This window comes from Pagrus pagrus, assembly GCF_965226575.1.
Source record: "Pagrus pagrus genome assembly, chromosome: 4".
NCBI classification, from domain to species: Eukaryota; Metazoa; Chordata; class Actinopteri; order Spariformes; family Sparidae; genus Pagrus; species Pagrus pagrus.
The window spans coordinates 18,530,422-18,602,510 of record NC_140188.1 but is presented as its reverse complement, the minus strand read 5'-3'; the positions used below and the strand labels follow the sequence as shown (position 1 = coordinate 18,602,510).

General features: G+C 41.5%; 3 protein-coding genes across 3 annotated transcripts in view; 1 reads left to right on the top strand and 2 right to left on the bottom strand.

The window, feature by feature from the left end:
* msantd4 (Myb/SANT-like DNA-binding domain containing 4 with coiled-coils) overlaps positions 1 to 1,055 on the bottom strand; it is an 8,438-nt gene extending 7,383 nt beyond the window's left edge. The window contains exon 1 of the mRNA XM_084350650.1: positions 1,015 to 1,055. The gene's annotated coding sequence lies outside the window, so the exon portion shown is untranslated. The remainder of the gene's footprint in view (positions 1 to 1,014) is intronic.
* Positions 1,056 to 1,536: 481 nt separating this feature from the next.
* aasdhppt (aminoadipate-semialdehyde dehydrogenase-phosphopantetheinyl transferase) lies at positions 1,537 to 10,332 on the top strand. The gene is made up of 7 exons (XM_084352005.1): positions 1,537 to 1,951; positions 2,064 to 2,177; positions 2,453 to 2,582; positions 3,809 to 3,930; positions 4,682 to 4,843; positions 9,150 to 9,218; positions 9,435 to 10,332. Exons 1-7 carry the CDS (start codon positions 1,808 to 1,810, stop codon positions 9,600 to 9,602), a joined length of 909 nt encoding a protein of 302 aa, XP_084208131.1. The 5' UTR covers positions 1,537 to 1,807; the 3' UTR covers positions 9,603 to 10,332.
* Positions 10,333 to 28,585: 18,253 nt separating this feature from the next.
* Positions 28,586 to 70,332, bottom strand: gucy1a2 (guanylate cyclase 1, soluble, alpha 2). Its single transcript, XM_084351321.1, has 9 exons — positions 69,840 to 70,332; positions 61,345 to 61,406; positions 60,186 to 60,310; positions 56,506 to 57,416; positions 46,809 to 47,021; positions 45,118 to 45,390; positions 43,173 to 43,316; positions 36,056 to 36,210; positions 28,586 to 35,961 (listed from the first exon to the last, which is right to left on the bottom strand). The coding sequence occupies exons 1-9, from the start codon at positions 70,149 to 70,151 to the stop codon at positions 35,742 to 35,744; spliced, it is 2,415 nt and encodes an 804-aa protein (XP_084207447.1). The 5' UTR covers positions 70,152 to 70,332; the 3' UTR covers positions 28,586 to 35,741.
* Positions 70,333 to 72,089: the final 1,757 nt, after the last annotated feature.

The window sequence follows — 72,089 nt, the reverse complement described above, 5'->3', positions numbered from 1 at the left end:
GTCATTGTATAATATTGATAAAACAACTGTATAGCACTGTATACCATGACACAATTCACAGTGCCACATTAGTTTTTCATATGTAATTTGGTAAATTCATGCATTCTCAGACAAAGAAAATATAAAATGGGACTTTAAAAGAGCCAGACTGAAACTTTAGGTTCACAAATGATGCATTGCATGCTGACTGCTAGAATAGGCTAGGAAAAACATACGTAAATACAGGAGGGTCAGGCACACCATAACTTTTCTAGCTCTTTAAGGGTTAAGCAAATAAAGTAGCTATATGATACACAATATTACATTAATGTAAAGTGCAATCTGTTAGTCTGTCACTTTATTTTGAATGAAAAATGCAGACATGTTTTGGATTTTTGTCATCTGACTTGTGTTTTCATGGGAATCATTTTTGAAAAAAAAACCAAAAAAAACCTGATCTTGTTCTGAGTAGGGGATCTCTCATTAACATTAACATTAACATTAACATTACATACCTGTTAATATAAGGAAATGCAGATTTTGAGATTGGTAGTAAGGATGGAGAACACTGCTGATGTTTCACTTCTCTCTGCAGCACATTAACCTGTTATCTGATGGTCATCACCTCTCCTAAATGGCTATTATAAGCAGAGAATACACTTTCAATTATTGTATATTCCGCGTGTATTTTCCACTTACAAAAGCAATATATGTAGCCTATTTAATGTATAGAGGGAGAATATATCCTAATAAAAATATACATGATTTTAATATTATATACATACAGTATACGTTTCTTCTGTTAGCCTACATGCAGCCTAATTCTAGGTAAAGCCCTTCTGTATCTTTCTCAAGCATTTCTTGTAAAAATAACGTTTTCTTCCCGAGGTATAGTAGCTTCGAGATAGCAGACAGATTTTCTAACCAGACGAGTGAAACACAGTTTTCCACATCACACACAGAAATGTAATGTCGCCCATCTTCCCGCCGCCTCCAATAAAACAATATGTGTAGTAGATTATACAGAAAACTCACCTTACGCACACAGATGCACCGCAATCAAAACAACATCATAGAGGCACAATTTTAATGCTGCTTTCAAATACAACTCGGAATACTCAGCTTTCCGAGGTTTCGACCTCGATTTTTGAGTGTATTGTTGCTATGAGGATAAAATAAGTTGGAACAGAAAACTGAGCCATTCAGTTAGAGCATTTTTGTTTCTCTTTATCCAAGCAGCACCTCGTAATCGTCCCCCTTAGGTGCAAAACGAATATATTAATGAATTTCAAGGATTTAGCCCAGGATTTAGGGTTGCTATTTTAATTACGAAGATAAAAACATACCCTAATTAAAGTCAGACAGCTTCAGTGAATTGTGTCTACATCTCTGATATCAGAAAACTGCCATATTTACTGAAATCCCAAAACGATATATTCATATTTCCAATAATCATGAGAGCATTTGAGGGTATCCTCAGATCCGCACTGTTTCCGTCGCTCCTATTGGTCAATCCCCCACCGCGCCCACTTATGACGACATCGAATCTCGCCGGGCTCTTCCGGGCATGTCCGCACCGCTGTCAAACCGAAATGTAAACAACGAGGGGAAGTTTTGTGTAGTAGTTTTATTACCAGCCGTCAGTTCACCGCCTCTTATGTTCACAGCTCCACTGTGAACATGTCTTACATGTAATATTTCCTGTCTTCTGTCGTCGCTGAAACTCTATCTTCATGCTAACGCGCGATGCTAACGTTAGCTCACTAACTAGTTGTGAGCAGCCTGAAGTTGAGGAGGAGTTCAGGTGAGCAGACAGAGGTGAGGGGACATGGCCTCCGTCCGCTGGGCTTTCCGCTGCGGTTCGTGGACACCGAGCAGGTCTGACTGGCTGTTCGCCGCTCGCTGCATTCAGCGGGAGGAGAAAGACAGGATCGGACAGTTCGTGTTCGCCAAGGATGCCAAATCAGCCATGGTGAGTCTGACTGGGAACTTTGTGACTCTGCTACCTTCTGCATGCTGACTTATTGCACCAGCTCCAGCAGGGTATACATGTGTAATACACTGAATCTCTGTTACTCCACCAGGCTGGCAGGTTGCTGCTGAGGAAATTCGTGTGTGAGAAGATGGAGGTCCCCTGGTCAGAGATCAGACTGGAGCGATCACCCAGAGGGAAACCCTACCTGGCAACACCGATGAAGGTCTGTCTCTTATTGTTTCACTGATGCTACAGTAACTACAGTATTATGACATCTACCTTTGCCCTTTTAAATATCACAGGTACTTTTAAACATCATATTTTCACATGGAAAATATTCTAGGAGTAAAGTTTGGATGCACAGTATGAATTGTACTAGCATGGGTCAGCTGTGATTGCCAAAAGACTGTGATAAACTCCTTTGATTCACTTGTTAATAGCCCCCAAACTAATCATAAATACACACTGTTTGATTACTGCCTCGCTTTCTGCATCCAGGTCAGTTCAGATTCAGAGCCTGAACAACCAGCCTGGAGTTTCAACCTGTCCCACCAGGGGGACTACGCTGTGCTCGCTGCAGAGCAGGGGCGCCAGGTTGGAGTGGATATAATGAAGACCACCATGCCAGGTAAATACAGAGATTAACAGTTAAAGTAGAGCAAATTATATCAACCAACGGGGGCACATTCATTGAAATCTGTAATTACTTTACTGCTAATGAAGCAATAAAAAGACCCAATCTTAACATTTTAAATTCACCTTTCTGTTTCCTGTCTACAAATGTGTATCCACTCACTGGGACATACTGGAAGTACAAAACTACGCAAACATTTTGAAATCAATATGATAAAACCACACGAAGCCACCATTCATTCAGAGTCTGTTGGTTTGTTCAAAAGTTTCAACCTTCTTCTAAATTACTTACAATTCCATAATTCATTGCCATAACAAGCCTCCTTATCTCAGGAGATTAAGAGTAACTTGCAGCGTCATTGTCTAGGGATGGAAAGCAGAGGAAAGATGGGCATTAGAGATGAGAGATGAGATTAGCCCAAATGGTGAGGTCAACTGAAGTGAGAAGTTTCGAGCAAATTCTGTTGCTAAAATCACCCTACGGTAAATCCAGCTGAGGTATTTTTTTGTGAGTTTTTATTTTATGCAATTCTGCTCCAAGATAAGGGTGCACTGGAAGTCATTAAAAAAGAGTGTTATCACAACCTTAAGTTGTAATTGTTTGTTTGCTGATGTGAGACTTTTGTTGGCTCGATATTCGAGCCAACAAAAAAATCTCATTTGTTATTATGATGCTGCAAAAGCTTAAAATTCAAGATGCAAAAATCTGTATCAGTCAGCTGTCCATTTCCAGCATCTCACCCTAATGATAATTAATCCTTATCAGCCAAATCTGTGAGTATAATCAGCCTGTAACAAGGCAGAAATGGTGTTGCGTATGCATTCTCCAACTCAACCACAAGGGGCCACTGTTGCCTAATGTATGTGTAGGCCGAGGCTGCTTGCTTGTGTGTGTGTGTGTGTGTGTGTGTGTGTGTGTGTGTGTGTGTGTGTGTGTGTGTGTGTGTGTGTGTGTGTGTGTGTCACAGCTACATTCAAATCTGTGTGTTAAGAGACATTCTTAGAGAGGAAACTGCCACACTCATCTCAAAAACAGAGTTTTATTAGTTTAATCTTGGAAGCGCTTGTTTCTATCTCTGACGCCTGCCTCCGTCTTCCCCTTCCTGTCGTCTCCTTGCTTCTCTTTCCTTCTTTCTCCGTCCTCTTCCCTTTCTTTGGTCCTCACTCCTTTCCTTCCCCCCCCCCCCCCCCCCCCCCCCCCCCCTCACCTTCCCCCTCCAGGTAGCAGCTCTGTGCCGGAGTTTTTCCGCATCATGACTCGTCAGTTTACAGCGTACGAGTGGAGCGTCATCCAATCAGCCGGCTCGGAGCACCAGCAGCTCTCCGCGTTCTACCGCCACTGGGTAACCATGGCAACCATACTACCCTTTTCCGCACATTGCATCGCTGGAAGGCCCCACAGGCGGTGTTTGTTGCGCGTGCATGTGTGTAAGAAAGAGGGAGGAATTACTGTTGCTGATGTCCTTTAAGACACAGATACATGTGTGAACCTCCTCTATCTCTGCATTTTACCCTCTCAGATACACAATAGCCCTTTCGTTCTTTTCCTTTCCTCAGTTTTTGTCCTTTCAGTCTTTCTCTCATGTATTTTCTTTCTTGCGCACACACACACATGCACACACATACACACTAACACACACAGATGGACAGCAGTGGTGCTAAGTAAAGATGTTGTGAGATTGAGAGGGTGGCACAGAGACGTCAAGCTCTGATATCATCACCACACTGTTGACTAATGGCAGAGTTCGGCGGTTGCCATAGCGATTAGCCCTGTAATACTGTTGTTGTGGCTCATTGGCTGCCGAGCGGGGTCTGTTTTGGCTGAACGCACACACATTCGCGCCCGCAGAAAGTCGCTCTTTTGTATACACACTGTTATACATGTGTGCATAGATTCCCATCTGTTGTGGTTTCGAGTTAATGTGCCACTGAGCCAAAACACACAACACACACACACACAGAAGAGACACACAAGAGATGCACACAGACTGTCCTTCTCAGCTTTGTCAGACACAGAAGTCCTGTTTTTCCTTATGTGCCTGTGATCATTTTCTGCATGTAACTAGTGATACTGTTTCCTTCCTCTCCGGCAAGGCCCTGAAGGAGAGCTTCATCAAAGCCATCGGCACCGGTCTGGGCTTCAACCTACAGAGGGTGGAGTTTCACCTGTCCTCTGAGCCGCTCACACAGGGCCGGGCGCTGCGCCAGACCAAGATGCATCTAGATGAGGAGGAAGAAGAGGACTGGATGTTTGAAGTGAGTCTGTTTGAAGAGAAGTGTGAAGACGGACAAGAAAAACACAAGAATTCAAAAAAGCTAGAAGCATTCTTTCTTCTGCATGACGGATGCAAGACTAGTTTAATTTCTAGATCTAAAAAAGGATTAGACGTGAAAACATGCCAAAGAGATTGCTGACCTCAGCGTGCAGTTTACCTACAACTCCCATGCCAGCCAAAAGGTTGCGTTGGAAGCAGTCTGCAGCCTTTTGAGCTTGTGATCGATCGCCAGATTGGCACTCTGCCAGACTGTTATTTTCTGTGACTTGTTGCTTAAGATTCTCTGGTTTTTATTCATATTTTTCATATTTCATTCAGACCCTTTTCACTGTTTTTATATTGCCCAGGTTGAGCTGTGCTTTATGCCACTAGGAGCACAAATTAAAGGAACAGTTTAGCATTTTGATGGATGATAGATGAGAAAAAATGTACCACTCTTTTTTCTATCCGTCAAATATGAAGCTACAGCGAGGATACAGTTAGCTCAGCTTAGCATAAAGACTGGAAACAAGGGGCAACAGATCGCTTTACTCTGTCTGAAGGTGACAAAATCCACCTAGCAGATGATACAATCATAATAACTGTAAATTGTACAGTCGTCCAAACATGTTTGCATTCAGTCACGATGGACTATGTATACTGTAATACAAACAGTTCAGTTTGCATCCTTTATGACAGGTTTAGGTGACAGTGACATTTCAATCCCATTTTGCTGCAATAAAAAGGATCAGAGTGAGATGAACAGACTCAAAACAGATGTCTTTCTTTAGGGACATGATATCATATTGTGGAGCCTCTGTGGATTCCCAACCTAAAAACAGTTTGATAAATACCGCGTGGTTACTTGTTATCAGTGGGTCTTCTGGCATATTTTTTAGAATAGCAACATGTGTAAAACCAGTTTGACTCAACCTTTAGGAAGTCAATGAGCTTAAAAGCAGCGGTTCAAAGGAATCGGCAGCGCAGCCGGAGGGTCCTCTGCTCCCCAGTGCCTGCCCCCTTGAAAGCATCTGCAAAGTGCATCACAGGTGGTCTCACAGAGAAATACACAGAAGAGATTGCAATAGAGGGCCTCTCAAGTGGCCCTCCAGCTCTCCTCAGACCACGACAAGAGATTAGAGGAGTGTCACATGAGAAGAATCATCTGCTGCCGTCACTCCTCTCACTCCCCTTCTATTTCCCATTTCATCTCTTTTCTGCTCCTTTCCTCTTCTGGTCTTCTCTCCTCGTCCTCTCCACTTTTTCTCCAGTGTTTTCTCTTTCTCCATCTTCTTCCATCATTGTATTGTACCTGCTCTCCTCTTTCACCTCCTCTGTATTTTTCCTCTCTGTTCCCCCTCCTCCTCCTCCTCCTCCTCCTCCTCTCGCTCTTCCCTTCATTCCCAGTGGCAGAGGGATTAACAAGTGACTGCTAAAAGGTTACCACTGGTTTGAAAAGCCTGATGTCTCCTCTCCTCTCTGGGTCATGGAGGCTTAATGCTGTTTTAGTGTCCGTTTTTTCACACAAGAGAATAACAGCTCACTTATATCGATCGCAGGTAGAAGGTAATGCATGTGTCCTCTTTTTAAGTATAGATTGCAGGGCAAAGTGGAGTAGCAGCAACATACAGGATATGGAGGCTGTTTGGCTACAGAGGATGAAGAGATGAAAGTTGTAGCAAGAATCAGTGAAGCAAAATGGAATGAATCGCTGGTTTATATCATATGTATTTAATGTGACGTTTTGGTTAAGATCAAAACTGTTGATCTCAAAGTTTCATATTCATACACAGATGCTGGATAGATTGTCAAATTAGAGGACCCTTGAAAAAAATGTACAAATAACCAGCACAAAAAGAGACCAAAAGATAAATAAGGCTGATATTTGTGCAAAAATCAGCTAAAACAGTTTATCAATAATGTAATATGCAACTATTGTAATAATCAATTAACTGTTTGAGTCACTTGTCCGTCAGAAAAGATTTCTTTAAAATATGAGCATTTCCTGCTTTTCTGTGTGTTTCATATCATTATAAATGACACACCTGTGAATGACCTGTTGGTTGGACAAAACACGCCACCTGAAGATGTTTTCGTGGGCCCTGTGAGATCCAAAATAAATGAGATATACAGCATTTAATATGAAAAAATATATTCAAGTATTTTATTAAATTTTTTTTTTCTCCCAAATTCGTTTTGATATATGTTTAAATACTGAGCACGAAACCATTTGACTGTATGCTGTAATATCTCAGACAGGAGTGTGTCCTCATGGGCATTATTGCCCCCTAGGGACCGGCTACCCCTACACCTACCCCTGTCAGGCTGGCCAGTACAGGAACACACTCGGCCACAGTGGAGGGGCGCGTTATCTCGGGAAACCGGCAGTTGTTATTTCGAGATAATAACTCGAAATCTCGAGAAAACAAATGAAATTAACTCGTTATCACGGGAAAACGGAGTAAATAAAATGTATGAATGCATGGCCCCTTAGGGTTTCCGTAGCAACTAACAATCATTGATTTGATATCGTTGTCATCAATGGAGTAACTTAATGTTGTCCAAAAAATGAGGCATTAAAAAGTAGATATAGTATAGATATACTATATATTGGACTATATACCAAAATATGTAAGTCTGGTTAGAAAATAATGCAATAAGTGATCACAGAATACTCCAGCTGGCATTGTAAGGAATCAGTGGTAACGACAGATACACAAAGTCCTGTCCTTTAAGAACAGCGACACACATCATTATTTGTGATCAGGGACGGATTGCAGTGACGTCGAAAGGTCGAACGAACTGGAGCTGAATCGATTTGTCAGATTTGTCTCATATACAAATTGACACGCACTGACTATTAACAGAGAGAGTGGATGAGCAGCAGTGCTGCTGACCGCGTGTCCTCTGGCTCACTGCATGCTGATCAGAGTGCAGCGATGAGACATATTACTTCCTGCTGACCTCTGGTGATGTCACCACTGCAGCCTCTGGACACAGACACAGAGGGACACAATAACACAATTCAAAACAGGCTGTCACGAAGCCACAACTCTCTTTTTCAACAGCAGAATGACAAAATATTTGAGATTTAACTACAGTCCCCGGAGATACAGCTTCCTCTCTGCGCTCCATTACTATCTGCCATTTTGTGACTAACCCCCCCACTACACACACACCGCCACCTGTTACTCCCACATATACACACTCAGCTTTGGCCTTTAATGTCCAAGTGTGTTTCTGCCAGTTAAACAGAATGCAACGCAGATTGTATTTGGAGTAGAAGTTATAGAGCGTATAAAAAAAGCCACAACCGGTTAGATTTAGAGCATTTGTATATGGAGGACTGAAGGTACCAAAATCAAAAATAAAGAAAACTGTTTTATATTGCATTAATTTATTTACATTTACCTATTCAACTAACTGCCATCATTTAAATGTCAGTGCTTTAAGATAACTTTTTTTGTTTTAAATCATCCAATGTAGGCAGTAATTCATTTACAAAATGTGACATAAATTAAATCTTTAGTTTCACACTTTATTTATTTAATCTCCAATTTAATTTAGCATTTTATTTTCTTAAATCATTCATTTTTTAAATTTATTTTTTTATTAACATATTTATTTCTGTATTATTTTCTCTTTGCATTCCCCTCCTACTTATTACCACAAATGTATTTATTTCTCTAAAGTCTTTTTCCCCATTGCATTATGCTCTTCTGCTTCATTATGCAGATGTGGGGGCTGTCATTCAAACCCTGTCATGTGGTAGTTTCAGGCAGTTTCCGTCCTTGTTATGTGACCTTGTGAGGTTGCGGTATAGGATGCATTAATACATATTGCATGTTTAATGCTAAAGTAAGGAGGTCAGCAGTGAACAGTGAAAATAATCTGCTTAGATTCACATGAACATGGCTGGAGAACTGGATATGAACCTGGGTTTGCCACACAAATTAATCATATATGCTGCCCGAACAGATTTATATCTTCAAGCGCGGCCCTTTTCAGAGAATACAGTTATGCTTGATGTTTTCTCGGCACCGCTTCTGCTTGGGAAGTGATGAATGCAGTGGTCATCTGACTGAACCATGCTTTCCTTTCATGCACTCCACTAAATATTCACATGGATGTACTAGATTACACACAAGTGGAAGCATGCTGATAAGAATGCACATATGCATTATTTGTCACATAGTATTTGCTCTGAATTTGAATGTGAAGATGTTTTTTTTATTTAGTATGATTTGTAGGCTGTTTGTTTGCCTGTTTTTACATGTGTGTGTTTGTGTGTGCACATGTCACTGCAGGAGAGTTTGCTGGATGCTGACCATCATGTTGCCGTAGCACTCGGACCGCAGGACAAAGCCGGCTCTGAGGTAAAGACCCACTACATTCACATGTTCAACATTTCACAGTGGCTCCTGTTTGTTAAACAGCTCTCAGTAGTAGTGTAATTTATATAATGCCACATATTTTTTATCTTTTATCTAGGCTACAAATAATCATTTTAATAACTTAATAACGGAATGAATCATCAGTCACCACCCTTTTCTTTCAGTAATTAAAGACTCTTCTTCTCGCTTCCATCACAGCCTCTTCGTCCATTTCTTCCTCCTCCGTCCACGTTCACGCTGCTGTCATTCAGTGACCTCATCGCCTCCGCCTCACCTCTGACAGAGGAAGACTCCGCCTACTGGGACAGCTTCAAGATGAAGGCTGAATCTCCACAGAGACAGAGAGACACACACGCATCCAAATAACCACCTGTCTCACACTGACGCTCGCACACACACACACACACACACAATCACACATACACCTTTCAGAAGTGCCAAAAAGGAAACACGCAGACGCTGACACTGAAGCTGCTTTCTCATTCACCAGAAGTCCAGTCAAGTCAAGTTTATTTATAGGGCCAAAACTCTCAGGTTTGTCTCAGAGGACTTCAGAATCTGACACCGTCTGTCTTCTGATCCTTGGTTCAAGTTAAGAAAAACTCCACAAAAAGAAAACTTAACACACACACACAAATACTTCACAGTGCATCCAAACATTTGGTATTAATTTTCCTGTGTGTATTTTGGTTTTTTAAAGCATTTTTTAAATTCTGAATGACACAGTTCAGTAGCTCCATTTTCTATAACGTAAACCAGGAGAACAAACGATGAGATGATTAAGTAAGTGAGGGGGGGTAAGTGGATATCCTGAGTTTTATTAACTCAACCCTGTGTAACGATATTGTGTTTAAAGTAAGGTAAAGCTGTCTGTTACACACACACACATTGTCTAAGATTATGCACTGAGCTCCTCATTATTGATCCTTGTATGCCCCAACAGCTCTCAAACAATACAGCGTTTGGAAGAAATCTGTGATACAGAGTGTAAATAATGTGTAATATATAGGATAAGTGGTGCATAACTCCAGAAAAAATAGATTACCAGTGATGGACTGTATTTATTTTGAGGATCAAATAAAGAGTTGCACTTCTCTCTTCTTCCTCTAACTCAGTTATCCCAGCAGCTATTGAGTTCATTGCAAAGCAACACTTAAAGTATCCAGTAACTTCTGCATGTTGTACATGCATTGTACGTTTTTGATCTTTTCAGTCCTGCTCCCACCGCTTTTCGACCAAGGCGGTTCAGGTGCCAGTGCCTACTCTGGAACCGCTCTCTTTGCATTCAGCAGCCAAATTACTGGCTCTCGCCCAACACTTTGCTGGTCTAGACCAAACAATCATTTACTACCAGAGCTATTGTAGTGTGTTCTGACTCCTCCATGGGAGAGTAAACAAAAGATTTTCATGATGGACGCCAAATCGAAGCAACAGGGGTCCCAGCATCAGTCATGTTTGGATGTCAATGTAGGCATGCAAATCCAGGAGCAGCACTTGTAAAGAGTCGATGTAGCCTGCCATAGTTGTTCCTTGCAATGCTGGAAATTTGGAGACGTATTCAGTTCAAATATAATTCAAAACAAAGAAAATATATACATTACGTTACTTCACCACCTCAGTGAGTTAAAAGAACTAACCATTAATATTTGGTTTCACACTGGACATGGACAGCGGTCTCCCCAAATGAAAGTCCTGTCTTAGGGCTGTTTAATCTGTCCAGCATCCCCGACCACTGCCTATATAAGTCTTTCTCACTTCCTCTATATAGCTAAATACCTCTCTTATCTCCCCCCCTTCCTGTCTTCCTCCACATTATCTCTGCCATTTTGTCTCTCTCTTTCCTTTTTTAGTCTCTATCATCTGTTTCCATCCGGTAGTGTCATCTATTTTAATCGGGGCCGTTTAGTTGACCATCGCAGTCTCTCCGTCTCGTTTTCTTTGCGGTTTCATCTCCACTCCGCCCTCCCCCATCTCGAGGACAGCTCGTCGATGCAGTGTCGGTCTGCACGTTTAACCCTTCTCTCTGCATCGCATTACTTTAATCGCAACCCATAATCATGAGCTTTCTCTCCTGCGCGCACAGGAGGAAATGGCTGGCTGGGAAGTTAGAGGTCAAGTGATATGTATGTGCAGTCGTGTACGCACCGTGTTTGTGACATTACATCCTCCACATCCCCTCGTCACCCCCCGAGGCGAACAGATACATAAACACACGAGGTGGCTGTGGCAGAGGGTGCCTCCTGTTGCCGTGATTATTTGAGAGAAACGATAACACAGCGAGGTTCAAATCAACCAAAAATACAGAGAGATGATATCCTCAGAGCAGCATTGGCAATTTAATTCTGACCGAGAATTGTCTGAACTGCCGTGACCTCACACACACGATCCCAGCAGTCATCCGAGCTGTGCGACATCGACGTTAGATGTCACGGACCCGACAACCTGCTGCCGAGATGGCTTCATGGAGCCCCTTTGTTTGTGTTTGCTTGTGACACACGCACAGGTAAAGGCAGCATGTCAGGAAGAAAAAAAAAGCGCAGTCATTCAGATGTTTATGAGCATGTTGATGCACGTGTGTACACTGCGAGTGGAGGAAATAGAGCTTGAAATCACACAAAAACACACACAGACATACAGTCATTGCCTCCAGCTGGAGTAAATTAGTTTGCCTCCTCGCTGCCTTAAATCTCGTGTTCTCTGCGGCAGTGAAGGAGGAGGAGAGAGGAGGCAGCGGGGTCAGACTGGAGTCACACAGGCCTTTCCTCAGAGAGAAGCCATTTTTAGATGCCTCAGGTTTGCTTATGTGTCAGAGATGAGACCATAGGAATAGATTTTTTTTTTCCAGAATGTGGGTTGAAGACGAGTGCTTTGGGCATCAGGAGTTTACCTCGAGGTAAGAGATGAGACCAAGCTCAGCCTGCTGTTGAGGATAAGAGCAAAGTTTCTTCTGGAGGAGGAGGAGGAGGAGGAGGCGGACATTTTGTGCCACATTTGGACTTTCACCAGCACGTTTTTGAAATTAGAGTAAGGTTCAAAGTAGGAAAAAATTACCTAAGCCCCTGCTTTAGAACTAATAGATGTATTTTACGAAGTGATTATAAAACAAAGAGACACTAAAGAGAAAAAACCTGTCCTTGGCAGTGCTCATTAGCTGAGCAGGTACTCATAATGTGTTAACAATGCAAGCATCATGGCTCTAGATATACCACTGTTCACCACTTCCACAGACTGAAAGATCCTAGTCTAGATGCTTAGTGGTGGTGACGTTGACATCACGCGACCATGATGTAGTTTGTTTCTGGTATCTAACATTAGTTTTTTATATCTGGCAATTTAATTTACACTTAAAATATCATAAGAGTGTTTTCATCTCTGAAGAGTATCTTGCTGAACAAAACGTGCAAGTGTGATAAACATGCCCATGTACAGCCTCACAGATCTGCTAGAATTGACTGATTTTAGGATTTATTAGCAAAGGGCCCTTATGTTTGACTTCCAACTCCTTTTAAGGAAAGAGTGGTAGCTGAATATGTTTGCCGGGATGTCAGGTTTAAAAAAACACTAATTATTCTTTAACAACTGTAGATGAGGAGCACGTTTTAAGCCAAGTGATCTACTGTAGTGTCAAAGACCAGGCTTTGTTATGTCTGTCCTGCCGGCTGGTAAACATGCTCAAAGAGGGTTTTTTTCTCATGGATACTTGATTCTTGGGCACTTCTAAGAGAATCGGATGCCACTTTGATGTCGCTGGCAGTATGAAGTCAGCAAAGAGGAGATTGACGTTGTCTTGAATGAAACTTTCCTTTTTCAGTCCGGGCTTTGAGCTTCATGTTTGCTTACGTGATAAACAATGTCACTGCAACTGATGAGAAGACTGGATTCGTCATACTACTGGCATTAGTTATCACTCAATCACAGGCAGTTCACTGCACAAAACACTGTGAAGGAGCCATATATTTTTCTAAATCAGAGGCCATACTTTACACAGCGGGGCCTGATATTATGGGTAAATTTGAATACTAGACAGCGAGACAGGACGGCCATGCTCGCGACTCACGTTCATCATCATAGCCGATGTAGATTGCTCTCTGTGCACCCCTCTGCAAGATTGTTGATTTTCCCCCCGATATGAACTCTCGTCATTGTTTATAATGCGGTCGATGTTGGTGGTGTCGTCCACATACTGGAGTGCAGTCATGGGTGTACAGTGTGAACAGGAGGGGGCCGAGCACACTGGTGTTAAGCACTAACGTAGAGGAGTTGTGACTGCTAATCTGTTCTCTCTGGGGTCTGTTTGTGAGGAAGTCCAATATCCAATTGCAATTCCAACTGAGTCTTGTACTGAAGCCCAGAGTGTTAAGTTTTCCAGTGAGTTTCATGTGTGAGATTGTATTTATTACTGAGCTGAAGGCGACAAACATCATTCTGATGTGATGTATGTCTGTTCTTATTCTCAAGATGGCTCCATCCATGACAACATCCTTTAGGAAGAAGTCAATCCTACCACATTATTATGATGACATAATAGGTGAGAGTGAATGTCATAAATCACTGCCAGATGGGCAAACCCAAGAGACATAACTTCAAGCACACACCTACACGCATCTCAAAAATCACGTAACCTCAAGTAATGGCCCCTCGTCATGCATCTCTGGTCATTAATTGGGCCAAATGAGTGTATAGTTACAACGGGAGAACATTCAGATCTGATTTTATTTGATTTATGAGAAAACACAACGCTCCAATCATCCCTCATCTCTGTCCTCCAGAGCGGTTTTACCTAAATGTGAAAGGTCTGAGTGGGTTTTTTCAAGATTGTTTCTTGCACACGTGTGTGTTTGCACATGTGTGTCATCAGTCATCACATTGTTTATTGTTCCCCTGCTTTGAAACATGCTCTGTGCACATGTTGTGTGATTAGAAAGTTACGGCACATTTGACGCAATCAAAACACACACACACACACACACACACGTACCGACAGACGCAGGGCAGATATGTCATACCTCCGCAACCCAATCAGAAAGATTAGCACATGTTTACACTTGTTGGCTTGTTCTGATTACAGACGCATCCATTGTGACGGTCTGCTGCATGCCTAAATAATCAGGTGTTTGTGTTAGCTCTCGTGCTGAGTATCGTGTGTGTGTGTGTGTGTGTTTAAAATGGATGGGAGGATTACAGGGAATTACAGAGGATAGTGTAAAGGCTGTTGATAAATCCATGTTGCATGTTTGAAGTATTTGCTCATAAAGACATTATTGTATGTGAAGGAATTACCTTTACAGTAGGCAGGTGTTCACTGAAGTGTCAGCGTGCAGAAATACAGGCAATGACATGCAGAGAGGAAGTGCAGCACAGATCCTTTGATGATAATTGCTGCAGGAAACAGAATGAAGAATAATTTCCACAATGGTTTGTCCTCCATAACACTTAAATAAGGCCAGTGGCGAAAATTACTTCTAGTATTATTACAGCTCCTGTTTTTTTCTCCAAAACACAGCATTAGTCAGTTTTTTTATGTTTATTGTCGGTGCAGCATCGAATTACACCGATTCTAGGTAACCCAGAGTATTACAGTTTTTTTTGTTGACAGTATGTATTACAATACATTTGAAAACTATCAGATATAACATTTCCGCATTGAAATGTTACGTTATACAAAAAAAAATCTGTATTTTCATTAAGGGTTACAGTGCGTTTCATTTGGTCGCCTGTTGCTACAGCTTCTGGTGAAACATCAGACGACGCGTCGGAGAGTGAGGAGGAAAATCGGCCCTGAAAATAACACGAGTGAAACTGGTGCTACTGGTGCTACTTCACAACATTTTCAAACTCTGTCTCTTTTATGCAGCGTTTTTTTCATTGAGTCACTCCTAGCGGCAGAAAGTACATACTGTGCCTTTAAATTGTAAGACACAGTAAATTTAAGAGCTCAATTTTATTCCCCGGCCTTTAACTGTTCCACTTCATGCCTAACTTTAACTCTTAAGCACAAGGCAATAAACAGGCTGTGCATTTTCGAGACTGTAGAAGTACTGGCTGGTTAAAAGGTTGTTTTTCTGAGATTCAGGATTTCAGTTTGCAGAAAGTTTGGCTCCACACAACAGACAGCAGCAGGCAATCTGCTGACTGTTTGAATTGTGCATTATGCCAAACTAAACCTGATAATCCTGATGTAATCCTAAACCCATTACCTTAAATCAGATCCTTCAAGCTTTGAGGACTAGCAAAATATTCAATAAGGAGGATTTTACTTATCTTTGTATCCCTGGACACTTTCACAAACACACACACACACACACACGGCAGTTTCCAGTTTATGACATTTGCTCACCCGTGTCTTGCATGTGGAGAACAAGCGGCCTCAAGACACACATTCACACAACTTAATCACAATCACCGCCCCTGCCCCATTTTCCATATGTAACTGGGGCACCTACATCCAGCCAGCTGTATTAATGCAACCTGTGTGCGTGTGTGTGTGTGTGTGCGCACGCATGTGTGTGTGTGTTGCCAGCCATCTGCACAAACGCAATCTAGTGCTTCAGGCAGAACTGTAGCATCAGTCACAAGGGCGTGATGGAGGGGAGGGGGTTGGCGAGGGCAACAGGAGAGTTACTCCAGTTTCCTTGGCGAGAAACGGGGCAGGAAGGAGAAGAAGAGCGAACCAATTATGAAGCAAAGGAAGGATGAAGAGAACAAAATACAAAGAACTAAGGAGAGGTGATCGTGAAAAGAGGAAGTGAGGGAAATGTCGCTATTTGACGACCTGAGAACGAGAGTCAGGAATCGAGTATCTTTTTTCAGAATTGCTCACCCCACCTTTAATTAAGGGCCAGAGAGAACAACTGTCACTCAGAATAAGCATCGTCCTCTGTGTTGTTACAACCAGACAACTCTGGCAGAAAGTCAATATTTGAGGAGACTTGGTTAAATCTGCATCAAATTACCTGCGTGCCAACAATTTTGGAGGACAGTTGGTAATATTCCCAAACTGAACTACTCTCAACACACAGTGATGCCGACTTTCAGGCTGCCAAACTCATTCTGTCGTCCATGAGCAGGAAAAATGTTTCTGAAATCGTTTCATTGCATTTCAGACATATTTTCAGTCCTTAAATGGAGATTCTCCGACTGGTGAGTCTTGTAGGAGTCGCTCGTTTGGAGAGAGGAGATGACGAGAGAAATTGATGTTTAGGCGATGGAGACGGGACGGAAAGAGAAGAGCAAAAATGCAATTTATGAAGAATTTAAGAGAGATAAATGTGACATGAAACGATAGTTGAAACTGAAAGCATGAAAGAAAGAAATGCACTGAGTCAGAACACCTTCACCTCAACCTGTTGCCAATAACGATCGTTAGTTGAGTTAATCAAACTGAATGATAGCTGGACTTCCAATCGCTTCATTAACACAGACACGTACATAAAGCCCATGAAAGGGATCAGTGATTGTGAGCACTCGGGATGGTCACGGGTGCACAAAATCAATTCACATTTAGGCGTTGACACGCATACATACACTGCGTTAACGTCAGAGCAACGTCACAACTGCCACAGTAGATTAGACCCCAGGCTTGGTCCAAAGCCCATCACCTGTCCTCCAGGAAATATGTTACTTCTTACACAGGGGGAGACAAGATAGATGATGGTGTTAGAAACAGGATTGAGTAAGTGATTATTGAACTATTGGTCATTCTTTAGGCTGAAGTTTGCAAGTTTTAGAACCAAATATTCACTTTAAAACTGCATTGAAATGACTTTGACCCCAAGAGGACAAAGAGATCCTGCTCATCAGAAGAATAACCGTATAGGTTGTCTGTGCAAGCAGCTTATTACGACCCATATTGAGATTTCTTGTTAGGCTCTAGAGGCCGTCGTAATTATTCTGCAGCAAAAGAAACAGAGAAATTCTAGTATTTTTTACATACTGCACATGCATCAAACGGAGGGGTCAGTGAGAGCCGTTGAGACTCGACCATATAGACCTGCGAACTAAAAGCATCTGATAGCTGACACTGGATTCTGTAGAGCTGCAGAGTCAGGTGTTGTTTCTCTGTGGGCTCAGCACTACTCGCAGGCCTCTCTGATCACAGGGAGCTTGATTTGACTCACCGAATATATCTGAACAGTGGAGATTGCCACCAAATTGATTGATTCAGATATTTTGTGTGGCACATTAAATCAGTTATACACCAAAGACTGTACATCTGTAAATTGGCTTTATATAGGCATGAAGGCTAACTTAGTAGTTGAACTGACCTAATGTAGCTGCTGCCTAATACAGTTTGACTGTGAGATTTAAATACCCAAAGTATTTCAGGAATTTTTCAGTTTACACAGAGTCTGAAGTTGCTGGACAGTGGGTCGAACAGCTGCGTTTCACTGTGCACTATGAAGTCTTCACACACACACAATAACATCCATGCGCTGTAAGCAGTGATACGTGCTGATGCATACAAAGATACAAATAAAACAGCCACACCCACACCTGCAGGCAGAGTGATTTGTTTTGTCAGTATGAGTGTCCCATAGGAGCAAACCATCAGACATCGGCCCCAAAAATAAACCTCACCTCTGGGCAGGAGACAAAGGTCATGGCCAGCAAACACACACGACTGGCACACAAACACCAACACACACAAGGAGAGCGAGTGTAAAATGTGTGTGTCTGTGTCAGTGTGTGTGGAGTGGTTCAGTGTTTTAAATGTTAAAATGTTGGTCGTTGCTGTTTCTACAAGCCACTGATACATTCACATTTGTATGTGTCGAAGGCTACGCACGTGACATTTCTACAAAATGTGTCATATCACATTTACGTTACATGTTTGTGACCATACTGTCATATTGGTAGCTGTAGGGGATGGTTGTGGAGTTACAGTTGAGAAGGCTGTCAAGCCAGTGACGCAGTTCGAGTCTGCGTTTCAACATTTGCAAGCATCATACCACTGGATATGTTTAAGGCCCCGAGGAAAGTTTCCAGCCGTGTTTGTAGCGATCAAAACAAGTATTTTAAGCCAAAACATATTTTTTTCTGAACCCTAACCAAGAGGTTTTTGTACCGTAAGCACAGCACTGCCATAACATGAATTAAAAAATGTAACTTAAGAAATGTAAAGTGCAGAAAGATGCATTACCAGCATTTATTCTGGCGATTGGGTTGCCAGTTTTCACCATTGTTAGTGCTTCACCTCTTACAACTAGCAGCTTTTTCCACAGAAGATGGTTCAAATGTTACTATAGCAGACATCAATTCTCCAGTACAGTAAAAACAACACCATTCACCAGCTGCTTAACCTCAATAATAAAAGGGTGTGTGATGGATTATCCTGGTCCAAACAGCAGGGTTTTGTGAAATAGGAGCTTGTGACCTCCAGGAGCTCCACCAAACCTGCAGGAAAACAGACAGCAGCTTCTGACAATGACAAATTCTGTACATCATCGAGGTTCGAGTCTTGGGTACATTGGGTACGTTGATTAAAAATACAGGAGGTTTTATCTCACTGCCCTTGAGCAAAGTCTCTGCAAAACCGCAGCAGCGGCTCTGCAGAAAAAAAAAAAACAGCTTCTTCTCAGCTGCCTCCACTGGATGAGAAATATTTCACCTCAGACCACACACAACGTGTCCAAATATTTTACCTTTAATAGAAGAATAAGGAGTTTGAGCATCAAGATGATCTATAACGTTACCACGCCAAATCCAACCCGACTCCCCACCTCATCTGCTCACATCCTTGAAGTTGTCACTTATGTCAGCTCTCCACATAACAACTTTACAAACATGCAAAAAAATATCCTTAATAATAGAGATTGCAATTTTTCACTGCAAGCCGACCACTGCTTGTCTTTCTTCCATTTCGGTGTCGGGTCAGAGGCCTTAAAAACATGATTAACATCAACGTTTGCTCAGCCAACACACACACGCACGCATACATACCTTCCTTTCCCTTCTGCAAACCACTAAAGGTGAAAAATTATCAAAACATCAATAAATTCCCATCAGTCTGTACGTGTGGACACATGCACGTACACACACACACACACACACACAGTGAGGACTGTTGTTGCAGCTGAAGACCGATGATGAACAGCACAAGTTCACAAAGGTCAAATGTCAAACAGGCCAAAGGGATGTTTACTGTTCAACTGTGTTTAAACCCTGTGTGTGCTGGTGGGCGTGCAAGCATGTAAGAATGTCTCTAACTTACCACGCTGCACACAGCACAGTGTGTGTGTGTGTGTGTGTGTGTGTGTGTGTGTTTATGCATGTGCGAGTGTGGCTGCATGTACGTCTGCCTGCTTCTTGTGAGGAGACGCAGAAGAGAAGGACCGGGTTGAATAAACGAGGAAAATATGGAGAAGAAGAAACATTCCGATTCAGTTTTCACTTTAATCTACTTATGATTTATTAATCCTGTGTTATTTTCCTTATGTGGTAAATTTATGCTGCAATCATCCCATCCATGATAGAGAAGATTAATATCTGGGACTATCGCATTACACTGTCGAAGTATTACATAAATTTGGCCTGTTGGAAGAGGTTTTGAATTCTAAAGAGATGTGTCATTTTGGCACTCTGGGGGAATATTTTTTTTGACACTGTACGTGGCTGCTAAAGCCTGTAGATGAGGAGAAAGCGGCTGATATTCACACTTCTAATTGCTTCCATGGACACATTATTTACAGTGCAGTGTTAGGAAGAGGATACATGTGAGATAGATTATTTAATACTAATAATCGGCTGCGAATATCATGTTATTTTTATAATCCAACTCAATTGTTCTGACAATGAATAAAGTAGTCAAATTTGAATATTTTTTGTATTTTCTTTAAAGGGTAATTAAGCAGATAATAAGGCCTGATTTATTTTCTTGTAGAATAACTTATGACAATATTATTATTTATTTAGAACGGTTTTTAAAGTGTAATAAAAATACTTTGATGGCAAATACCCTGCAATTTGACTCAAATATGCAACAAATTTTAGTGTTTCAGAGGAGACGTGTTATGGTTATGTCACTGGCAGATACAGATTGTTTGGGGTATCCACTTATTTCATGTCAATCAGCTCTGAAGGAGAGGGTCAGGAGCAGAGCCAGACCCTCTGGAGGTGTAAACAACCAGAGTCACATCAGATTTTGGTCCTATCGAACGCGCTTCCCCGCCGGGAGGAAAGCTAAAAGTGGATTTATCTTCACTCCTGTTTATCAACCTGACTGCAGCAGCGATCCGCAGAGGGGACCTAGCTTACTTGCTACCTTACAGTAAGCAATGAAAAGTTATCTGACAAATGATCCCGAAGTCAAACTCGCTTTGCTGGTGGAGAACACACCATTAAACAACCACCACTGCTGATGAAAATCTGTAAGATGTGACTCAGGCAGAGGTTCATGGACGAGGTAATGTTTTAGTTTTAGTCACATTACAAGGATGTTATAGTGACAGGCGAGCAAATGAAGCGTGCTGTTACCTTCAGTAAACTTGTGGATTTCTCAACAAAATACATTCTAGTTGCGTTTAGACATTTTCATGCAGAGTTCTTACATTTTATATATATTCAAAGCTAATGTTTAGGGCCTTTAACCTCATATTGTTTACACGAACAAAAAGTAAAGATTACAAAATGCAAAGTGGAAGTGAGTGACTTATAAATGCTACCTATGCACTTAAAATATCGATTTCTTAATTAATCCCTGCCGTCATCTCTGCGGAGCGCCGTCTTAAACTGATGAGCGACATTTTTCTCTGCTGTCTCAGAGTGTGTTTTATTTCGTTCCAACAGTTTTGCACATAACAACCAGCACAACTACAGCAGTGTATTGGGAGTGTCCAGCCTGATTTAATAAGCACTATAGATTTGTGTGTGTGTGTGTGTGTGTGTTCCTCCCTTTCACTCTCTTACTTTCTGACCTTTTCTTTACTTTTCTCCTCTCCTACTCCCTTTGTCCATTCCCTGTCGTCTCCGAAACTAAATCAATTTACAGTTTACTGTAAATCCCTCCTCAAACAAGCATCTGCCAAATCCCATTTCTGCTCCTCACAGTCACCTCCGTCCTCCTCTTCTCTTCTCGTTAAGGAGGTTAGAAGTCCCCGTCAGCTATCGAAAATGTCAGAAAATAGCCTTAAAACCAGGTGACTCTGAGAAGACTGTAGTGAAACGAGAACACGCACACAGACTTTCTGAGTTATAATGATCAAAGCTAAGTTAAAGTACTGCCAGCACACAACACAACCTGGCCGCTGCGTGCTGAGTGATTGGGTCAAGGTGACCGTGTCATCCATAGCTTTCACTTTACAAAGGGTGGTTACTCATTGGAAATAAAGAAGACCACACACATCGGCGCAGTCACATATTCTCTCCGTGACATACTGTACACACAAAAGAACAACAGTGAATTACACTGTACTGTCTTTCTCCAAGTCCGTCGCTTGACAATGTCCTGTAAATCCTCGACGTTGTGCAAGGACACAAACGCGCAGCAGGTGGTGCGTCCCAGTTCCAATTATCTGGATGTTTGCAGTAATAATGGATTTCTCTCATCATTTATACGGAATGATTAGATTACAGAGCAGTCTGATTGGTCTAAATGAGTATCTAATGAGAGCACGGTAATGAAGTTACAGGATGTTCCAGGAAGTAGGAGGATACCGAGAGCATATCCTTAAATCACACCCATAAACACACACACACACACACACACACACACAGTTACGTACAGTTTGTTTCATCAGCTGTGCCTCCTTTGAACAGTCACAGACTGACTGACTTCAAAGACTCACACACACACACAATTAGATACAGTTAGTCTCGGGAGTGTTACACGAGGACATTGTGTATTGTCTCCCGTCTCAGCTGTAACAAAACAGCATTTTTCGAAACATCGGGGCAGCATCACGTCCATATTAAAGAAATCATTTGTTTGCTTTCTTGAGGTGTGCACTCTCATGTCTGTAAGGTAACTTTGAAGCCACATTCAGCAGCCAGTAAGCTTAGCGTAGCAAAAAAGACAGGAAACAGGTGGAAACAGCTCGCCTAGCTCTGTCCAAAGGTAACAAAATCTGTATACCAGCACCTCCCAAGCTCACTAGTTCTATATCTTTTGGTAAATCTGTACAAAAGCTGAAAAAAAAGTGGGTGGAGTTGTCAGCAGGAACAATATCTTTCACAATACACATTATAATATGAAAAGTATGGATTAGTGCAGCACAAAATGATCAAAAATGCCTTTCTGCTTGATAATGAATAAAAAAGCCCAGTCACAAGGATAAAATGTTGGCAGCTCGTGTTGCTGCAAACCACATATGTTCACATTTTAATGTGTCATAGGCTATGTACCTTATCAACATTTCTACCATAGGTGTCATATCACGATCACATTACATCTTTTTGGTGGAGTTACAGGATAGAAGGCTGCCAAGCCAGTGACCATAGTTCAAGACAGTGTTTCAACAACTGTTAGCATGAGCACGGTGTTGTAAAGAAACGTAACGACATAAAGAAATGTAAATCTTCAACATATCCATGGTTTGCATAACCGTACATTGCAAACATTTATTCAGCGACTTATTTCCTCATTTTCTGGATGTTTTCATGAGTCATTAGATTAGCAATAAAAACTCTTATTAAATAAATATTAAATTACTTGTTTATATGAATGAATTCTGTTAGTCCTGATTCCACATATCAACTTTTACTTAAATATATAACATTTCTGCATTAAAATGTCTAAAAATAACTAGAAGTTCTTATATATTTTTGTTGAATTGTGTACCTACAATATCCTAAACCTTTCCAACCACGTTCAAACCCAGAGAAATCCATCATTTTCTTCAAGGTTTCATTTGTTCGCCTGTCACTATAACTTCCGGGGGGAAACACCAGATGACACGTTAGAGAGTGAGGAATGAAGTCAGCAAAATGTGTAAATGTATCATGAATAAAACTTGCATTACCTCGTCTGTGAACATTTCTGCCTGAGTGGTGGTTGCCTTACAATGAAGACAACTCCCATGCTCCCACTCTATAAAACATCTTAAGACAGACAAGTAAGGAACAAGTCATACCTCATAACTGAGTAAAAGTAGGCTCCAGTCGACTTGCGTTACCTAAATGTAAAACTGATGCAAACCTCTGATAAAAAATGTGTCAGATTTCATGTGTTAGGCCACATAAGAAGAGAAAATCCAGGCTTTGTGGGTCACTGGACATTGTGTTTGCTGTAACACTGGTGCTAATGGTGTGTTTTCCAGTAATCCTGTAGGTAAAACGCTGTTTCAGAGGTATTATACACTGATCTCTGAGATAAACCAGGATTTTGTATATGGGTAACCACAGAGATTTCTAGGAAAAATATACGTTCATGGTCCAGTCGACAGAATGTGCATCACTTTGTTCATCCTAGGAAGATTAATGGAGGCTAAATGTCCACACAGACACATTCAGCACAGGCAGATTGAAGTGCTGGGGGTGGTTACGAGCTCTCTCACTCTCAGACACAAAAACACATGCAGATTCGCGCAAAGGGCATCCTACTCACACAGCCTTGTGAGGTTGCCTCTATGATCTTTTAATTTGCATGGATCAACACTAATCCTCCAATCCTGCTCATCTCTCTTCCTCTCCGCTGACCCTGGTGGAAAATATCAGAGCGAGGCAGGACATGTGGATTATTGCTTGTTTCGGATAAAGTCATGTGAGGCCTCGGCTCGTCTGTCATCTCTGCCGCTGTTTCTTCAACAGTTGTTTGGCTTTAGAGCTGCTGAAATCGTCTGCAGTGTCACTGGAGTGTCATATTTATTCTGTATCAGCTTGTTCCAACTCGTCATTGAAGCTTTATGATGTTTGTACTGAATTAAATATTCAAACCGACGATTATTTATGATTTATGGTGTGTCAAACAAAAATATTCTGGATGTCTTGTGCATCATTTTAGACATTTTCCCAATGGTTCAGCTTGACATAGTTGATGTGTTTGGAAACATACAGTATCTCCACGATTATTAATAATGCAATTCTGCTGGTTAAATTAACACTTTAAACCTTGACTCAAGCAATGTAATACGTTTTGTTTTTTAATAATGGCAGTGGTAGGAGCAGCAGTGCTTAATATGGGTTTGGGGGAAGTAAATGAGGACGCACTGTACGTAAATCAGTAAATGAGCCATGGAATGAAGACACAGGAAGACAGCAACAACAGAGAAATTTACGGGTAAGCTGATTGGAGAGGGACTTCGCTTGGAAGAAAGTGATGTGAGTAGAAGTGATGGACGGGAGAACAGATGAGAGGGCAGCAGCAATTCATCATTGAGCACCACGCCCCTCCGCCAAAGTACAGAACACACACAGGGAGGCTGGGACAGTGGTGGAGTGGGCGTGAGTGGACACGCCCTGTCAGCCGAAGTGTCTGACAGCTTTTTACCAAACAAGAACCACGAGGTAGATGAAGGTCAGTCCCGCCGTCATATATCTTCACCTTCGTGTTAACAGCCTACAGGTACATATTAATCTGATGAAGGTCAATGCAGGCTGAGAAGTCATAGCAACTGTTTTGAAATACACGATTCTCTTTGGATGAAATGAATGAAAATACAAGTTGTTTACTATACTCTACCTGGCAGTGTATATACAACATGAAGACCATAGCCTTCATAGTTATGATCCGTGTTCTTCTACACATCAAAAGGTCACACACACAGTTCAGGTCTGTACAGTAAAATTGTTTTTAGCAAAGCGGCCGTCCTCCTAATAAAACCTAAGCTCCATCAGAGCTGTTTAAAATTATTACAACTGCGTTAGACTGCAGCTAGCAGTGCCACTTGTGCTGCGCCGTGTGCCTCTTTGCCCCAGGTGTACAGTAAGATGGACCCATTAAGTTTACTGATCTTGAAAATAGAACCATAGATTTACACAATAAATACATCAGGTCTGCTTAAAGTACAAGGTCAAAGTCAACATGGACGAGAAGTCCCAAAAGTGCAATAGATTATCGTCATATCATATCATCTCATATATCTGTAGATCTCCATGACAACTGTGAAACTCACCCTCTGATGAAGACTATGAAAACGTTGAAAGCAGATGAAAAAGCTAGTAAGTGGACCAAGAGTGGGGTTTGTTTGTTTTGCCAAAACACTGACAGTTATTGAAATGACCTCCCAGATCATCATTCAGAAATATGCTAAACCACAACCCTACATGAGGGATCAGAAATATTTTTAAAAGTCACAAATGGGCAGTAGGTCAGTTGTTTGCCAGTTGCATCATCATTTTCACAACAGAAATCGTGTAACAGGTCATGCTGGAGAGTAAACATACCAAACCACACCCTGTATGTTCTTCAATACTGACAACACAGAGAGATCAGAGAGCATCCAGACCTCTACAGATGCATCCATGAATAATGACTGCATAATTCATTCTGATGCAGAGTGGCTTGACACACACACACACACACACTAACCCCACACCACCCCATAACTCAGCCCTGCTTCATTTGGCTAATATGACAGGCACTGTGTGTAAATTACATGACCTTTTTTCACTCATTCATACTTTGAGTGTGTGTGATTTCCATTAGCACGTTAGCTTGTGTGATGTTATGCTACAGCCCAGACTCACCCGCCTGTGCAGCCAAGATAGATGGTCCATGTGAAATATTCAATCCTCCCAGAGCCAATTAGTGTAATGGGGACGTATTTGCATATACAGAGTGTGTGAGGGGGTGAAAGATAAAGGGAGGGAGGACAGACGCAGGGCTGGAGGGTTAGAGGAATGAAGAGAAGACTAAACCGAACACAGGATGAGCAACATCTCTGAAATCGCCATTGAGTGTTTTGCAGGATTCAGGTTTAAGTGTTATTGTTAAGACTAAAGCTGTTACCAATTCACCAATGACAAGGACAGAAATGACAGGAGGCAGGAAAAAAACACGCTGGTTAGCATATTGTTTAAATGGCAACCACTTTCATTGCAGGCTGGAAATTATTAACAGCATCCTTATATTTGAAAGCATCCGTAAACAGTCAGATTGGTTAGACACTACCCAGTATTTAGTTTAGTGGTTTCCTGTTTAAACTGGCTAAGTTACATCAAGACTAGTGAGTAAGAGAGACTACAACTAGATTCATTATTACCACTTGTGTTAGCGTTAGCACATGGCACTGGTGCTGATGGTGGTGGTGCTGAAAAAGCTGAGACACGTAATAAAAAGCAGATCATTTTTGTGAAATATGACGTAAAAATACAGAAAACAGGGAAAAAAACAAAATACCTAAAGCCTGTTAAGGCAATTAAGCATTAAAAAGTACAGAGGTTTGGTGTTAGATCCTGAATGGAGAGGGTTGGGAGAGCTCATTTACAGGTATGTCTCCCTCGGGCGACATACAAATGTAACTGGTCAACCTGACCAGCCGAACTGCTAATCTAGATGGAAACAGGACTGTTGTGCCCACATGTTCCCAGAGGCCACAACATCCTGGATCAAACTGTTTCACTTAATGTTCTTTGACGACTGAGTGCAGGACTGCAGAGGGAAGAGGAGAGGTGGACCCTGTGTTTACGTCAATGATGTTTGGTTGATGTTGAAGTATATGGACATATATGTATATAAATAACTGTATATATGTTCAGTGTTTTGTAGCATGAAGGATATTACACACTTTACTTCCGTTATGCAACCCTGTGTTGTCTAATGAAATCTAGAACAGTAGTCTCTTGCTGGGCATGTTAATACGTTAGGAAGGAAACGTACAAATTTAATGTATCCGTGGTAGAAATGTCACATTTAATCCTGGTGACTGGGCTGCTGAGTAGACCTTCAGTCATATTGGATTTTCATTCACTTGGACACAAACGCAGCCCTAAAGGAATGATAATGTTGCTCTCTAACTGCTGAATGTGTAAATAAGCAACTTTTTGCTAACAAGTTCATAGTATCGGTTTAAAAGGTGATGATCACAACTTGTTCCTGCGGTCCCCAAGTGGCTAAAACACATCAGTTATTGTAGGTTTAATCCCTCTGAACCGCTAAAAAAGAAAGAACCTAAAAAGCATGCTTGGTATCTGTCCTCTGGACAAACATGCCTCAATAATGAGAGAGGGAGATGAAGCTGAAATGTGACAATCCTGGAACACAAAAGAGTGAAAAATATTGCCTGGTCGAACAAATTATGATCTTATGATTCATCCTGCCGAGTGATCATGATCCATCTGGAACTATTTGGCACGGCGTTTCCCAAATCCATGACTGTCATCCAAAACTGTTATGGAATCGGTAGATGCAATGATGACTACACTGCTAAAGGATTTCATCTCAAACTTTCTCCTGGAAGAATAACCCTTGTGTTTCATTATCCACGTGATCCACACACACTTGGCGAACACATTGTACTGTATGTGAACTCTGTGTCTGTTTGAAATGCTACAGCAAAATGACACTCAATCAAATGCATACTTCAGACTCACACACTCATATCAGCGATATACAAGCGTGTAAATACATGTATATATAGTAACAGCCACAGTCTTTCTTCCTTATTAAAGATACTTGGTGTTTTTTATTTACATCATATAAGACAGAAGATGTGCCCTTAATGTCAGTCAGAAACCAACAGCTGTCATCACGCCTCTTCCACATAAACACCTGGTTCCAACCACAGGATCAAACAGGGTTCAAGTCCAGGGTCAGCTCAGTGTGTTTACAACATGACATCAAAGTACAAAACATCGAGCGGCTGAGAGAGATCCCAGTAAAATGCAGAACTTGTTAAATGTCTTCAATGTTTTATTAGTTATAAACCAAGCTGGTGAACAAATGTTATGGAAGCTACTATTCTCATGGGGGTGACGCTGGAGATCCGTGGATGACCCTGGACATGGATGACAAGCATCGACCATGTTTGTTTCTGCTGTTGAAACCAAGCTTAAACAAATAGAGACCAGTTTCCCATCAGCTTAGTCAGTGGGGGTGAAGTTAATCTTGGCAACAGGACAGTTTACAACAATGTCCTGTAATAATATATGTTAAGCAACGTTTTATTCTTTTAATAAAAATGACATTGTCATGCTCGTTCAGTTGAAGAAAAAATCTCATAAATCCATCATAAGGAAATCATTCAAAATTTGACGTGGAATGAAAAAATTACAATAGTGTTCATGGAAAAAACTTTTTTTTTTCTTAATTCTTGAAATACAAAAAGACATGACTTGAGGGTGGGAATGTTGTGGGACATGTTGGCTTTAGATGGCACACATACTGACATATAAAACATCTGTCTGAAATAGAAAACGAACAACAAAGCAGTGGAAAATGTGATAACGTCATCATTTTGTGAATTACCCCCCCAAAAATCTGCAATAGAATTTTATTACAATTTCTATTTTTTCAGTTTAAATATCTTAAATATATCTCAATCATCCAGATGTGTTACAAGTAGGCCGTCATTAACAAAACATTATGTTTGTACATAGAGAGTGGCAGGGATGACATTTTTTTTATAACACCGAAGTTAGCGTCGCCCTGGTTCCTTCAACAAAAATCCTGTGGGATGCTTCAATTGGATTTAGATTATCGCAGAAAATGAGCTCTGTGGCAAACACAAGTTTATGATACTATTCATACTACTATGATACTTTGTGATACTGATTTTTTACACATAAATGAAAAGAAGTAAAAAGGTACCGTTAGGCTATAACGAACGACATCATGGTCACACGATTTCAGTGTCACCACAACGAAACCTCCTGCTACACTAAACTATAAACACGTTACATCTACAAATTGGAAAGTTGAGGCAGACTAAGGAGTAGAAGAGTCTCCGTGTTCGACACGATGACGTTTTATGTCCTTGACAACCTCTATAGTCTCATTTAGCCACTTGCTGGCAACCGCCTTTCTTAAGACACGTAAACATTTCAATTAATGTGGAGTATTTACTGATGCATTTTATGTCGTAGAACAAAATGAGAAAATCTCTTAAGTTTGTGTTAAACCACAGTTCTTATTTTAGGCATCTAAACAAAAAACCCATTGCCTACGAGACGAGGGAACCGGAAGTGCAACAATGCTAACTTATTTCCCGGTTTTTGGACTCATTCCTGCCGCGCTCTATTGGCAAACTCAATATGTTCTCACACACACACTCACACACATAATGACGACAGTTGCTGGATGTATTTGGCTTTGTCTCACTGGACCCTCCTACACGCACCTCAGGCTCATGACAACACTTGTTCATGTTCGTTGTTTGTCGCAGCTGATACAGTACAGCTCAGTTGTATTGCCGCTGTAACTGTGTTGTTCACCTGTACACATATGAGTGTATGCACTGAGGTGTTGTGGTCCATGACTGACAGCCAAACTGTAGAGAACCAGTACCTGCAACACCTCCACATCATAACAGCAAGCCTAATAGATCCGACCAAACATTTAATTTTACGCCAAGATTTTACAGACTTGGAGACGAGAGCGTTGGACACAAGTTGCGTGGGTGAAGCGCTGATGTAATGTCCTTTATTTAGCCTGGATGCAGAATTCAGGCGCTGCTGAAGTTGAGTGTAAATGACACCAGCACTACATTTATGCTACAATAAATGTTGTATACATTTATGCGTGTATGTATTATAGAATATAGCCGGGCTGGCAGGCAGGGACGCTGGCTTGGAAGAACCTTACCTCAGGCTCAATAACACAACTGTCAGATACACTTCAGAGTGGGTCGACCTGCCTGACATGGACCCTGAGGAAATTCAGTCTTTTTTACTGCAGGACACAATGCAATAGTAGTGTCCGTGTTCCTTTTTCCTTTTCCTTTACTTCTAACATTGTTTGCTTATATACGCTCAGATAAATAAACTGACTTTAAGTATTTAATTACATGTACATTTTCAAGTGTCACATTTAATGCAAACTTTTACCATCATGTTGAGTCAATGTGTATAAATTAAACAACTAGATGTTTGTTTAGGAGAAAATAACCGATGTGAATACTAAACACACACATTATGTTTATGTAGAAGATCCCCTTGGCCTTATTTGTAATATTTGAATAAACATGTAAGGTTGATGTGTGTGTCTGTATCAACTTAATTTAATCAGTACACAATTGAATAGAAACACATTAACAACATGATGTAAAAATAATGATATATCAACATGACAGAAAAACATTGCAATAAATGTGACACTAAGATGTAAAATGAATTAGATGCAAAATGGACAGTTGCGTCGACTTTTGGGTGGTGGCTGCTGTTACACCCTTAACCATAATCAACATGATCATTCTTTAATAACATCTATCTAACATTGTCTACTTGGTTCTTACTCTCAATGTGGATAATGAGACAGAGTTGGCATACATCTTCCATTAATCACATCAAATTGCTGCTTGTCCTGTTTCTTTTTTTTTTTTTCAGTTCCACTAAAATAAGCTGATGCACAGGGGACTGCTTATGGTTTTACTTGTCCATATCACATTTTAATCAAATTTAAATAAAGCTAAAAACACTTTAGGCATCTGTTTGAAATCTGTAGTTTTGAATAAAATGGCCCATGTGGCCTCTCATCATTTGTGAAATTATCCTCAGGGCACAAATAAGGCTGAGCAGTTTCCACTTTCCCAGGCTTTAAAGACATGGGAATCTTCCCTCACGCTCTTGGAAAGCTTAGCGAAGCCTCAAGATCAGTGCTTCTTTTTCTGGCATGCTCCCCTTCTGAAGCCAAAAAAAAGATCACGACCCCCACCCCTCCACGTTTGTCCCTTGATCATCTATGCCCCGTCTGCAGCGGCTCTATACCCCCTAACTATATTTGGCAATTGCTACTGAACCAGGGTTAGGGACGGGCAGGCTGGTCAACACTACTTCTAATCTTCTGAGCCACTGATGTAAACAGATACAGGATGTGCCGGGTGGGTGCTGCAGATTCTGGTTCTCATAATGTCACAAAAACCATGATTATTATCGACCTTTTGGTCTTAGGAACAGTAGTGTCTTTGTTGCCACGAAGCAACAAAGTGTGAACAAGATTAGGCTGCTCTCCAACAGGTGAAGCAAACAACAACAAATTAGATTTAAAATGTCCCCTTCCCCACTCTTTAAATCAGTTCATACTGTAGATAAATACTCTAGACTTAAGATTACAAGGTTGACCCCTAAACGATGGCAGAAGTTCACTTTGTGTTATAATCCTGATATTTTTAGGCTTAAATCAATGCTCCAATGTGTTTGACTGATTGGTTTACCTTCAGGTGTTATTGTTGTCCAGTCCACAGTTTAATACTGCATAGTATACTCAAGCGAGAGGAAACCGTTTTGAAAACTGGTTACAGTTATTTGTGTTTATAGTAAATATATATATATAAACTACGGGCTGTGTGGAAAAATAGTCTCAAAAATGTTGATTTTCATCACCGAAATGTATCTTGGCAGAACTTTCTGATGCTACTCCTCTCAGGGAATCTGATGACAGCTCCAGAAGAGGAATTATTGATGGCGACGATGAAAAAAGTTTCTCACACTTCTAACCCATCTCTAATTCAAAAACTGCTAAAAGGAAAATCTTTTTGACTTTCCTCAAATATGGCACATTGCTTTGTGACGCTGGTGTTAATCTCAGTTAAAGGGCACAATGCCCTTTTGTGGGGGTAAATTTCAGCCAGATGGACATTAGCTTTTGTGTCTGAAGTAAATTACCCTTCTGCTGTTTTCCTTCAAGCTGTGTTTTACATAACATAGCCAGCACATGTTCCTGTTGAATCCCTGCCAGTGAGCTGACAAAGTGTGCTGGTCCTGCCCTTTAACAACCAAACGTACACAACAGAGAGCAGGAACCAGACGTCTAATAATTAAAAAGCAAGACTAGCCGTTGTTGGTGGCCTCAGAACTCAATGGGCACATTTTATTTAATCTTTAAAAGGGTTCAGCTACCTGTATGTCAGTTAGCAAGATGTAGTGAAATAGCAAGATGCTATTCCCTGTCCTGCACCTGGTAAAGTTTTGTATATTAAAAGCTGTAATGTTATGGTTAGGGTTAGGAATTTTTCGCGCTCTAAAATGTATTTTGCCATTTAGAAAAGTTGGTACTAAAGGTTTAGTTATTTGGCACTAACTTGAGCCATGCTGTATAGAGCTTGAGCGATATATGATGAAAACTTTTTACAGTAACAACTAATGTCGAAAAAGGTGCTCGGAGTAATTTATACTGTAATTGTTAAAGTCCCAGTGAAGTTTACTGGTTCAGTGAATCGATGTCCTTTTGGACAGTACAATTTTATTGTTAAATTGTAAAACAACCCAAACCACATTTGAGGGATAATTTAAAAAAATGTGTGTGTATCAGCTGATATCAATATGAGAATTTTTTAACCCCTAATATCGGTATCGGCCCCGAGTATCTATCAGGCTCTGATATTGTGATGTTGTTGTACAACTGAATAAATTTACACCAAGAGGGTAAGCACTTGGGTTTGGCCGTTGAACGATGCCATCGTCCATCGCCGACTACTAATCCCTGACCAACGTAACATCGTGACTCCAAAGGCTTCCCACCAGAGAGCACAATTAAGAGGCGTGTCCCCTCAAGGTTGCCGTCGGTCAAGAGTTGTTGTTGTTGTTTGTGATATGTGAGCAGAGGAAATGAAAAGAAGCATGTTGCTGCTCAGTGCACTAACATTACGTCTCCATGTCCCGTTTATTATTTTCTTATCAAACCAGCTCAGTTAGGCGAACCCAAGACACTCGGTTAAATTTGTGGCAGCAGTGTTTCTTTTCCCGCGGGCAGCTGTTTCTCTCAGTCGTGCCGTTTTTATACACAGCTTTCTTAGCTTAGTTTCTTTTCTAGTCGGCCAACGTTATTTAATGCATATGAGGCTGAACAAAGCTAAGTTACGGATATGTGGTGCGGAGACGAGGACGCATTTGAACCTGGCACAGGGATGTATGTCGATGGTAACGGGAGATGGTTTCCTATGCAGGGTGAGACAGCTGGAGATTGGTGTCAGAGCAACGGTGGCAAACAGCGGCCGCTGCCATGGTGAGCTAATACGCAACTGCTGCCTTACGTCAACACTGAGGGGACACGCTATGATGTCATCATCCATCATGATGTTTCACTGCATGGTCATATGCCAATTTGGCAGACATGGCCCAACACTAGTAAGCACACACAGGTAACACCACTTATTCAAATTTAAACAAACTAAATCATTTTTGAATGTTTTTGTTTCATCAGTTACAAATTAAATTAGTGATGTTGACAAATCTCAGTGTATCTCTATAAATGACATTTCTGTCAACATTAAAAATATCATATTTAATGGAAACTAAAGCCTCCTAAAAATAGTTTGTTCTCCCTTTGTGAGGCCTGGATCAGCCAGCAATTCATTCATGACTTCACTGATGTCACGTCTCTGTGGTCTCAAAAACCAAAGAGAACAATGGCAGCTATGTCATGTGAGTTACATGAAGTATCCAAATGTGCCGAGTCTGTAAAATATTCAAACACTATCCAACTTCAACCCTTCACTTCCCACTTTATGATGACAGTTTATGGAGAATCTGTTTGACAAAAACTTCTGATATTTATTCTCCCACGTCTGGGTGACTGAGCTACGCTGAAGTATTTGGAAGGCCTGAGATTTCCACTGAGTAAATCAGAGTCAGAAAACTTGAATTCTTATCCTGTTGGTTACATTTGTATGGGGCTAGTAAATACTTTATATCCACGTGGTAAACAAAAAGCAATGCAATTAAAAAAGATTATGTACGTAAACGTGAGCCGTGTCAAGCATGCATACTGTGACTATGTGTAGAAGTTAGTATAGTACTATATCATTAGTACTATATTGTGTGTATTATTGGTTCATCTGGACAAAAAACAGATGAACAGAATTTTAAATATTTGAACTCTTTCAGGAACGCTTGATTTATCTGACCAGCGATTCGTGACCATCTCAAAATGAAAGACACAAGGACTGTGACTTGCAAAGTAACGGGTTCATAACTTTTGGCACGTGTCCTTTCCTCACTCAAATCTTTCACTATCCAGTGTAGTTAACAACAAAGAAATGTCCTAACGACAAGACGAACATGAGATAAATGAAGCGCTCCTCATGGTTTTGTTATTTTCAGATATTTAGAATTAATCCATCTTGTGTTTATCCTGATTTGAGCAGTAAAAAAGGCACTGTGCTGGGAACAATTTTAAGTCCTAAACATATTACCTGCAATGAAATGACTAGATTGTAGTTGGTTATATTTTGCTGTGGGTTAGAAGCAGAAAAGGCTCTAAGATCAGCTTAGTACTAGTGTTTTTGGCATTTGTCCCTTGATGGCCCCGACCTTTTGGCCTCTCATTCATCTCTCCCCCATCCCGACCAAGTGGTCCTACGTTGATGGACAGATGTAACAAGCAGCAGATGTTAGACGTATGTTTGGTAAAGCATGACATGGTTTAGGGACAGTTGGAAGGGGAGTTGTACGGTTCTTCAGTAGTGGTCGTCCTTGTACAAGAGGCCATGATGCACAGCAAACACTTGTGGCAATGTTGCCATCTTCTAAAACAGGGGTTTTCAAAGTCTGAGACTGTGGACCTCTCCTCAGACAGAAAAACGCTTACTTGCTTAGTTTCTCTCAATTCCTGGATGCCTATGGGATAATGATTACTGTATGTTATTTGATCACATAGACACTCAACAATTGAGCCAGTATAGCCTAATATTGCTGTTTGACAAAACTTCAGACTACACCAAACACATTACAAGGGTCTGTCCTAAGGCATTTATCTGTCTCTGACTCTTGGAAGGTGGGAAAAACAGACAAATTCCCCCAAACTTCCGATCTCCAAACTTCTCTTCAACCAAATCACTCACTAGGCTACTCTATGTGTTATCCTTTTGATAACTAATGTAATAAGTAATGTATTTGAAGTCCCCACCTCCCACTTTGAAAACCGCTGTTCTAAAAGTTCATACGACTTCATTCCTCAGTGTCCACTTTGATAATGGAAAGTAGATTTGTTCTATTTGCGCAATTCCATTGCTAACGAGTGCAACACTGGTCATATAAATGGTCTCTCTCCGGGTTATCTCCAAGCATTGTTGCCCTCTGGACGCAGGTCAGGCTACTGTTTGGGAGAGAGGACCGCTGGAGAGAGCTAGAAACCAGGTATGGAGCTGAGGAATCCAGCTAGATCATGAAGTTTAATATTAAGGTTTCTCTGCATCAGTACACCTCCTTGGGGACGGGTCCTTGTGAGAAGAGCATCAAGTCTTTCGAACCGTATCTCCCTTTGCTCAGGGGAGATGAGGACATGTTGTTCTTTTTCACTTACAATAAGAGCAAGTTTCATTCATAAATGCCGTCCTGCAGGTCCGAATCCAAGTTTTCACACATAATGCATGTGCATATTCAAAAGATCTGTGTGATCTGTTTCCTGAATGTTCCACAGGTTCAAATCCCACCATCTCACATAATGAATATCTGCATATCCTAGTCTGTGTGTGGGACCTACAAACTTGTTTCTCTTAGAAACATGGTCCCGATGCTGTAGGAGACTTTCCTCATAGAGGCCGGGGGAGCAGAGCGAGAGCTGGTGAGCGAGGCATGGCTGTGAGATGTCCCCGCCTCCAGGAAGTAACATGTCCCTGGGATCTCTTTGGGAAAATTCTCTGGGAGCTCCAGGCGTGAACGTGGGACAAATGAAAAAGAGCGGTCATCTTTCAGCAACCTGTTGAGAAGAGAAATATTAAAAAGCATTTATTGTCAAGATCATGTATACATGCGTGTACATTTGTGTTCATTTTTTTATTACCGTCACTTACTGGTAAGTTGTGGGACTAACATTGATACACCTCGGATGGCTCCCCGACTCAAACTTGCTGGCCAGTGTCACGTTGTTCCCGAACAGGCAATAACGTGGCATTTTTACCCCGACCACACCTGCCAGCACCGAACCTGTGTGGATACCTATCCTTAGCTGAGAGAGAAAGGGACGAAGAAGGAGAAAAAACAGGTAAAGGGTGAGAGAGGGTTCAGAAAAACAGTACAGTAGTGTTTCATTTATATTCCTTGACAGCACACATGCACTTCTTTAAATGGAAGTTATGCAGCTGGTAGTTGGTCAACAAAAAAGCTACTTTTTTGATGATCAGTGAATCACTTATCAACTAAAAATGCAAAACATTCACTGGTTCCAGCTGCTCAAATGTGAGGGTTAGATGATTTTCTCTGTCATTTTTGATTGAAAAAAACTGAATATATTTGGGTTTTAGACTGTTGGTCAAGTAAAACAAACAATTTACAAACCTCAGTTTGGGCTCTGGGGAATTAAATAGTACATGTCTCACTATTTTCTGACTTCTTTTACATATTAAAGACCAATTCACACCTTACTAGTATAACCGGGGAACCTCATGTGTGTGTTTCATGCGCTCTGCCTCCTGAGCTACAACCGCCCACTATTTGCAGCTTATTTAGATCAAGTAGCAGATGCTTTGTGGCTGTACTTGAATATGACAACATTTTGCTTCTAACCTCCTCTGTCACTTATTTTAAATGTCAATATCGCACAACTGTTGACTGCTGTTCAAGATATTATGAGCCACTGTCAAATTTCATTCTTGTTCAGTTGCCTGACAACAGAAAACCTGAATCACAGAGGTGCTAATATTTTCACACAACCTCAAAGAAATAATGGAAATGGCATGGATTAACAACCAAAAAAAACACAGACAGCAGTTATTACAAATTACTAGAGGTCCACAGGTAACATCAGTCCTGTGCAAATAGGGTTTAAGATTAATTAACAAAGGAAATAAGTGGAAGATTAATCAATATGATTGTATTGTTATTTGCAGTCCTAAGCCCTATCCGCACAGGACTTTTATTATTATACTTTTATTAACTATAGTTATTTGTAATAACTGTGGAGACCATCGGTGATTTTAATCCTTTGTGAATCTGTCATGTCCGTAATTTGTTATGTGAAACTTCCAGCACAAATTACCTGCCATGTTTCACCAAACACACATGCTATTTGTTCATTCTGCAGCACAGAGGTGATCTTGTTTTCAACCAGAAGTGTGCGCATTGATCCACTGTACTGCGGCAATCACACTTCCACATTAGCGTAGCTGTTATTGTCTAATCTGATATCTAGTGGCAGCAGATTTTTAGAGCGATGAAAATCTTAAAATAGAAAGAGCGAGAGAGGGAAATTAATCAAATAAATGATTGCTTCCATCTCCTCTTGGTAACAGATACAGGGCAGCAACATGGTGCTCATATAATAATCTGGCTGAAGTATGAATCTATAAATGACTGGAGGCAGAGTGAAAGCAATCCAGCCATCATTCCAATTTGACCATTGCACTTCATGGCCACTCGACCGACTATTGATATCCTCCACTTGGAAACAACAAGTCATCACACATACAGCGCAGACACACACACACACAAACACACACACCACCACCACCACCACCAACAACAACAACAACAAAAGCCAGTGGAACCCAGTAGATTTCTAATGATCCGCTTGAGCATCACATCACCTAGGTATCCAACGCCACTACGTGCATGCCAGCACACTGCAAGGTAGCCATGGCAACAACAGGCGATGGGGGTAGTGAGGTAGAGAGAGCACGGACATACAGAAAGACAGAAAGAAAGACAATGGCGAGAGAGTGAGCAAGAGAGACAGAGAGAGAGAGAGAGAGAGGCAAAAATAAACTTATAATTAGAAGGCAAAGCCTTGACAGCAGAGGAGGAGAGATAAAGAAAACAAGAGACGGAAAGCCAGAGAGAGAGAGAGAGAGAGAGAGAAAGGGCTGGTAGGTGAACTAGTGTGACCTATTTTTCAGCTAAACTGCTTACAAATGGCCGTGCACTTGTCTGTCTGTCTCTACAACAGACAACCACTCACAGCCACACACAAACAAATCTGCATCCAGCGCCCACTCTCCTCTTTATTTCTTAGTCTCAAAACACAGACACAGTAACACTCATACACTCTTCCCCTCCTTTTCACTATGAGTCAGCATCCCACAGCACATGGCCCTCGGCGAGCCAATGAGCACATGGCGCAGCAGCACAGACGACCAATCACGTTGCAGCCTCCGGTCAAGCTGACAGAAGGATACAGCGATGGAGAAAGACTGAGACAGAGAGAGGGGGAGTTGTTGCAGAGTCAATGCTGTTTCATATGCAGCTGGCAGTTTTTTAGCTTCACTGGGCTAAAACTAATGCAGTCAAAGACAACAGTCCTGCAATAAACCCTACCTGCATGAAGGTTATCATTTTGAGTTTTTGTGTAAACTGAGAAGGTGTTGATTGAACTTTATGGTCATATTGAAAGCTGTTGAACTGCTGCTTCCAAAAAGATCATTCAATTGATTTACCACCTGTCTGAAACAGTTTCCACATGACACGAGGCAGCCAATCCTCATGTTTAAGAGGCTGGAACCAACAAATGTTGACATTTTTTATTGAAAAATGACGAAAAATCGATTATCTACAATAGATTGAAATTAATTCTTTTCTCGATCGACTTTTCTTTTCAATTAATTTACTAATCGTTGCAGATCTACTTCGATGTACCCCTTTTAACTCTTAACTCATTGTATCACATAAACTGTCAACTGAGTGAACTTCACTTGTCTCATCTCATCTCAAAAATGCTGTAGTAAAAGAAAAAGGAAGGAATGAGAGATGTAGGTCTGATTATTTCAACAAAGTTGAATTTTAAACAAGATCCAATTTGGTTATAAATAGTTTACGAGTTGCACCTGAACGCACCATGAAGTCCCTGTCCACATGTCGTCCGATGCATGTGTACTGAGTACTAACGTAATAATGTAGCAGTGACTTCTGAGGAGTCATGGGTCGGAACGTGAAGATGTTGATAGGCGTCATCCAATCACAAAGTCTCTAGTTTTGATGTGTTTCTCTGCTGACATCTCACTCCTCTGTATATTCCTCTCTGTGAGGCCCTGGATCACTCTCTCCATTTCACCCTCACTAAACACTTTCTCTCAGTTCTCTCTCACAGCTCTCATGCTAGTTTGCATAACAGTGCAACACTGGCCGGAGTTGAGTGCACTCACTGAACAGCATTTATCGTGCTGAAGTGCTGAATATCTCTATAACCCTCCTTTATACCAACATGAAGTGAGGAGAGATAAGAAAGGGGAGAGCATAACAGAGAGGTGCAGAATTTAGAAAAAGCAAAATAACAGTAAAAAACTGAGAGGAAAAAGCAAGCAAGAAACTGAAGACTAAAATGAAAGGAGTGGGTGAGAAAGAGGCTGCAGAGGAGAGGGTGAGGGAACGAGAGGAGGGGGGAGGAGAGAGAAAGTGGAAGAGCAGGAGAGCAGGCCAAAAATGCTTGGCAGGGCCTTTCTATTTCGAGACAAATGGACAATGTTAGGTGCACAGCATTACACAGAACAGCGTCCTGTCTGTTATCCAGCAGCTATCTGTTGTAGCTTCTCACTCGCATACATGTTTTGTTCCTATCTGTGTCACCGTCTATATGTATTTTTAAGGCAATAACAAATGCGCTCAGGGGCAAAAGAAAAAATAAGTCTTCTCGAACATAAAAACTGGTTTTGAAAAGACTAAAACCAACAATGTCAGTCAGTCTCTCAATACTTTCTGAATTACCAATCATGTCTGCGGCACTCAGCCCCAAGCCCATTTAATGCTTATGAATATATAAAGACAAGTCACAAATATGTCGTTTCATTTTTAAAGAAGGCTCAGTCGTTCCCTGAAACAACAGAGCATTTTAGTTTCAAATGTTACTCAATCAGAAATAAATAGTGCACTTGTAAGAGGTTGTTTACAATAAGAAAAATATAGAATATCACCAGCCTTATCCTGTAATACTGAATACAGTGAAATGAAAGAAAGAGCATGACAACAATGACATAATTGTTAACATCTTTCACAACTGCTGTATGCTACAGTTGTGGGTTCAGTTTTACTGTTTGCAAAACCAGAAATATAATGCAACCTACTGTAGGTGATGACTTCGACTCATATCTACGTTGTGAAGTTGCAAGTAAGCACCCCGTTTCCCAAAGCTACCAAGGCAGCCTAACAGTGATGGGTGGCCTTTACAGGGACTGGACTGAGGATAGACATAAATAAACATTTCCTGTGTTCCCTTTTTATTCTTCTGAATTAACATGAGAGGTTTAAACTCAATTCCCTCAGTTGTGACTCTTTAATTCCCATCCAACTTAATATATAACTCCATAAGTACATTAAATACTGTTAAAAGGAGCTCGACATGGACACGACATGGATTTAGTGTTAATTTTGTCTTGATGAATCAGAGCGATAACCATCTGAAGGTGGATCAACGCTCACAGCACCAGCTATAGCCAATGTGATGAAAAGTGGACAGTTCTACCATTAAATCGATTTATTTTTCACAGCATGTTGCACCATTTTACTGCAGTTTATCTTTCTATCTCAGGTTTTATCTCTCGCAACTGTTTTAAACACACAGTCCTAGACTCAGGCGCAAATGTTCACGAATGGAAAGGTTTTTAAAGTTTTAACGTTACGTTATGTTTAGTCACGTTCGCTGATTCCTTCATCACTCTCTGACTCTCTCCCGGTAGTTACAGCAACAGGTGACCAAATGAAACGCACCCTTACCTTGAGTAAACTTACAGATTTCTCTCGGTTTAAACATTGTTGGACACATTTGGGATAATGTAAATAAACAACTCAACAAAATATTAAACAAAGGTCTTGTTGTTTTATAGACATTTTAATGCAGAAATGCTACACATTATACCTGTAAATGTCCCATCGCTAGCATGCCAAAATAAACCAAAAGGAACTATCACATGCTGTAGGGTCGAATGCAGCAACGTTATCTGCAGGTAGTGAATAAGCCAAAGAGTAAACCATTTGAAATTCATTCCTGCAATAATGTCACTCAGGCAACCCTCGGGAGGTTGTGTTAGGTGAAAGCACTGTAAGCACAGCTAAAGCATCTCATCATATCTCCTCTTGATACAACACTGAATGGAGGAAGAGAAAAAAAGGAAAAGAGAACCGAAATAAGAAAAGCGAATGGGCGAAGCTAAGAGAGAGGAAGAGAGAGCGACGGAGAAAGAGCTGAGACTAAAACCACACTCAGAAGCATGTGGGACATAAATAGAACAAAACGTCACATACAACTCAAGCGTCATCCTCCACTGTAAACACAAATGTATCAAAGTTAAGAAACATCCCACATTATTTAAGTTCAATTATTTCTTACAGTACTCTGTGAATTTTGTCAACCTCCACCTGTTAGTGTTCTCCTTTACCACAGCCAGGCTCTACAGCGAGGCATTTCACTTCATATGAAAGGTTGGCAGGTGTGTGTAGACACATGCAGCTGGGGAGAATGTGAACAACTCAAACACGGACACACACTATAAGGTGCACCATGTCTCTTGCCTCGTTTCATGAAAACGCACTCCACTGAACCATTAGTGTCTCTTTCTCATAGTTTTCTCTTTTCACCTACTTTAGCCATAAACAACACAGGAAACGTGCATATGTTTGTAAATAAAGTAAATGATTGCTCATAGCAACAGGAGTTTTCTAGATTTTATCATGCAAGTCCAGACACTAAGATGATAACTGCCAAGTCACTTCTTATCCATTCGTTAAAATATCATTAATCCATCTGTCAATTCCAGTCTCCTGTACCTCCATCCATCCATTCATCCATCCAACACCGTACATGTCAATCACAACACGAACCCTTTCAGTCAATAATGTGTTCTGTTGTCACCATGGAAACTGCACATGTTGCGGTCCATAGCGCTTTAAACTTGACTATCAGCGTGCATTCTGAAATGGTCAACAATGTGCAGATACAAACACAAAACTTTTCAGAACCAGAAAACCATTTACAAGGTTTTAGATGTTGGCAAAAACAGACACAGGCACACAGATGCACTGTCCATTCACACTACTGTGAGAAAAGGCAAAGATTGAAGGAAACTGTCCTCAGCAGGAAGTGGTAATGGCAGTACTGGCTAATTCATTTACTTCAAAATGAAGGTCCAAAGAAAGTCTTGGTGGTGGTTGGCTTTAGCCTGGTAATGGGGCAAGTAAATCTGTTGTTAATGCATAGTAGATCTGAACGACGTGGTCAAAAATGTATTTGTCTTTTGTCTTTGGTACTGTTCTCCACCAGAGTTGCAAAATGTTGCTCAAAATGTTGGATTTGTGTCACGGAGCTCAAGCATGAGATTGTCTATTCCTCTATCTGTTTTTCTCACCTGGATTGTTTCTGCCCTGTTGACTTTCTTCATCAACAGTATGTTTTATAAAGTCACACAAAAAACATATGTCACATTTTGGCTTTTTTGAAGCACAATTCTGTTTTCACAACAGGAGGTGAGCCATGTAAGCCAACAGAATGTCATTTCACCAACCAGGTGCTTTTATGAAACAACAGCATTAGTATGCCTACATTAAATATAAGTGGTTGCGTCAAAATCAGTTCATTAATGAATATACAGGAGGGAAGTAATACCCAAGATTGTGTTTCTATGCAGTACACCAGAGGGATAGAGTGAAGGCAGTTTGTCCACGAGTTAATCGATTGCAGATGGTGTCGTTCTCCCTGTTGATTGCTATGCTAAATGCTAAAATGGGTCGCCAAATATACTTGGGCAGCTGTTAATATACCTGCGCAGCCTGCCCGTGTAAAGACTGTGAGTGGGAAACACTTCATTGTAAACACTGCCCTGCCATAGTGCAGCTGCAGCTCAGTAAACAGCACACATGAACTACAGAGTTTTCTGCAGCCTTCATGTAGTGGTGGCAACAGGAGGAACTGTTACATCTTAGGGCTGAATCCTTTACATGCTACAAAAGTGCTTCAGATGCCCACATGGCGGACAGTGAATGAAAACTTACCTTTATAGGTTTCCCATCAGGTGTCAGCACTTCCTCGGAAAGTTCCATCATCTTCAGGGCCATGTGTGCAATTGGCTTTGCATGACTATCAACCTTCTTGTGAAGTCCTCCTGCCACACAGTAGGCATCACCTATTGTCTCGATCTGTGTGAGAAATGGAGGAGGAAGGACAGAAACTGAAATGAATAAGTGTGACTGTGAGTATATGCTGATGTGTGAAATTAAGTGGCCATTCAACAACTCATAGGATCTCCACTAAGTAGTGGAAATCTAAAGCACTCCTTCATTCCTCTTGTAATGTAACAACTACAGTGTCAGTCTGTGTCTCTCTCTTAACCTTTATCATTCAAAACAAGAGTTGGTGAACATTTGGAGCGGATCGTAATAAAGCCTTGCACTGCTTCTGACCCAGTCTGAGAAGTCAAAAAACCTAGGCATAAAAATCAAAGCATTTCAGTTACGTCTTGCCACTAATATGCAGACATACACACATCCCCTACAGCACCCATCCTGAAGTTCACTGAAATACCACTTAAACGTTACCATGTAGTGTCACATAAACACAGCCAATAATCACAAAAGCTTAAATCTAATTTCATGCTTTTAGAGTTAGTTATATATCGATATGGGAATTTTTCACTCTCAAATATCGGTATCGGCAATAGCCCCGGAAATCTAATATTGGTCGTGCTCTCGTTAATATCCATGTTTGCTAGCTAGCAGTCTGTTTCACTGTCTTTTTGGTCCATTGTTACATTAATTTGCACATTACTGCAGCCAACAGCGTAAAATCACATGGTAAGAATGTGTCTTGCATCAACCAGAAGTACATGGACAGGCACAAAACAAATAAATCAGGGACGTGTCGTGAAATCATTGCTCTGTAGTGCTACTGTTGGTCAAGGTAGCTTTCATTCAGTCATAATCATGATCTCATTCCCAAAATTGGAGGACAGTCATCCCTAGTCCCTGACTGACTTTACTATGCCTGCAGTATAGCAGCAAGTCTTCTTTGAGAATTACTTCCTAAAGGCATTAAAACGAGCACATGTGAATAAAGCAAACAGGCAGAGATGTGTTGACATATTTCCTGTTGATGGAGTGAGATACTGTAGGTGTCATGACAGTTGACACTGTCCTTATAAGGAAAGAAAATAGACAGCACAAGAGGAGAAAGAGGTGTGGAAAAGGAAACTCGGAGACAAACTGCTCTCATTTAGGGCTGCCACCGGCTAAATCATTTCAACAGTAACCATGACAATGGCAACATATGGGTGCCTCAATCTCTTCACCATGTCCTCCTGCTCCTGCTTTCCCTTTCACACACACACTCACTCTTCAACTGCTATACACATAAACCTTCTTACAATCACTCAATCTCTCTACATTCCTCTCTGTATCTCTTCCTCCCTTCCTCTAGACATTTGAGACGTGACATTTCTGAGAGATAACACGGAGGAGACACATGTTTCTTATGGGAAAATGACAAGTATATGTTGTCGTTACAAAGACTGAGACAGAGAGGAAGGATGACGATAAGCAGAAAGAGTAAAAATGGAGAGAAATACTGATCTGATGATAGAAAGTAAAGATGAAAAGAGGGAAAGACAGCACACTACAGATAACTGCAACTAGAGCCAAAGCCACACTGTCACGTGGGCAATATTGACACATCTTTCTTAAGCTTCCACAGACTGGCCATTAATCAGTGACTTTTTCCACAACACAAGTACACCCACACATGACAGCACATACACACACAGAGCAGGGCCGCCCATAAGGGGGGGAGGCTGTCTAGGGCCCAGTCGCTCAAGGGGCTCATGGAGGCTAGGCAAAATCATGTTAATCAAAAGCAATGATCAAATTTCATTTTAAACTAGCAATATTACTCAACAGATAACTATAGCATAAAAAAGAGGATGTGTGTAACTTTCTGCCTGCTGACCTTATAAACATCCAGGATGCCACACTGGTAGTCGAAGCGTGTGTACAGCTCGTTCAGCATGGAGATGACCTGCATAGGTGTGCACTGGGCGCACACAGCAGTAAAACCCACGATGTCCGAGAACAGCATGGTAACGTCGTCAAATTTGCGAGCGGGCACTGGCTGACCCTGCCACAGCTTCTGTGCCACATCACCCGGAAATATGGAATAAAGGAGATCCACGGTTCTCCTCTTTTCCTCCTCCAGTGCCTGGTGAGTCCGCTCTAACGTGGCCTGGGAGAGGAGAGAAGAGAAGGAGATTAATAGGTTTTGTTGTGTTTTGCACTTTGCTTTGATGAAGGCACTGATGACAGCGATTCGGAGATGTGGGAGTACTGCACCAAATTAAAACTGCTGGTGCATGTAAATGTATTCCTGTATTAATTTGATTTATTTTTGATCGTGTGTGTATCTGCATATGCTTATTTGTGTCCGTGGGCGAGCTTCGTAATGCCAAATCTGTCTGATGCAGCGCTATACCATTGTTCAAGCAGGCAGGGCAACTAAGCTATAGCTATTTATAACAGCGGCCTGGGGGAGTAAGTTGCAGCGAGAGAGCGATGCAGTGAGCAGACGCATAAGATTGGGTCAAGACTCAGTGACTTGCTCAAAGGTACTTTGAAAGCAAATTAAAGGAGCAAGTCCCAGGAGCAACACTCTTCCAGCCAGGATAGATTTAAAGGTGCAGTAGGCGATTCTTGAGAAAGATAGTTTCTCATTTCCACGTCTGTAATGGAAAAGTAACGTACACCAAGAAGGTAGTGAGATGCTGATCACTGGAAGTCGACTCGTGTCGCACACTCTGGCTCCATATGCATTTTTCTTTCTAATCTGATGACATTTTGTCCCTCTGGCCTTCTTGTTGATTGGGGTTGTTGATCTCGAATAAGGCCTGAGGGCCTAAACATCATCAGATTAAGAAGATAAACACATATGGAGCCAGAGTGTGCAACACTTTTTTCACATTCCCAGGTCTTGTAACTACCATGATGGAAAACAAAGATAAAAACCTACCAAATTCACTATTTCAAGCGTCATGGTCACAGGTTATTTGTCATTTTGATTGGTTGACAGAAGGTGAGTCTCCTTTTGTTGAGGCCATAATAGACAATGAATGATAACCCTCATTTTTTAAGTATTTTAGTTCAGTTTCTGTCTGTGTCTATTGTTAAATAAATTTAACGCCGAGCTCAGTTCATGGTTGGCACCACAAACATAGAATCCTGGGCTGGCCACAAACCACATGGTGAAAGCAACTGAAGCTTACTGGGGTTCAGGTAAGGCTCACATGCTTTCTAGCTGCTGTCAACAGAAGGCATTCAATGTATGTGATGGCCTGTTAGTAGCTGGTGAGGCTTAGTAGTAATTTAATCCCCTAGAATGCATGTCAAATCATTTCACCAGTACTACCTGCGCTGTGACACAAGCTAGTGCCTATGCTTAGATTATATAATCAGCTTACTGTGAATTTCTCCATGCTTTTCAAACAGTTCCGGCAGATGGAGTTTACGTTATGAATAGGTGGCTTCACAAGAAGTCACAAAGAAGAGCCCATTTTTTAATGATGGGAAACTGTTCTTGTAAACTCAAGTTTCCTCAGTTGTCCTGCTCTGTAAATAAAAAACAGACACAGAATAAAGCAACCACTCTACCTTAAGTTTGTCCATTCTCTTCTTCAGGCCATCCTGGGCCTTGGCCTGCTCCCCCACCAAGATAACATCCCGCGTTGCATCATGGATGGGGATATCTGACAAGTGGAGTCCTCTGCCCATCAGCTCCTCCAATTTATCAACACGAGGCGAGCCCAGGAACATCAGGGAGCAAGACTCGGGCACGTGGATCATCTGACCCTTCAACTCCATCACCTGGCAGGGAGAGCAATCAAATTGGGAAAGAAAGGTTGAATTAAGAAAGTCAAGCCTTTGTTCAATTTCTTACAGGAATTCACTTAAAAAGATAATGACGATCCTGATCATATGCAGACTGCAGAAATGTACTGATCCAGAGGACACGGGGGATGGAAGGCAGATGTTCAATATCAGCCTCTCGTTTACTAAGAATGTTATGTCCACCTGTTGCTTTCCTCTGACCAGTGTGCTCCAATGTAGTACTTATTTACTGTATGTGTACTAGTCAAATAACTCCCTTTCTCTACATGAATACCAATGTGAAAGGCTGAATCAAGAATGAAGCTTTTGCTCTTTGATGTTGACTGGGGGAAACCTGAACTCTTGAAACAATACTGAATTATTAAAAATGTATTTATATTCCTGTATCCAACTTCAATGCAGGTTTATGGAAACATCTCAAAGTCATATCATGGCAACGGCAAATGGATATTTGGCCGTTTAGCTTTGTAAATGCCTTAACACACAGAAATAAAGCTTTTTTTCATTCTAGTGTTATAGGGTGGCTTTTTCCATTGAACGTCCATTTTAGAAAATATTTGAAGATCTTGCGCTGTGTTATTTTTGGAAGAGAAAAATAGCAAACAGCCATGGTCATTTTCATAATAACATACTATAAATGTATATGTATAATGTACCCTAAAGATATTAAAATGCTTAGGCCTGAGATTATACTGTAACCCTGTCTCTACTGCATACTATTGTAAACCTGGATACAAACACACACACTTATGCACATGTCAACACGCACACAATGTTACATAAATACATACAGATTATAATTGCAGCATAAGCAGATTACTGTGATTTAGTAAACACTTTGAATTCCATTAAGCAAGGCCAGGTCTAATGTATAATGCATGCTGACCTGTATGAAAAGAGCCTGTAAAGACTGGGTAAACTGGTGACCTTGTTATTAGGGAGACAATCCTGTCATCATCATAATTTCAGTGACTTGACCCACGCAGTCCATCCATATGTCCTTAAACAACAAATGCTTGACCTATGATCTAATGCATATGTAATGTCAAAAAACAATATTTCTGTCAGAAGACCTGATCATTTTGAATAAACACTAACAAGGCTGCAAATCAACAAACAACTGCAATAAGAAGTAATAAGTTTCACTAGCTTCTCGACATTTTGCTCACAAGCACTTATACACGTGCGGGACCTGCTGAATGTCCTCATCACGGGTGTGAGGAGTACAAACTCTGTAGAAGAGAGAGATTCAAAGAGACATGGGTTGCTAATTACCCAAGCAGATGTTGAAGAAAGGCATTACTGCCCTTTTGAATACGACTCTTAGCTGTTTCACGGTGATAACTACCTCTGCGAGGCACCCTGTGGATAAACCACTCTTCTCCTTCATCCTCGACATGATTTCTCTCTCACCTGCTCACTCCTTTACCCTGTTCCTTTTCTTTAGTTTCTCTTTTGGCTTCTCTCTCCTTCTTTCATTCCAGCCTCCCTCTCTCTCCCTCTCTCCCTCTCTCTCTCTCTGCCATTACTTCTCTCTCTCTCTCTTTCTCCATAGTGTCAGATAGATTATTCCGCCAGTGAGCACACTGCAGCCCTGTTTTATTTATAGCACAAGGCTCTCCTAGGTCTGCATAATACATACAGTCTACATCTACACACACACACACAGTATTTCCCTTCACACAAACACAGAGAATACGTCCAACAGGGAGCTAAACAGCCTGTCTGTTTCTCAGAAACTCTGACATACATACATATAAACACACATGCAAACATATACGCACATATGCAGCCTACGACCCACTGGGTCCGAGTTCAAGACACACCCATTCGCTAAAACACAACTAGGCGTGATTCAGTGCATATGAACTGCTGACACACACACACACACACACACACACACATTCAGTAGTTCAGCAGGCACGGTTATTCTACATTACTGTAAATGAACATTGGCCTACTGTATGCCTAACATCTGCAGTGTCGTACGGGAGTTTCAGAAATACTGCAAATATATATATATATATATATATACTGTATATATATGTAAATATACAAAATCTATGACGTAACAGCAATTAGCTTGGTGAGTATAGTGTTGATAGTAATACTAGGAATTAAATATACTGTAGATGAAATGAGATGAGTTATCTTTAAAATCTATATGAATAGAGTACAAAAAAAAGACTCAAAAAGATTTTTTGTGCTTTGAGACATCTGACTGGATTGAAGAAAATGCATTTTGGCTTAAATGTGTAATTTTGTGGAATTAGACTGCTACAGTTACAGGTTATAGGTGATTTGTTAAAAGTAATTTGCTACTGCAGGTCCTGCAACTTGCACTACACATTAAAAATTGCAAGGTGCACTTTTGCTTGTTCGCTGGAACAATGCCTAATCAGGTCTACCTCAAAACGCCCTAAGTTAAATCCAAGGTCGCTACACAGTGATAACCAGACTTTGTAAGTTTCCTGTGTGCACTCTAATGCCTCAAATGTGGGTTTCCCTGTATCACAGCATCAGGGGGGGGGACCCTGCCAGTGGCCAACATCTTCATCAATCCACCTTGCTGGACTGGCATAACCTTCGAGGACTGCAAGACGACTGCCGTCAATGTTCAAACAGTTTTTGTGTAACGGTGTCACTGCTTCTTCCTGTTACACAATGAAGGTTAAAATTTCCGTCTAACCACAGCGGTGACTTTTTAAATCATGTACAGTAGGTATAATTATACCATTGTCTCACCGCCTTACTCTCAGTCTGCTTCTTTGTCACTCTCATTTTCTGTCTTACTCTGTCACAAATTCATACACACACACACACAAACACACACATACACTGATGCACAGACACAGACATACATAGACACACACATACACACATCCCTTGAGGCAGTTGTGTTGGCCTAGTTGTGCGTCTCTGTTTAACTCAGCAACTCTCTTCTCCTTCTGCCTGCATCCCTGTCATCACAGCAGAGAGACAGAGGAGGTGAGTGAACGAAGGGGGAAGGAAGGGCAAAAGGAATATTGCGGTTAGTAAAGAAAGCAATACAGAAAGAGGGGGAAGGGTGGGAGAGATGTAAGACATGGAAAGTGCGGTGGGAAGTCTGAATGAAGAATTATGAGAGATGGGAGCATTGTAGCTCATCCATCCACCCAGCTTGAAAGCAAAAAGCAAAAAGAAAGAGACAAAAGCTTGATGAGACAGTAAAACAGTTAAACTTTTGGGAGGCAGAAGGTGAAGAAGGCATGTCGAATGTGTTCTTATCAAAGCAGATGTGAATGCAGCAAACTGCAAGAGGACAGTATGTTGTGTCCTAGTCCATTATGTACAGTAGTGATTCTTCTTCGCAGCATGTTGTTACATGGAGCGCTTGTTAAAGGTCACTGCATTGTCACTACAAGGAAATTGCAATTTTCCAAGGTAGTTACGCACATTTGACTCTGACATGTCTTCAGAGATAACGTATGTTTATATAATATATATTATGCTCGAAAACAGCGGCTTGTGCAGCAAAAGGAAAACAATTATATTGGGAATGTTTTTGGTTAAATACATCAACAAACCCGGGCATCCCTGCAATGCTACAGAACTTCATTATAATGCTGTTTGTCAGAAATTTTATATTTTTTTAAAAACTGCAGCTTTTGCGATTTGGATATAGCAATTTCGATAATATTTCGATTATGTGCAGCTCTGGTTTATACAAATATATATGCAATATTTGTATGTATCCACTTACACAGGACATCAAATTCAACATCTCCAAAGACACCCACAATGGGATGGTGAAGCTATCAGTATAGCGACTTGAACATTTGCTGGGCCTATGCTTTTCCAGACCTTGACATGTCAACAGGGAACTAACCTAGCAATTCTCCGATGTGTAATTATCCAAAGCCAACGTTTGTATTCAAATCAAATGTATTGATTACTGTCTAGCGATACAGAATTGTATATATTTGTGTTTATAAATGACAGAGCTTTGTTTTTACTGCACTTGTTGATGTAAATGTTGTACCGTATGATAGTAAGGCTTGAGCAGCCCACACTGTGTTGTTCACATTTTTTGTATTAGGATTATCAAAATGTACAGATTCAGGTTGCTATCGCCATAGGCAACAGGGAGCTGAAGGTGGATGAAAAGAAGAGAAGGGAGGGGGAAGGAGAAAAAAAACAGCTGAAAGGGCCAGAGGTGGCAATCGAGGCAGAAAGAGAGGGGGAGTCAGGAGAGGAGAGGAGAGGAGAGGAGAGAGAACACGAGGAGAACGAGACTCACTGGACTTGAAAAATGGAGAGCAGGTACGAGGGAGAAAGATGGAGAGAAGGATAGCAGGAGGTGGAACGGACAGCTAATGGATTGTCTTTTGTGAGCGGACTCTGGCATGTCAACAGACTCTCATTTGCATGAACAAGCACCGAGCGGCAAAGAGTCAATGAGTCAGCCTCCCTCATCCTTCTCTCTCTCTCTCTCTCACACACACACACACACACACACACACACACACACAATGCTGCAATGCTCTTATCTTGTCAGACCCTGGCTATATTGTGCAGTACTCTTACATCCCACTCTCACACAGAAACATGTACACAACCACAGACGCACAAACAAGCAGCCTAGATAAACGCTATATTACAACCTTGTGCCTGGCTGTTTCAGACCAGAGTCAGCAGGAGCTTTAAATGCTGATGTCACAAAACATCACACCTGTGAGGTAAATTCATTTTAGACTTGAATCAGGGGTTGATACAAGTCTTTCGGAGATGAGCAAGTGGCATACTGCCGGATCCATGCAAGCAATGTGAAAAAAAACACTGACAATGTTTAAATGCAGTTTTTGTGTCAATCTGCTGACAAACCAACCAACCAACCAACCAATAAACAGACACGGGTGGAAACATAATCTCCTTGGCGGAGGAAGGAATCGTTTGTTGTGGCCCTTCATTGCTTAACACAATCAGTCTGCACCAGGTTGACAAATTTAATAAAGATGCCAAACTGACCCTTTTGAAAACCCAGTAAATGGGGGAAATAACCAAAATAGATCAAATAAGGCAATACAGGTCCAGATCCACCATCATAAACCTGCTTTAACAATTTTTCTCTCTGAATTTGAAGAGGTGTCACTCATAGCCCAGCACCGACTAATGGGAACAATGCTAGCCACAGGTGCTACAGGAGGTGCACATTGAGTGTGCAGGGTGCCGCCGCGAAGCTGACAGTGCTCATGAACCAAGCAGGCAGGGTAGTGAGGCAGTCTCGCCAAGTCAGTTTCATGACTGTAGCAGCAAGGACTTGTAACCACCAGACGCAAACCTTCTTGGCTTTGGCACTCCTCACCGGGCTGTCGGAAGCTCCAGGGAATTTAAAGGTCACTGGATATGCTCAGTGCTGTGCTTATATTTAGATTTTAGGGGGAAAAAAACTTGGTGTTTATAAAAGCTAAGACACTCATCTACAGGACCCAATACTGTTCATATTGCCTGCTATTTACATGTACTGTTAATCATCTAAATTACCTAAATAAAGAAACGATATGTGTTATTCTCTCATGTTTTATCAGACTTGACCAGTCATTACTGTATCAAGAACAACAATCACATTTCCATTCTAATTATCTTCGACGACCAGGCTAAAAATGTCTTTGTCATGTTTAGTGTTTTCTCCTTGTCTCTATTCTTGTTTCCTCCTCCCTTGTATTTTAATTCACCATGTTTTGTAAATGTATCAAAAGTAGACAGAGACAGAGAGGGCAGTGATTTTCAAAGCACTCTCCACCGAACAAACAGACCATCACAGCAGTGATTTATCTAGAAACAGATCAAAGGTGGTGCTAATGTCAAGATTCTCTTTGTACTCAGACACGCAGGTGCACACATGCACACAAACAAACCTCATTCAGCAGCCCTTACAAATGCAGTAGCGCTTGTTAAATAACAAGTATGACACTGCAGATTTGTACATCCTGATGGTTCCTCCTTGGCCTTCACAAATCTCCCTTGTCCTCTATCTCCCTTTTTAACTAGCCTATTACATTGGGTACAAAAGTCATAGAGAAAAGTAGGATCTGTTCCCGTTCAAAATCAGCTGGAAACGACAGCTCGTCTAGGCTTCAGCTCTTGCCATATTTTTGTTCTAACATCTAACATCCACACATATTATTCACATGGACTTTCAGGAGCATAAAAAAGCACTGACTAATCCAGAATTTTGACTCTGTGACCCAAAGAGTCTGGGAACTTTTGGCTGTTTACAGCAATGGCATCACTACTGGAGGTAGGTGTTGTGATTCATGGATTCTCTGTCTTATTCATCCTGTTATTTTTAAAAGAAAGAAAGAAAAATCAGCACATAGTGTGAGTACATCTTCACCCACAGCTTGGCCCAAACAATCGGCAGCAACATTTATTTTTTCCCGGTTATAGTCATCAAGTAGGTTCAATTCCACATGAATGTTACCTTGTGTGTTATGTCTGAAAACCATAAAACTCCAAGTTTTGGGGAAATCTGTCGAGTATATCTTGTGTAATTCTACTGATGAACCAACCAACCAACAAACAAACATGGCGCACTAGTAAGATGACAGCTTTTGACAGTACAACCTGTGTCCACTCCCCTGTGTGCTGACCACAGCGCTCACACTAAGCAGATAGAGAAAGATGCAATTTGACCTTTTCAGTAGGTCTTGATGTCTCTTGCACAGCCCATGTCCCTGGGCGAAGACAGGAAAGGAGTCAAACTGAAAATCCACTACAGGCCACTAAAATACACACACACAGTGCAGCGCAGGGGACTGCTCTTTTGTGGCCTCTTTACCTTGGCCTGTCGCCTTCTCTCGCTGCCCTTTCTGGTGAAAATGTCAGCCCATCCTTCTCTTTCTCTTTCTCTTTGTTCTGCTTCTCTGCCCAGGTGACACAAGATTCATATGGCAAAGATAAAGAAACACAAACCCATACTGCAACACAGATCTTTCAGTTGTCTAGTTGATGGTGTTTGCAGCTTGGAGGCAGTGTCTATCCTCAATTTCAGTGTAGTGCCAGGTTCTGATCACAGGTGACAACACACACAAAAAAAGGGAATATAAGCTACACTGACTCAGTGTAACCAGCTTGAATGTGCTGAAGTACCTTTTCTCGACCAGTACCTTTTCGACGTATCTCTTCTGTGGTGAGATGAGAAAGACAGACGATTATAGGGCCAACGCACAGAACCAGATCACAGATACTTCAGCTCATCCTTAACTCGATTTAATTTATGTAGGCTGGCCACCCCACTCATCTGGCATCTAAAAAGGCTAGAAGTCTAATATTATAAATTTGCTTATTTAAATTTAAAAAAAAGTTTATTATTTATGTTGTTAAAGCAACAAAAACATACTATTTTAATCGGTGAGGAAACAGCAATTAACAATGCCATCAATACGATTAATAGATCTAAAAGCAAAGGAATGTTATTACTGGACTCTTGTACTAAGGATGTGTTCAATAAGTAAAGTAAACCAACACTTTCAAAGTATAAGCATCAGCTTTTTAACAAAAATTACAACTGAATGTCCTCAGATCCGTACATATTTTTGAGTTATCCAATCTGTGCAACCCAAGCCACATAAGGTGAAACAGAAACAGCAGGGCAAAGTCTTGTCATGGAACTCATACTAATTGAGGAGGAAGGGGACCACTTATGAAAGAGGAAGCATTTTTGGAGCAATTGTTGTTGCATTTCAATTTTTGACAGCTATAACCCCTTTTTGAATGAATTCTCCGTCTGATCGCGTAAGGGAAAAGCTGGGAATATGCAAGAGGAGAATCGGGAAAGCTTTGTGGGAGAGAAAAGCTGGAGACTGGTAAGCAGCAGAGAGGGAGTGCGAATGATAGAGAATTTATGAGTGACACTGACAGAGAGTAGATGAAAGCTAGAGAGGAGATGTACTGTAGCGGTACTCAGCTCTAACTGTGAAGAGGAGAATCCTGCTGCTACTCCTGAGGGTATGTGGAATGTGAGCATTGCAGTGTGTTATACAGTATGTATGGAGTATATATGTATGGGATCCCCCTGGGGTTTTTTTCTGGTCAAAGCCAGACCAAAATGTACCCAATTAGAGATCCATGTACACAAAGATGAAACACTATCTTATCTTTTTTTTTTACAGTACACTGCAGTGCAAACAACTTTAGTGAGAGGAGCCCATACAAATGATTCACTTTTGTGGTGTTCACTCAAACAGAATTTCTCATAGCTTCAAGTTCACAAGTACAAGTGACGCACTAATGTAGTGACGTACCGATGGATGTGGAGTGGATATAATAACAATAGTTTGTAGCAGGAAAAAAGCCAAGTCAATAAATCGGCCACACCAGCCCTGTTGAACTGAACATCTAGCAAGAGCAGGCCCAGTGCATAGGTACCTTGATATAAACAATAGTGCTGCAAACACTTACAGCACAAGAACCAAAACTAAGACCGACAGGGATATACGTGGAACAAATATCAAAACTTAAACCTTCCAACACCAAAACAATTACAGACGAAATACAGGACATGATCCCTCAAGAGCTTCCCAACCTAGAACAGTACCACTTGTGCACTGCAATAGTAGACATGCTTTTTCCCCTGTAGTGCAGCCTCAACCAGTGTGTTTCCACTATAACTGTACCTTTAATTCAGAATGAATTGGTACAACTGTGTTATAAAAAATAATAGTTAATACACAAACATAGTCCACGTACACACACACACAACACAGCATAGCACAGCACTGCGGCTGGGCTGATCAGTCTCCTTTCTGTCAGTTCTGTTTAGTGTCAGGGTGTTTGGTGCTGACACTGACAGCCCACAGAGACCATCCAATCAATAAAGAACTGGATATAGCATACAACTCAGATTGATTAATTGTTTCCGGCAAACTGGAACCAGTTCAAACCTCATTCCTCCCATGCATATACGTCACTGGCTTGCGGTTGTGCTGTGGCATCAGCAGTCTGATTTTTCTTTATTTTTTTGAAGATGCTACACTCAAACTTTAGACTTAGAACTGAATAATTTATGTATTCAACAATACCAAACCCGGACACTGCACTCTGTCTTTACAGACCTCTTCCTGAAGAGAACACTCTGTAAATTTGTGTGTTAGCATTCATTGGGGACATTTGTAACAAACCAGAAAATGAATCAAACTGTGGCCTTCTTGCACAAGCTTCCAGTGTTGCTTCCAATGAAACTTACATTTGATAACATAACATTTACAGTACAGAAAGTTTTGTACTTCATTGTGACACAAGCTGAGTACATCATGTATCAAAGTGCACAACCTAAATTAATAATTAATAATAAAATGGGTGGGTTTTATCATGAAGCTTACTATGGTACTGCAAATGACCTATCCTGGCCATGTTCATTCAAAAAAACAATAATAAAAGCAGCAAGTGAGAAACAGTGTCATCTGTAGGGTTCCTTTACCTTCTCCTTGGTGCCAGCCTGCGTGGTGTCAGGTCTGGTACGGATTGTAAAAGGGGATGCAAGCCTCAGGAGTATGCCCTGGAACGAAGGCTCCATCTTGGGCGAGACAATCTCAAAACAGTCCCTGAATGAGAAGTTCCGGTGAGGCTCAATGCGAGCCTGTCTCCTCAACCCTTCTCCAAGCTGCAGTAACTCCATTCGAGGCCCCAGAACAAGGTGAAATGGAAAGGCACGGCAAAACGTGGCCAGGCCGATGCGCAGATCACTGGGGTTGGTGGAGAGTGAGGGGGGGGTGCGTTTAGTGGTCACCGAGGCAGCATTTGGGAAGGAGCAGAGGGAAGGAGGGCGTGTTTCCTGGATTTGGAAAGACAAGCAAACTGTGGGAACAGAGGTCGGGAAAGGAGAGGGAGGGGATGGGGACGAGGAGGGTGAGGCAGTGGGGGACGCAGTCGGGGTGGGGGTTGCGGAGTCACCGTCTGTGTGTTTTATATCTTCATTGGGCAATAAGGGAGTTAGAGGTGGCACCTCTTCCACCTCAACTTCTGAATGAAAGATCCGCCTGGCAACTGCTCGGATTAACCCTGGCATGACCAATCCAACAACAGGGGCAGGGTTGAAACAATGAAGAAGCAACACCTTTCCTCTTCCATCTCTTTCTCCTTGCTCTCCAACTTTGTCCAATTTTCTTCTTCCTTTCTCCTCCTCGTGGGGATCTTTGCACTGGAAGGAAGGGCTCTCAGATGAGGCACGCCGCCCCGTGGAGGTGCGAATGTGTTCCAAAATGGCGTCAAAGCCATTGAAGAAGTCCTGGAGGTTGCCGCCCACAGCCCGAAGCACTCGCTCATTTTCTTCAAAGCATAGGCCAAAGAACTCCTCTCCGAAATGCTCTCGCAGCTCACAGAAAGGTACTCCTGAGAAATAGGAGGAGCAAAACACCGATGTCAACAATACAGAATTGCACTCTTCTGAGGATACACACAAATTATCAACATTGTAGACTGTGATACACAACAATAAATCTAACCTGCCCACATGCACACAATTAAATACCTACACTGACCAAAAGCAATATGATTGAGGAGACATGCCATTAACGATTCTGCAGACTTGCATCTAGGTTCACTGTCTTTCAGTATTATTTCTCAAAGCAGAAATCTGCACTTAATTTGCCACAAACTATGTATAATAATTTCCTGTTACAGCTTCCTTTTACATGAGATCTTACCTCTTCTCCGTGTTGTGTTTTGGCCAAGATTTAAATTCAGCAAAAATAATTCTAAGCATATCAACCACAGAAGATCAGTGTTCAAAGTAATCAAACATCAAAGCCTTGCTAAGTAATGAATATTGATAAGGTAAAATAATCATGTCACATGCCTACAGACTGAATCGTAACTGAGAAAAATTAGGATTAAAGGATTATGGCAAAATAAACATTGGCATTTAATATAAATAAAACCTGACACCATGAAATAGAACAAAATCAGAACAATCCAAAAATGTACAAGAACAAAACCAAAATTCGGAAAGGATTGATAATGACTTAGTAGGGCACAACTTCACAGACATATAGGGAGAGAAAGAAAGAAGAAGGAGGGGAGGTCACTGGGAAGTTACTGGTAAAACGATTATGGGTGATACTAGTGTCATAATAACTGACGCAATGGCAGTAGTTTCAAGGCTTTAGAAGCGTTAGCTAGGTGGGCTTGGCAATAATAACAGTGTTAGTAGTATTCACACAATATCCTAAATCTTCATGAATGAATGATATGCCATATGAATCGCTCTATGAAAGAGGATTAGCATCCTGTTACCATGGAAAATGCTGCTTCTGGTTAAGTGACAGGACAGATATTGTCATTGCATAATACAAGAAAACTTTGTTCGGCAGCAATCCTTAACATAGCAGCATCACATATAACTATAACCTATATATTATGTATATGATATATAGTCCATATTAAATACATAGTCAGCCATAATTCGCTCAAGATATGGTGGGTGCTAGGAATAAGGTGTCGAGATAGACAGATAATAACGCACATTTACATCTTAAACCAACATTATGCCCAAACCCCACGGAAGAAATGTTGGTATTTTTGTGTTCGGGGGTGCAGTGACTACAGTGACCCAAGTGTTAAACTCTTTGGAAACCTCAGTGTGTCTCAAAAAAGTCCCTTCATCTGCTCAAAGACACATGTTGTCCAATGAGTCTGTTAAAAACTGAACTCACAAACTCAGATCAGTTTACTATGACACATTGCATTTAGAGCTGCATACACACAGGTGATACACAGGCGGGAGAGGTCAGGTGATTTGTGTGTCATCAACAGTGATATGGGTATTTTACCAAACTACTGGGGGGAAGCGACGACTATTACTTAAGGGAAAGCTTTCAGTTGATTTGCATTCTTATGTTCAATTATCATGGTCATGGACATTGGGTATTGAGTGAGAAAAGACATAAATAAAAGTGGCCAAAGGAGAGTTTCTTTGCAGGATGGCTGGGCTCAACCCTTGGGACAAAAGATGGACCTTGGGTATCAAGAAGAGGCTTAGAGTAGAACTATACTCATTCTGATTGAAATAAGTCAGTTGAGGTGGTTTAGGAACAGACGTCTTCACTGGCATGGATTCATTGGATCCAAAACATGCTGTAGGGATTATATATCCCATCTGGCCAGGGAACTCCTCAGAATCCCTCTGGAAGAGCTGAAGGAGGTGGCAGGGGAGAAGGATGTCTAGGCTACTCGCTTAGCCTGCTGCCACCATGACTCGCACCCAGATAAGTGGCATAAAATGGATGGATAAATGGTTAAACTCAGAGGGACTGAGAGAGGAAAAGGCGATAGAAAAACATATAGGGAAGGTTGAAAGAGATGAAGAGAGGAGGAGGGAGGATTTGCAGGCAAAGACAGAAGAAGACAAAGAGAGGGGAGGCAAAGCCGAGGCGAAATGTGTGATGCAGATAGATAAGAAGATGCCTGAAGGACAGAGGAGTTAAATAAAGTAGCAGTATACAGTTAATGCATTCAGTGGTGGTAGCTCTGCATAACAGAAAGACAGGACAGAAAAGGAGGTAAAGGACTGTAAAAAGAGGCAGGAAGAGATCTGTGAGGACGAAGCTGTACTGAGTGACTCACAAGGACACTGTGTGTTTCTGTGTTTGTGTTTTTTTTTTCATGTTAGGCCACAGAGACAGTGTAAGCCTCACACAGTGTGTGTGTGTGTGTGTGTGTGTGTGTGTGTGTGTGTGTGTGTGTGTGTGTGTGTGTGTGTGTGTGTGTGTGTTTTTGCATGTGTGAATAATATTTTTTGTGTCTGTGTGCGCTACCTGGGTCATGTTACTGTATTTCCCTTTTTCATTAAAAGTGTCTAAAGTGTGTTTTAGAAGTCTAGTCTCTGAGGGTGGATTGTCCACATACACACGTAAACAAACAACACTGATACTAAAGGACACATGGGGGGAAAAAAGAGATGTAGTGCCTACGTGTGTCTTGGTGGTATTAAAAATAACACAGTACAGTACAATTGATCCCGTGCAACGATATGAAAAGAACACTGCCAGGAACAGAGGGGTGAAAAGTATAAACTGAATACATACACAAATTCATAACCATGTCTTACTGTCAAACAGACAATAATACACACAGCCATCTTACTTCACTTCACATACTTACCCAGTATGGTGGCCATATACTGAAGGATTTGTAGGACGTCTTCCTCTGAACCAGAGTTTTCTAGAAATGGGCACTTATCCTCTCTCTTTTCTCTCCGGCGCTCCTCACTGCCGACTTCCTGACACCTGTCAAAGACACAAAAACCAAACACACACACGGGGTAAGCCATGATTAGCCAAAAGATCAGCAAATATGAAGGACTAATAAGGTGCTAACAATAAGATGAAACCTCCATCTTATCACCTGAACGTGGGCAATTTTTCTTTTGTCGTGCATGTGTTTGTACCAAAGCCATCAAACTGCATAATTCTTCACTACAAACCATACTGCCACCAATTCTTGCAGATTACTCCCTCGTAGGAAAGTAGATCCACTCAAAACACTTGACTGTTACACGTTAATCTGACATTTTTCCTGGAAAGACACTTAATGGGGTGATAACAAATAAGCAAGAGTAATGTGTGAGGGTTTTTTTTGTGATTTGCATGACCCAACAGTTTAATTAGCCTGTGTGGGTTCACTAAGCAGATCCAATGAAGCAGCTGGACCACAAAAGACAAGGATATGTGCTCAAGGTCACCTTTACAGTGGTAACAAGGGAGAAGCAAATACTGCTCTTTCACTCCCCCACACAGATTTATTTTGTCGGCCAGTGAATTAGAATAAAAGCTTGATTTCTAACCTTTATGCTACAAATATGTGTACTGTCCAACAGAGGGAATATAATTTGCTTTTAGGTTGATTTGAAATTGTTGGGATACTGTGTGTCACAATAACGTTGCCCAAGTTGTCAGTTTGTGCTTCATGGACAATGTTAGCACGTTAGCAGTTGTTTGTTTGCTGAATCTTCTTAGCAGAATACTACTGTTTTGACATGAAGGGAGAGAGAGACAGATAGAGAGAGAGAGGCGGAGACAAAAGGTGAAGGTGAAGTGTGTCTTTTTAAGTGTCTGTCTCATTGTGTCAGGACAGGGATAAGGGACAATGAGGGGTAGCAGAGACAGTGGTGGGATCAGAGCCTGAACAGGTGTGTACATGTGTGACGGACAGACTGACAAAATAAAGGCAAAGGGGAGAAAATGAGCGATAGGGACACTGAGAAAAGACAGAAGACAGACGGCAAGTGAGTGCGGGGACAGACAGAAGCAGACAGTCTCACCTGATTTCTTGTTGTCTGTAGAATTGTAGAGTTCGCTGTAGAGCCTCCTGAACAGTCTGCGTCTGCAGAAGAAGCGGAAATATCAGACAAGCATACGTGTAATTTATTGAGTTCCCAGTATCAGTCACATACCTGAACCATACTAGCAAACCAACAACCATGCCAGAGTTTCACTTCGAGTAATCTTGCATTGTAATTAATCAAATCCATATTCGCCGAATTCCATTTAGATGCCGTAGTTTCAGGTTTCTGGTATTGTGCATGTTGTCTCACTGTAGTACTGTCATGACTTACAGGGACACATGAATAGGACAGAGTCACTGTTAACGTTATTGGCAACACCTTTGCTTTTTCTTATATGACAATTCAAAATGTCTCCTGTGGAAAAGGTCTATCTGTAAGCCTACAGACCCCACTAAGCTAAAAGTGGAATATTACCCATTTCTGCACATTTGTATAATTTTCAGAGAAAATATGTATTAAATTTTGTTTCAGCCTTAGCAGCTTTCATAACATAATTACTATTAATGTAATTCATTTCATTTTATCTTTGTGAGTGACCTAATAGCCCAGTGTTTGTGGAAAAAATGATTTGCCCCCATCAAAAGAGATTGTTGTTATTTCCTTCACTTCCTTCTCTCAAATGTCTACAAAAGTAAATAAATAAATGCTAGAAATATTAATAAAGATTTAGAGTTGACCATGTACACATGCATTGTCCGTGTCTGTGTGTCAAGCTGGCGTTTTTTGCCTCCCTGACAGCCTAAGCCTGAGAGGGCGGGTCCAATGTGATTATCTGTGATACAGCTCAAATGCAAGGCTGTAGTGACAACACTAGAACTCTGTGTGCCAGCTGGAGAGGTCATTCTGAGGCCTCCGCCCACTCCGGACAGTTACAGGAGTGATTGTGTGTGCGTGTGTGTAAAGAGACAGAGGGCGGCCAAGAGAGATAGTGAGTTGTGGGGTTGCAGAGCAAAAGCATGGGGCTGTGAGAATGAGGCACAGAGAGAGAGTGTGTGTGTGTGTGTGTGTGTGTGTGTGTGTGTGTGTGTGTGTGTGTGTGTGTGTGTGTGTGTGTGTGTGTGTGTGTGTGTGTGCAGTCAGAGAACAAATCAAGATGTGTGTCAGTCGGCAGGTGTTTTAAAAGGTGAGGAGAGTATCGAATTAAATAAGAGTGAGACATCATATTGTAGCTAACCAATGGGAAAAAGTACCACAGCTTCTCTTCTCAGTGCTGACTTGTTTTTCTTATGTCCATGTCTTCAACAATGCTAACAAATACAGTCAGAGCCACTTGAAACAACGCCTGCTGATACAAAAATATTACCACTTTTAGCTACACCAAGCCTCAGCAACAACAGGAGCGAGATGTGTAGCTTAAAAAATACCCAGCGGGCCATATTTTCACAGTCTATTTGTGAGCAAAAAAACATGCTTTTACTCCCCGTCTCCTCTCTACTCCCCACTTACATGTTGGTGTGAATGCCTACAGTATGTGTGTGTGTGCATGTGTGTTTTCTCATGACGATCTGCTCATACTGCGGCCTTGATTCGGCTACTCATTTACCCAGAACATGCACATAATAGTGTGTGTACACACGATTCTACAACATGACCAAACACACAGGCGCTAACCGTTATCGGACACACACACACGAGCAAACATACTGTACACATACATCATCATTAGTCTGCATTGTTGCAATCGCTGGCATGTTTACTGTACACACACAACTCCATACCCCATTGCACACTAATCTGACTCAGTCACACACACACAAACACGCTTAGATGGAGGGATTTGGTTGACAGCTGGTGGACCAATCCTAGATCACCTGGTTGTTAGGATATCGTTAAAACACTACAACATCTATTGATTAGTGCAATATAAACATAACATGGTAAAACAGAGTTGTGGGAATAAATTGAATGTTACTAAATAAATATTATTATGTAATCCTGGCAATGATGATAGAGTGTAGACAGGAGAAATAGCATGTAAGGGAAGATTAAAATAAAATGTGTCCAACAGGAATTGCAGTTTTTCTCTCTTTTAAGACACACTGACACACACTCCTCTCCCCGTTTATCTCACCCTTCTCTTTCTCTAGTCCCCTCTCTTCTTTACCCAAACCACTCTGTCTCTTTTGTTTGCTCTGTTTCTTTACCTTGGGAGGGGAGCAGAATGTCACCAATACTCACTCCATTCCTCTTGCTCTGTTGCTCTGCATTGCTTTCTTTCCCTGTGAGAGTCAGTCATACCGTTCTCTACTGCATGTGAACCTGTCTTTTGCATAGTGGACCACCTCCTCCTTGCCTCCTTTTATTGCATCTCCCTCCTCCAAATTTCCATTAGTGTAAACTGGTGTGGTCTATGGTCACAGAGCAGTGGGTAGTGGTGCTTCAGCTCAGTTGGAAAGCTGCTGCCGCTACTAAAGGAAATAGGAACCAGATGAGACCCTGCCAGATAAATCCCAGCATGAGATGCATCAGGCCGCTCTGTAGGGGAGGAGGAGTGTAATAAAGCAGGTACAAAGAAAACAATTATGTTGATATCTGCTTTATATCAGGATTTTTGAGACACAGCAATTATTGTGACAATGAAGTACTGCGGTGTCAGCTGTGTAAGGACCGACTGCATCGGACATGGCACGGGTGATTATTTTCCCGAAACATTTCAGTGTACTATTTATCTCCCTAAAAGCTGGAATTACACGACCAGCAGTAGTTGAATCAATCAATCTACTTGCTTGATGCACACGTCTGAACACACAGAGTTGTGATTTGGAAGATGTGCACATCAACTCCCCTGCGAGAATCTGCAACCATAACATCCAACCCAAACCAGGACACGTCGGGCTGGGTTTGGACAATAATGTAGAAATCATGTCCAGGTTCAGGTCAGGTTTGGTCATATCAATTTATGACATAACCATAGATATAAAACTTTTTTTTTGGTACATGTCTGTAATCAGGGTAAACAGGCAAGCTGTAACCATGGTAACAACTGTGTGATAGGGAAACACAAACTCAGTGTTTCAGCTTAAATTAACTGCTGTCGAGTTCCAGTCTCGGTTCTTTATTAGTCTCTCGGACTCAGTCAGGTTTGGACACAAAAATGAGGCCCGAGCTGCACTCTAGTTCTCAGAGCCATTTATTAGAAACTTTGGAGAAGCATACTCCCAGTTTAATTACTGGTCACTTGGAGAACTATGTATTTTTATTATCAACTAGAGACCATCCTGCAATGGGATCACACCAGCCGCAATGCTTGTCAGCATGTTGACATTCAGACAAATGAGTACTCAGGGTTGGGGTTAGGGTGATTACTACATTACTGAATGAGTAATCAGTACTCATGGCTCAGACCACACCCATCTTTGAACTTGGCCTTCGTAAGTGCATCCTGCAAGGTTGTTAAGTGATCGACAATAATCTCTCCACAGGCATATAAACACCTGCCAAAGTACTCAGTGTGGTAATTCCTGCTACAATAGGTGTCTCCAGGAACACATTTTGCCATGATGACACACACACACACACAGACGAGGTGAAAACAATACCAGCCACGCTGTCGCAGATGGTAATAAGTGTAAGACATGTCAGTAGATTGACCACCTTGTCATGTACATCCATAAATTCGCTATTTTTACTGCATTCATACTAGTGTGTTCAAATCATAATTTCAAAAGCATGATGGGCAAACTGTGGTTGCAGTGTATGCCACATCACCAAAACATCAACTGTGTGATTCCACCTGAGGATCTTTGTTCAACCCACCCTGTCTCCTCCTGTTAGTTGTCTTCACTATCAACTGTCCAATAAAGGTCTGAATGATAAAAAAAAAATATTAGATTTATAATCAAACTAGCGTTTATATTTCAAATAACTTGCACTAATGGTTTAATAGAGATCAAGTTGTGAAAAGGAAATGTTTACATCATCCCTGCTTTGTGTAGTTGTACACATTTTTAGTAGTTGTACAATCTTTTTTAAATAGAAAAATGGCAAACGGAGTTATGAATTAATATTTCTCTCTGGAGGATGTTTAGATTTTCTGATGTCAAGAAGGTAGCTCCATTCATTTAAATCTGAAAAAAAAAAAACAGGTAAACTCATACAAAGTGGTGTTGAAACATTTCCATGAAAGCATGTGCACGTAGCATTATGACCAAACCACTCTGACTATACTAGCTAGAGGCAACATAGATCTACTCCTGACTGAATTTGGCACCTGATAGGGTAGACACAGCTTTTGAATACACACATTAGCACACTCACACACTTGTCTCACACTTTTTATATTTTGGCCAACACTCAGGGCCTTTTGATCAGTGTCATGGGTCAGTAAGCTAATGGCCACCTTCCATGTGTATACACGAAACTGAGAGAGGGAGACAGAAAATGAATGTTTGCACACATGTAAGTGTGTGTGTGTGTGTGTGTGTGTGTGTGTGTGTGTGTGTTGTTGCTTCTGGGTCAGGGTGGTCAGGGTGAAGACAACCACAGAGAGCATGCTCTGTTCTCTCTGTTACGGTCCATTGCAGTCAACAACAGACACTGCCACTGCACGCAGCCAGTGTGTGTGTGAGTGGTGTGTGTGTGTGAGAGAGAACAAAAAAGATAATCAACAGTGTGTTGTGTTGTTAGTGAGTGAGTGAGTGAGTGAGTGTATATACTACATGCTAATTGGCTGATTGTCTACTGTACGTTGTTACCAACAGCAGCAAATTAAACATTTTGATGGCACCATCAATGTTAATGTATTTCGAAAGTGGACAAACATTAATCACGCTTTGGCAGAAATCCAATGTCTGGCTGGCAGAGAGAGTTAAGTAGGGCCATCCGGAAACTTGGGTGCCAATTGGAAATGTATGACAATTCGTAAATATTGTGATTTATTGTGATTTTTGTTTGCTTTTTTAACACTAGACCAGTTTTTTTTTAATCCTGGTCCTCGGGGGGCCTGCCTTGCATGTTTTACATGCTTCCCTGCTCCAACACACCTGATTCAAATGTCATCAAGCTCTGCTGAAGCCTCATAACGACCTGTTCATTTGAATCAGGTGTGTTTCAAGGGAAAGGGCAGGGCAGGGGGCCTCAAGGACCAGAATTGGAAAAAGCAATGCACTAGACCATGAGAAAAAGGTGAATAATTTCCTCTAGTCACATATAGTCAATTCAGGAATCAAAGAATTGATTCAGGAATTGTAAATTGTAAATTTCAACCCCTATTGTTTAAGCCGTTCCAGCCTAAAACACACACACCCTTCAGACACAGAAAAAAGACCTTGGGCATTTACCCTTTCACTGTCCCTGTGACCAGAGCACAACACCACAATGACCCTTACATATTTACATTTTAAAAAAGGGGCTCCATTGATGTCCAGCAGATGCCTGTCATTGCACTTACAGGCAGGCAAACACATACTTGCATACAGAGATACACACAAACATAGTACCGCAATGTTGCCCTCACGTAAATGCCTGATATTATCCTAACTGTGTTATTCAAACCTATCTTTAAGTGTCCCCTCTTCCCTGTTTTTTTTTCACAGAGCTGCTAAAGATCAGGGCCAGTAAGAGCTGCAGCTGAGAGCTGAAGTTGGCTCTCAGTGGTCCTCTCCAATATACACCAACTTCAGATTTTTAGCTGTGCTGTTGAATTTCATTATTTTTGCGAGGTTGTGCCAGGGCAGCACAAATAAAAGAAGACTGACAAATCACTGCTCTCCTATATAGATTCTCTATCTCTATCTATTTCTCCCAGGAATGGGACTACAGGGTTGGAGCATTTGAAATTTGGAGAAAAACCTATTCCCACGCCCTCCTGTACTCTGTTGACAACACAGCAGTGCCTGTATCATGTGGTTAAGATACATAAATAAACCTAGAAGCCATTACAAGCAATGAATAAAGCACAGAAATGTTTATTTATCTATCAATCTATTATTAACCCTTCCACCCATTTCAATCTCTGTCAGTGATACTAAGACTATGTAGACGCAAACAAGATGTGATGTTGGGGTGATGGAGCACTGTACACTGACTGTGGATCACTTCAGTTTTAAAGCTTTATAGTTCACAGTGGTTGTTTTTCTATCAATAAGAGGAAAGATACACATTAGAAGAGAATTAAGCAGTATTTGTTGTATCAACATTGAATCAAATGGCTCACAGTATTGTGGACTGTTCGCTAGTACTACTGGTACCGCTGTGACTGGCCACATCTGTCAGGACGTATTGTTTTGTGAAATTATAACAAATTGTTTGCTAAAAAAACATATTTTTAATTTCTTTAAGGATCATTGTAACTGTTTGCAGACAGTGCAGGTTTACACGTAACTGGTGGAGAAAGTTAATAATAATAATAATACATTTATTTTATATAGCGCTTTTCAGGGTACACAAAGACACTTTACTGGTTAAAAAGCAGAATAATAAAAATAACACTCTAAAAATACAAAAAGAGACAAGTTATGCATCAAAAGCAAGCAACATTATGCAAACCAATGAGAGAAATACTTTGGGGGTACTCGGGGGTAGACCAGTGTAAACCCACCATGATACATTGGTTTGTGGAATGTTACACTTTTAAAGCCTCAAACTTTGCTTCATGATCATCACCATCTTGGTTTTTTGGAGCCAGAAGTGACCGTATTTAGACCGAGAGAGGAGGGAAGATGAGGATACTGATGGTATCTGTCTGAAAACCCAAGGAAACACTGTGGAAAGGACTTGGCAATCACAAGGTAGCCACGCCCTAAAGCATACCCTTCTTTATCATTAATTTACTCTAAAGAGGACCATAATTTAGTAAATGAATATCATGCTGTAATGAAGAAGATTTGAAACTAGCGACTGAGACCATAAACTCATTAGGAAACAGTTTACTGAGATAATAAATCAAGTGAGAGGGAGGGTAATTTTCTAATCAGCTTACACACAATCAGACTTGTTTTTGAAACCAGTGGAGTTGCCCCCTGCTGACTATAAGATACACTGCAGGTTTAAGGCACTTCCACATTGGCTTCACTTTTCAAACCAGAAAACTCAGTCCACAATTTTTACAGTCGATGAAGTTGACGCAACAATCGTGTAGTAAAATGTTGTAAAATATCGACCTTGACTTCTACAGGTGGCCAGCAAGAAGATTGCATTGAGATGCTCAAGTTGTCTCTATTTTGTGTGTTGTCAAAAATAGTTTTGAGCAGCTTTAAAGGTTGACAGTGTAACATATGTAGAGAACATATGTCACTGCTGTTTAACTTTTGTGCTTCATATTGCTGAGTTTCTGTCATTTGTACAAAAGATTAAATGTTCCATATGTGACTGAATTCTGGTGTGTACAAATATTGGCAGATAATCTAAAAAATAATAAAAGTGCTACATTTCTTTATGCATATTGAAATTTTGGAGTTTATGCTTTTCTTTGAGGCCAGGATATTTCACCTTCTGGGGAAGCAAAAGGAAAACAGAAAAGGCTGCAATATTAGTAATGAATAAATGGTTATTGTCAGAAGTCTTGTGCAGTTTTAAACTTACTTGCTAACTGGCATTTCATTTAATATCACTTGACTATGAAGCTGCCTTTTGAGATTATGGTATAATTTACTCGTGTCATAGTGAAAGTCCTCTCTCACATAGCATTTCTGTTCCGTCCACATCTTAGACATCTGTTTGTCTGTCTGTCAACTTATCGTATATTTAATTGCTGACCAACTACACAACAGGGGGCACATTACAGGAGATGCAATCAAACTCAAAACTGAATCACAAAAGACTATGCAATAGCAAATGAGCTAATCACATGCCATCCATCACAATTGCGCTCAGTTCTAATAACTGCTTTATTACATTACAGCCTGTAGTACAACTGAGACACAGATAGAAGCCGAGACACGGAGAAACAGGCTCATTCGTCACAGTCCTCACATCATTACATTTACACAGACAGAGCATGGGCATCTCTTTCTCTCTCCCCCCCTCTCTCTGCCTCTATCCCTCACAACAACATATTTATTATATAATCTGCCAGATGATTCAGGCTATCAGAAGTGAAGGATAAAAAAGAGGCTTTTTTCATAGACAGCACAGCAAACATATGGGGAAAGACCTCGTCTGGGATTTTGGAAAATTGTGCTACTCTGGGGGGCTTGAATGTTGTGTTTTCCCTCTGAACTTTGGCGACAGCTGTGTGAAATGGAATAAATGCCTCTGGCTGTCATCATATTGACTGCCTCTCAGAAAAATCACTGTCTTTTGAAGACCAACAGGCATTGATTTGGTCAAAAGTGCCCAGCTCTAATTGCAGAGTATGTCAAACAAATTTCAGACGACTGTTTGTAAAACTATACATTGAAATAGGTTATAAAGTTTGGGATATTATTACAGATGCCACTAATCAGCCCTTATTGCACATTAAAGTATGTCATTGCAACTTTCTGATTGAATAGTTCAATGACATTTCTTGACGGCACAAGTTGGAGGCCTACCATGGGTGAGGTCAGTCGCCTTAGGCTCTCCCCCAGCGAGTCCAGGTTCACCCGTCTCCTCCTGGTGACCCTCTTGTGGGGTCCTTGCTGCTGCTCGCCCGTCGGGCACGCCGACCTCTCGGCGGGGCTGCGGCCGTTCCAGAGCACCGCTCTGTGGGAGGATGGGAAGGAGGAAAAGGGGCAGCCTCGGCTCTCCTCCGCCGTCTCCAGACCGCCGTCCCCTCCGTCTCCCCCGGGGCTTTCGAGCCCGCAGTCCGAGCCCACCGAGCTGCTGAACGACTCGGAGGAGATCTTGCGCGACGACGAGGACATGGTGGTGGCGAGGAAGAGGAGGAGGATGGTGGTGGTGGTGGTGATGGTGATGATGAAAGTGGTAGTGTTGAGGATGATGATGATGATGATGATGGTGATGATGATGATGATGCTACAGTCGGTTCCGTACCACGTCCACCTCTACTCCGGGGAGTCATCAGATAGTGGTGGGGGTGGGAGGGTGGGGGTGAGAGGAGGGTCGGGTGGGTGAGGGTGGGGGGTGAGGTCTGTCTGTGTAATTATGTATGCATATGCGGTGTGTGCGTGCGTGCGTGCGCGTGAGATAATGTCCAGGTCTGTGTGTGCATATGAGATGCGTCTGTCTGCGTGTGAGACTCAGCGACCTATTCAGAGGGAGGGGGGGAGGGGGGGGTCGACCGAGAGCGAGAGCACTAACGGCACGCAAACATTTACGTAAGGGGGAGGAGGAGGTGCGGGTATCGCCTCTTAAAAACCGGCCCCTTTTAACCCCCAAAACAAACGCACCTCCCACGGTCCTCTCTCCAAAGGATGCTTCAATTTAAAAAATACTGAAAAAACAGAGAACAGCGGTTTGAGCGTCTGATGTGTAAAAGACTGCTAGCTTACATGCGGCTGTCGCGCGCCGCAACTGTGCCAAAGCAGCCGTTACCTTAACTGACGAAACTGCAAAACAGATAAACGACAAACGGCCTCTGGACGCGACATGCTTGTCCTCCACGGTAATCCCCACACATGTCAGTCACTCGTCTCACACGCCTTGACCGTGAGGACCGCGGCGTCTCCCCACCCCCGTTTTCTCCCGGAGAGAAATCCCCAAAGTCACGGCAGATGTGGCGGCTCCTTTCCCTCTCCTCCTCCGTCCCTCCTCCTCCTAGTCCTCTGCGACAGCGGTGCTCCTGTCCGTCTGCCGGCTGCTCCTCTCATCGTTCGTCCATCTTCCACTCATACTCCTTCGCCGCGGCTCCTCGTCTTGTGTCGTTTCGGAGAGCAGGTGGAGGGCAGCGGAGGTGAGCGAGGTGTGGAGCGAGGAGAGCGCGAGCAGCAGCAGCAGCAGCCGGTGATGTGCAGATCCGCCGAGCTCGCGCTGTGAAGTGCGCATCAACGCGCTGTTCTGCTGTTTGAGTTGAGACTTCAAACCACAACCAATCAGAGCACAGATAGATCTGTCTGTCTGTCTGTCTATCTATCTATCTATCTATCTAGAAAGACTCAATTATTTTTGATTTGCCTGTCTATAATGTATGTATTTATTTACCTTAACTGGAAACAATTAGCCTACATGCCTATATTTTCTGTTAATAGAGAGCCGAAGTCGCCACATCCGGTTGCCCCATGGGACCTTATTTCAGAAAAACTTTGGAAAGTGAATGGAGAGGGACAAATACTTTTTTTGAGCCTGTTTGAATCGTGTCACGAATCACATATGTGATTTTTGTCAATTTAAAAGGGAATTTTTCACCTATAAACGGCGGTAGCTAACAAGTGGCTAAATCGGCCTGGAGGGTGCCGCTCTGCTTTGCTTGCGATCTGTCCTGGAGGTCACTCGCGGTACTGCAGCCAGACATTCCCCTGCAGCCCAAAAATAATTTTCCCCATTAACCACCATTATAAAAAATGTATCTGTGAAAATGTTTGTAGATACATATACATAAAATACATACTTGAATGTCCCTCAATTAAATTATGAAGCACACGTGTCTTAAAAGTGGCTACATTAGACTGTAAGTTGTCCATTAAACGTCACCATGCCGAACACAGAGACTCATCTGCTCACAAGTCCGTCTTTACAGGCCAACTTTAGTTACAAACTATTCTAACTATAACTTTACAACTTGCAGATTTATCAACCGACAGAAAACGTGTATAGTTATTGTGTAGTAAGACATTTAGTGGTGGTGACGTTTAAGTCTGCAATGCAATGTAGTCTGTTTATAGCCTAACGTTAGCTTTCTTCCT

Excerpts from the sequence above, each read along its gene's own strand:
- aasdhppt (XM_084352005.1), top strand. The coding sequence starts at position 1,808 with ATGGCCTCCGTCCGCTGGGCTTTCCGCTGCGGTTCGTGGACACCGAGC. Across the intron at positions 1,952-2,063 it reads AGGATGCCAAATCAGCCATG|GCTGGCAGGTTGCTGCTGAG; the intron begins GTGAGTCTGACT and ends TTACTCCACCAG. Across the intron at positions 2,178-2,452 it reads ACCTGGCAACACCGATGAAG|GTCAGTTCAGATTCAGAGCC; the intron begins GTCTGTCTCTTA and ends TTCTGCATCCAG.
- gucy1a2 (XM_084351321.1), bottom strand. The coding sequence starts at position 70,151 with ATGTCCTCGTCGTCGCGCAAGATCTCCTCCGAGTCGTTCAGCAGCTCG. Across the intron at positions 61,407-69,839 it reads GGCGACTGACCTCACCCATG|ACGCAGACTGTTCAGGAGGC; the intron begins GTAGGCCTCCAA and ends CTTCTTCTGCAG. Across the intron at positions 36,211-43,172 it reads CTGATGGGAAACCTATAAAG|CTAAGGATAGGTATCCACAC; the intron begins GTAAGTTTTCAT and ends TTTCTCTCTCAG.